The sequence below is a fragment of the Silene latifolia genome, chromosome 10 (genome assembly GCF_048544455.1).
Source record: "Silene latifolia isolate original U9 population chromosome 10, ASM4854445v1, whole genome shotgun sequence".
Taxonomy (NCBI): Eukaryota; Viridiplantae; Streptophyta; class Magnoliopsida; order Caryophyllales; family Caryophyllaceae; genus Silene; species Silene latifolia.
This window is the reverse complement of record NC_133535.1, coordinates 40,491,823-40,563,911: the sequence shown is the minus strand read 5'-3', so window position 1 is coordinate 40,563,911 and position 72,089 is coordinate 40,491,823. Positions and strand designations below refer to the sequence as shown.

The 72,089-nt window shown below is 41.5% G+C and overlaps 1 protein-coding gene and 1 long non-coding RNA gene across 2 annotated transcripts; one reads left to right on the top strand and one right to left on the bottom strand.

Annotated features, from left to right (window-relative positions):
- Window positions 1–43,492: 43,492 nt before the first annotated feature.
- On the top strand, window positions 43,493–44,062 carry LOC141607487 (uncharacterized). Its single transcript, XM_074426839.1, has 2 exons — window positions 43,493–43,783; window positions 43,934–44,062. The coding sequence occupies exons 1-2, from the start codon at window positions 43,493–43,495 to the stop codon at window positions 44,060–44,062; spliced, it is 420 nt and encodes a 139-aa protein (XP_074282940.1).
- A 25,769-nt stretch (window positions 44,063–69,831) lies between these two features.
- LOC141608950 (uncharacterized) lies at window positions 69,832–71,885 on the bottom strand. The gene is made up of 3 exons (XR_012527084.1): window positions 71,736–71,885; window positions 71,529–71,636; window positions 69,832–69,991 (listed from the first exon to the last, which is right to left on the bottom strand). It is a non-coding gene; the product is annotated as an uncharacterized LOC141608950 (long non-coding RNA).
- Window positions 71,886–72,089: the final 204 nt, after the last annotated feature.

Below are 72,089 nucleotides of genomic sequence, written 5' to 3'. Positions count from 1 at the left end.
GAATTGCATTTGCCAAGTCATTAAGATAGAACCATATATGTTCCCATCATATCTCTTCAAAATACTTATTTTGAAGTGGTCTCATCTTAAACCTTAAAGAGATTTTTAAATCTCTAACACACTCATGTCATAATGATGTGTAGCAATGTCATTATTCAATTATAAACAATATCTAGAATACGTCCTTCGCAAAATACCACTTTTGAAAGGAGGTTTAACCATTTCATAGAGAGGTTAAGCAATGACATTTGCACGGTTAAAACTTAGGCCATGAAGATATCGGTATATCAATCTTTGCAACTCGATCATAATTAGTATGTCATTATGATTCATTTAGGCTCTCAAGTAAATGATCCATTTAGGCTCTTAAGTAAATCTCGGTTGAAACTATAGGTCAAAACTTATAACAAATAGTCTAAACTTAGTCAAAACTTGTTAAGACTTTACATTAGTCATTTCTTCCAAAACTTACTTTTGGTGTCCTCACGTAGTATTCTTAAGAATAAATCTTTCGAGTACTTCACGTGGTCTCATTAGTCATATAGAACTTTCTTGAGACCATAGATCTCATCTATTGGGTATACTATGTAAATAGATATACCTTCATTCAAATCATTCACTCTTGCGTAGATCTTCATATACACAAGTACACAATTTTATCTTGCCTTGTGTGTTGTGTCCTCATTTTTCTCCCACTCTATCTTTAGAATAAATGCACTATAGATTCAAAGATAGCATATGAGACACAAATTAATGATGTTGAAGTAAAAGGAGAACTTCCTCATAGGTTGACTAATAGTTTTAGATTTTGTATGTGTACTTGGTGATTGACATCCCTTTAAGAGAGTTCATAGACTCGAATTCACTTCATGAATGATTATACACAAGCTTTAAGCATGTGGACATATAATGAAACCCGTCATTATATTTGTCTATTAGATCACTTTAAGTGAATAATCTTATGTTTCAAAGTGCAAGCAATTTAAAGATGAAATTTAGAACATTAAAAGGATAAATGATAAAACGGGTGACTTGGGTTGCAAACCAAGTCACTATCATCCAAAATACAAGTCATTATCCAAAACACTTTTCCATGTCGAACACGGAAACTTAAAGTTCTAAAATTCAAAACATTACTTAAAATAAGACAATGAAAAACAAAGCTCCATTAAAAGCTATCCTTAGCTTCTCCATGGTTTCTTATGCTTGTTTTTCTTTTCCCTTGTCTTTGCTTGGTGGAGGCCCTATTTACAATAAAAAGGGAGATACATTATCACAACTTTGCATCATAATACCATAGTTGAATTAGAAACATAAAAGAAGGTTAGTCATTTACCTCTTTGGAGTAATTCTTCCACTTTGATATCACCAAGGTATTTGGAACAATTTCTTTTCCAATGTCCCATGCCATTACAATAATGGCACTTATCAAGAGGACCCTTCTTGACTTTGGAGGTGCTAGTTTCACAAGACTTAGCTTTGGTGAATGTGGGAGCTTGCTTCTTGCCCTTTCTCCCATTCTTCTTGAACTTCCCCTTACTCTTAGTGCTTATATTAAGCACATCCTTGGGAGGGTTCACATTTAACCCCATGTCCCTCTCGGCTTGCACAAGTAGCTTGTGCAACTCCTCAAGAGACACATCCTTGTCTTGCATATTGAAATTCACCCGGAATTGCACATATGCCTTGACTTTAGACAAGGAGTGTAGAATCCTATCTATGATGAGTTCTTTGGGGATTTCAACCTTTTGAATTTTCAAGGTCTCGACAAGCTCCATGAGTTTGAGCACATGAGGGCTAACCTTTTGGCCCTCTTTGAAGTCGAGATCAAAGAATGCCGCGGCCGCCTCATATTGGACGATCCGCGGAGTTTGTGAAAACATGGTCACAAGTTTGGAGTAAATCTCATTAGCATTGCCCATTTTAAAGGCTCTCCTTTGGAGGTCCGCCTCCATTGCAAATATTAAGACATTTTTCATTGCGGCGGACTCCTTTTGGTAAGCCTCATATGCTTCCCTAGTGGCCGCGGTGGACCTAGTGGAGGGCTCGGATGGAGAGGCCTCGGTAAGGTAACGAAGCTTGTCGTCACCTTCGGCGGCTAATTTGAGTTGGGCATCCCACTCGGAGAAATTTGACCCATTCTTTTCAAGTTTACATCGATCCATAAAGGATCGGAGCCAAGACGAACTAGCGAGAGGTGTAGCATTAGGAGTTGGTGTTGCCATTTGTTATGAATAAGAAGTGGTCTACAAAAACAAAATATAAGGAGTAAAACAAATGTCGTTTTAATGATACTCGTAAAAATGTATGATTTAAACAAGTTATATGCATTCTTCTAGTGACCTCTACCCAACTAGATAAATGATTCCAAGACCCAAATTCATATCGACTTAGGCACGGGGTAGCCGATGAAACCTTCATCAATATAACTCGGTGGATTAACTTTTAATCGATTCTACTTTTAGAACTCTTGGTCGATAAAATTACTCTTAATGTTTATCTATAGCCCAAAACACATCAACAAGGGCACGGGGTAGCCGATGAAACCCTTATCAATTACTTTTGTTGAGTTCAATCCAAATTTCGAATAAATGTGTCCATTATCCAAACCCACATCAATTTAGGCACGGGGTAGCCGATGAAACCCTCATCAACATGAATTCGGTGGATTAGACATTTATCACCCACTTCCCCTACGTAACAAGGTTTGTACCCCGGGGTAGCCGAGTGCACTCCCTCGCGAAATAGGTTTTCATGGTTTCTACTATTTGGTAAGGCTATGTCTCAATTGATTGTTTTAGCGAGAGGTCATGTCAATTTATTATCTATCACGTTTTAAGTGAACTAAAGCGGTGAACTACGATAATTCTAATTGACACGGTCGATAAACTCGATAAGACAATGCATGTTTAGTTATGGCGATTTAGCGATGCATGTGACATAAAATAAAATGCAAGCATAAAGATAAATAAATCCTAGTATGGCCTTTCCTAAAATAGAAAAACTCTTTAACTATTACATATTCGGAAACCAACTCCTTTGGTCCCTTGAACTTCGGTTGTGGCACGCATCTCGAGGTAACACCGTCTTTATGTATCGCCATTCTTGAAGAAATCCGTCTTTAGGAACTCCGGAATGAATAAAATTACATAATAAATTACATAATTCCTATTATACATTTGTAACTAAAATAAAATAAATCTATTAAATTACAAAGCGGTGATACGAGATCACAATAAAAATTACAACCGAATCGATACTCCCATACATTTCGGGAAATACCAATTAAAATCTAAGGCCATACTAAGTAAAAATACATAATTCAAAATTACATAAGTAAAAATTATGACAATCATAAAGAAAAATGCAGCATTATAATATGTATGAACATGCTCAATTTTATGCTAAATCGCCTTTATATTGCCAATATCGTATATAACTTGGTTTTTACGGATTTGCGTGATTTCAACATTTTATAATCACAAAAATGCATAAACTCATATTTATGCATAAGTTAATTACCCTAACCACTTAGGACTCAAAATTTAGTCTTCACTAATAAATTGACCATAATTAACTAAAAAATACTAAGATTGTTCATAAATTAGTCCAAAAATACAAAATAAGCTATTAAACTTCAAATAAATCATAAAATTTCAAATAAATTCAAAATTTGAAATTTAAATCCATGAACATTCTGGAAAATTACCATGACACTCATAATGTTCAAAATCTTAGGTTAAAAATTTCGAAATTTCCGGAAAAACAATGTTGCGGTTTATCGATTTTTACTAAAATAATCATAAAACATGAGGAAAAATTATTTTACTAACTTTTCAATTTTAGATCTGAAAAATATAATAAAATGCAACATTAGACGTTTTTCTTAAGTCATAGATTATGTTTTATTAATTTTCACTAATAATGTCACTATTTATGCTATTTTTCTTCAAAAATCCATAAATCATGCATAAGGACTTCTTTATGGCCAATTATTTTACACACATCTTGTAAAATTGCATGTGACAACATATAAAATTTCTATGACCAGATTCGAAATTTAACTCATATTAACCTATTTTTCACTTTAAATCCGAATTAAAATTGAAAAATCCATTTTTCGAGCATAACAAGTCCTAAAATTATGAAAATTTACAGGTTATCTCAAAATAATATGTATCACAACATATCCAAAAATCAAAGAAAAATTCGAAGTATAGCAAATTTTAGACCAAAAATGACATTTTTACTCATAAAATCACATTTAAATGCCATTATTGTAATTATGAACAATAAAAATCCGAAAAATTAACCAAAAATTCCTAAAACACTTTAGGACCAGAAATATTAACATGCATGTAATAATTTCGTGATATATCATAATAACACAAATTTTACAAGTTTTATTTGTTATTCATATAACTCGGAAAAACTTTTAACCAATTTGCATGCAAACAACCGTGGCTCTGATACCAATTGAAGGAAATGTAGATTCATATACATATTAACATACTCATATATGTCTAAACTAATTTGTCATAAAATTAAAACGGATCTTATGCATGCAAACAATAATATAAATAGAGGAGAAATCATGTCCTTACATTGTAGATTTCGGCTATTTAGGGCACAAGAGAGATCACCTTTCTCTTCTTGTTCTTGAGCTTTTCCAATGGAAGAATGAAGATCTAAGGGTAAGATCTCTCCCTAAGCTTAATACCCAAGGCTTTCACTTAATCTAATTAATATTATAATTACTAGTATAATATTAATCTAAGTAGAAAATTGAACCAAAACTTTTATAAAACACTTATGAGTTTCGGTTTTTAAGAGAGAAGAAGAGAGGATTTTTCTTCTCACTAGAACTAATATTTTGGATGATTAGAATGAATGGAATAATACACTAACTAAAACAAGGTAGTGTATGTAGAAAATATAAGACAAACCCTTGCCTTGCCCTCTTGGAAAACCGGGTAGGAGGAGAAGAGGAGGGAAGAACACCCACCCAATGCATGCCCTTGTTGGTCTTAACAATGCACACTAGGGTTGTAAGCCTATTCTCATTAGCAATCATTATGTTTACTAATAATAAAATAAACACAATATGAAGCTAAAACTCCTCCAATTTTCGGCACTTTACATAATATGGATCCCATATTATTTTTGTCAATTGTCTATATGTTACATGTCACATGTCACATATATTTGTTATGTATTTTCAACATATTAAAAATCAACGTATTAATAAAAATACGTCACATACAAAAATCGACTTAGTAATATCATAATTACTTGTGCCAAAATATTTTACCAATTTATAAATCACAACTTATTGTATTTATAATAAATCATTCAATTCCGATTGTTTCTTTAAACAATAATTTCATCCGAGTAATGATACAATTCAATTACTCAGACCGTATCTCATTTAATCACATTTCAATTTGATACGTAAATTTTACTTCCAAAATCGTCCGTCAATTTTCAAGTAATTTAATTAACTTGTAACATTATACGATTAATTAAATAATCAATTAAGAGTATTGCCCTTTAGGTATGACCTAGGGGGTCAATCGATCACCACCGTCATACGACGATGTAATGTCAAACTCTAGTCACCAATCATTACCGATATATGTTGACCAGTTGACAGTAACAATATTACTTCCCAATTGTATTCATTTTAATGAGACTTAAACATGTGATCATCATGATCAACAGTCGTGATCGCATTATTGTCGGATGACACATATTCCAACAAAACTTATTCAAACCGAGTCTCGTAGCGAGAGATAAAGGTAAGACACTCACGCTATCTCCTAAGTCGCATAGCGCGTTATCAATCAAATGGGTCCCTATATGACAAGGAATTGAGAAGCTACCCGGGTCTGATTGTTTGGCCGGTGTCTTATTCTGAACTAAGGCAGTCCCTACTTCAGTCAAAGCCACCGTTTCGTGGTCATTTATATGTCTCTTACGCGATAAAATTTCTTTCATGAATTTCATGTAAGAGGGTATCTGGAAAAGCAAATCGGCGAAAGGAACGTTGACATGAAGGCTTTTCAGGATCTCAGCAAATTTCCCGAACTGTTGGTTAGCCTTGTTGTTCTGCAATCGCCTTGGAAAGGGCACCGTGATAGGAATTTTGAGCCCTTTATTCCTTTCTTCCAATGTCTCGACAGGTTCAAACTCATTCTTGCTCGATCGATCTCTTTTACCTCTCGATCAAGGTCTTTCAGCAGCTTTTTCACTCGATCGAGCACTTTCAGCCTCTCGATCGAATCCTTCATTATCAGCATTTTTCGATCGAGGCAAGATTTCACTCGACCGAACATTTTTCCCATAATTTTCACTCGATCGAGTAATTTCACCCTCTCGATCGAATCTCTGATTATCCACTGTACTCGATCGATCCATAATTCCACACGATCGAGCATTATCTTCAGCAATTCTACTCGATCGACCTCCAGAAATCAGTCGATCGAGTATTTTCTTCGGATTAAGCATAGTTTCGTCAATGGACGACTGTTCACCATCAGCAACGACATCCTCCGGGTCTGATATGTCCTCAACAGCAGATATTTTGGGTCGCTCATAAGAAAGACCACTTCGCAAGTTAATCAAATTTATCGTCTCATGCGGATTCTTCTCAGATTGAGACGGTAAATGACCCGACTTTCTCATGGATTGGCTAGCGGCCAGTTGAGCAACTTGGGTTTCGAGTGACTTAATTGATGCTTCTTTTTGTTGGTCACTCATCTGCATCTGCTTAGTCAATGATTGGATCATCGACTTCAACTCAGCCAACTCACTAACTCCACTTGAGGAAGCTCCTTGATGCGGTGGTGGAAAGGATGAAGGCTTTTGAAAGCCTTGTTGAGCTTTGCGAGGAGGGACATAAGCTTGTTGCTGCGGAGGAGGAGGAGTAGGATTAAGCACATTTTGACTTGTCCACCTCAAATTGGGATGGACTCCACTCTGATTATTATAATAGGAACCTCCTTTTTGCCTATATTGCTGAAAGGCAAGAACTAGCTCCTTCTCTATTAGACAGTCAACAGCAGTGTGACCGTCATTACTCCCACATCTCTCACAAGTAACGGCTTCTTGTCCAGTCAACAAGTGAACCGTTTGTTGATCACCAACAGCTTGCAACTCTAACTTATCAAAACGGGCATTCATGGCTTCCAGCTGAGCCACAACTGCACTATCTATTGAAGAGACAGTACGAATACCTCCTCTCGGGTTCCCATACTCAGCACAATGGGTCGCCATTTCTTCAATGATACCCCATCCCTTATCATCATCTTTGTTCTTCTGAAATCGCCCATTAGACGAGGCATCAAGTATAGCACGATGGTCATCATACAACCCATTGTAGATCTGGTTGCATAAAAACCACTGATCAAAACCGTGATGAGGAAGAGACCTCACCAACTTCTTAAAACGGCACCATGCTTCATACAAGTTCTCATCAGGTGTCTGCTTAAAACTTTTAATTTTCCCTCTCTGCTGATTAGTTCGTTGTGGAGGAAAATACCTTTTATAAAAAGCAAGGGCCAAGCTCTCCCAGTCAGTAATACCGGCTGCAGCACGATCAAGATCAGTAAGCCATTCACGGGCTCCGTCGGTCAGATAAAAAAGAAACAGGACTTCCTTAATCTTATCCTGGGTCACTCCCTTAGTGGCGGGAATGGTAGAGCAGTAGTCAATAAAGACTTCCATATGTTTTGACGGATCTTCACCGGCCACACCCCGGTACAGATTTCGTTCGACCAAATTAATATAGGACGGTCGAATGTCGAAAATATTACCATCCTCGGTCGCAAGACTGAAACCTTTAGCGATTGAGGCAGCTGTAGGCTCTGAGTGACTCGCAATATTAGGCATCTTTACTGGCTTTATAGCAAAAACAGAGTTGTCTTCTTCACAAGACGGATCTTCTGCAAACAGAAAATGTTGTAGCTCGGGTTCAAAAGTACTCAAGTGTTCCTTTTAAATCTTCCTTTGCGGTCTTAGTCTATGCCGAAAGGATCTTTCTGGCTCAGGATCAGTAGGAACTAATTCTGACCTGTTAGACCTGGGCATACACAACACTGAAAGAAATAAGTGAGAACTGTCTCAAGAAATAAAAATTCCCTGAGACCAAGAGAGATAAGCGAAACACAACAAACGGACAGGGCTATTGCCTCCCCGACAACTGGCGCCAAAATTTGATACGGTCGTTATGTACCAAAAATAAATACCTAGATATACTAACAGAAGCTAGTGATAAGTAGGGTCGATCTCCACAGGGAAGCAAGATATCTATCTGAAAGTCCGTCTATATAAGTCACAAATGGGGGGTTTTAAAATTGGTTTTCTAAACTACTAAGGATTAAAGGCAAGAAAAATAAAGCAAGAGCAATAAAGTGAGAAAATGAGATAAAAATGATCAGATAAGAGAGAGTATGTCAAGATTTCGGTTCACCATGGCAGTTTATCGACTCAGTTGCAAATAGCCTAGACAATCTACTGTGAGAAGGGCAAGGGAAAGGACCTTCTAGTCCGCTATCCACCCTAGATTTCCACTAACTTAACTTCCGTCCTGATTAGGGTAGTCTATTGTTCATAACAGGTCTGTTTATTCCAATATTCCGATCCAGGAACAAATTTAACCAAATTAATGTTATTTAGAAGCGTGCACTCAACTAAATATGTTACAGTTATATTGCTACGGTGACAGATTCTCACATGTAAATCGTCTAGTCTATTCACTACATCGTCACAATTCTACCATGGATCCCCTAATCCTAACATAGGAAAATTAGCTACTCATGTCCTTAGGGCAGTCAACGATAACAACAAAGAGCATACTAATAAAGGACATGATAAAGGAATGATGATCAAGTATGAACTAAACAAGAACAAGAATAACAATAAGAGAACAAGAAATAAAAATAAGCAAAGTATTAAGATTAAGATTAAGGGGAAAGAAAGATTACAATCCAAATGAATCCGGCGTAAAGAACAATCCACCGTAATTAAGAGCAAATTATGTGATTGATAGAAGTAGAGAAGTGATTAAGAGTATGAAGAGAGATTAAGCAGAAGTAAGTAGTAGTTCAGAGATATGAAATATAATTATGACCTAATCACGACTCCCTTATATAGGGTAGCGAAAATTAACATAATTAAACCTATCACGGATTACTAAAACTCGTGTAACACAGCAAACTACTCGATCGAGTACTTTCAGACTACTCGATCGAGGTGTTCTCCAGAAAATGTTCCCGATCGAACACTTCAAGCTCTCGATCGAGTATTCCCATAAAAACACATTTCGATCGAGTATATAGGACAACTCGATCGACCTTCAGTTCCTGCCAAACCACTCGATCGAACTCCAGAACATCTCGATCGAGTGGAAATCCAATGCATCAGCCCTCAACTCGTCTTGGCAGCTTCCATTGACCTCCCTTCACGCATCCCGAGGTATGACCTCTACTCTAAGATCTCTGTCTCCTTAAAATGCATTCTAATTGGGACGAATAAGGGACGATTCCGCTACCCGGGTCCATTTCTGCAATTAAGACAAAACAAACCAAAGTAGCCAATTTGGGGCATTTTGCAATATAAAGCGATACAAAAAGGCATAGAAATGCATGCAATAAGAGGCTAAAAAGTCTATATAAATTGCACGTATCAGAGTCTGGCTATTTTGTGATGCGTTTCATATATGACATAGTGAAGAGTTGCACAACTATAACTGATTTGGAGAAGGTATGTCTCATTGTCTTCCATTTATGTAATTGGCTTATGGTCATTTGAAAGACCTACAAATGTTAGTGTCAGTGTAGTATACCTCAACTCTGGCCAGACATGGACCATTACTGTTGTACATATTTAACACCGCTCGAGAAATGTGAAACAAGCTATTTGGGCGAGATAAGTCTCCTCTACCCTCGTCAATCCAAATTCCAAATCCACATGGGGTAGTTAAAAGAGGCAGGGTATCTTACAAAGCTATATAACCACTAAAAGATAGAACTACTGTGAACTTTACAAGTTTAAAGTGTCTAGATATTTCTGTTTGAACTCATTAGGAGCATGACTTAATATTCTACCCGAGAATGTGGATTGATCTGCTGACAACCCTACTCTCCACTATGTTGTTGCTTGTTGCAAGTCTTTTTAGTGCAGCTGTAACACCCCCATACTCCAAGTGCCTTACCAGGACCACTCAGGTATAAGGATACTACCATCTCGGTTGCCCGAGGTACTGAATATCATAAGACAATAAAGAAACGTACTTTTAAAGTAATTATAGATTAAGTGATTACATGTTCAAACCAAAACTAATAAAAGGAATTACAAGGTTCTCAGACGGTCTACAGCTAAAACTATCAAAGCTACTAGACTTCGCCCACACAATGAAGACTTCTAACCGCCACGTGATGACTCATCCCGGCTATCCCATACGCGTCATATCACACTGCTCAATAATCGCTCACCACCCCGAATGGATCACCACAGTTTTTAAAACATTTAAACGGGTCGACTAATCACACAATTCAATACATATATCAACAATAAGATAAACAGACAACTTAACTGTCACACACACACACACACCACCAACCAACTCCCATCATCTCAATATCGATCGTCCACTTTGGACCAGCCCGCGATGGGGACCGCAGCCGTTCCCACCTAAGCCCCGCTCATCATACCGAGCGATAACCCCGTCCATTAATGTGCACATCCCCTTCGTGGCGGGTTCCACGAAGGGCGAAACTAGGGCGTGAAGCCACTCCCGCAAGTGACTCCACTCACCCGAGAACGCATCTCGAGAACCATAGGCAACCAATCACAATCACAATATCAACAACCGTCAATTTATCAAGTGTACAATCACAATCACGGTAGTCACAATACAATTACTATAGCAAACAATCAATCTCAACACATCAACAATCATCCCATTATGGGACTAATACTGAGTAGGAAATCCTACCTGGAAAGCACAACAAATGATCGACAGTATCACAAATGTATCAAAAAGTCTCTTCTACGAACCCTCCTCCTATCATATAACACATAGAGGCTACACATCACAAACTACACACAAAACCCCAATCTCTAAATTAGGGTTTAACCAAACTTAACAAAACATTATAAAAATTATATTAAAAGCTTACCCTCGACGCAGGGAACTCAACGATACAAACAACAACACGAATCGACCGTCGAACTCCGGAATTGCTAAGGATGCGATTAGGAAGATGAACGGTTGCTTTCTCTCTTAAACAGGGTTTTAGGTTTTGTAAAAGTGATTTAAAACAAAGACGACTATGTTTAAATACCTTAATCGCATAATTAACAAAACCCGAGAAAACTCCCAGTAAAACCGGACACTCGATCGAGTACCCAAGGTACTCGATCGAGTACCCCCTTACTCGATGGAGTACCCCGACTACTCGATCGAGTACCCAACAGTCGAAACTATTTAATCTCGCAACTTACCCTTACTCGACAGAGTAAGGGCTACTCGATAGAGTACCCCAAGACTTATAAATACGGAGTATTACGGTCTTCCCTCCTTAAAAGGAACTTCGTCCCCGAAGTTCAACCCATACATAAAAACAACCATACTGACTCGACCAAGACACAACAACTTAGCTAAGGACTCAAGAACTCGACCGAACATAGAACATGAACTCTTAACACCCACTCCACCAACTATGTTTACTTCCACAACATGACTCACTATATCGTATCTACCACATATATATCTCTCACGACACCAACTCCATACATAACCAACTACCATCCTCTAATGCTGCTAGCTCCATAATATCATCAACTATCAAATCCAATACCAAGACACTCATAGACATCAAACGGGATGTTACATTCTACCACCCTTAAAAGGAACTTCGTCCTCGAAGTTTACTCACACTCGTAACCTCATCATCCAACTGTCAATACTAGCGAAATATTCTCACACTCCTAAACATCACGCTACTACAAGCACGGTCATGACCTTTAATAAAATCACCCACAACACGAATCGATCTTTTATTCTACATCAAGACTCAACTTCCGAATATATTACCATATGTACAACCATCAAAATCTGTTTTATCGCATCCTACTCCTCTTAAGACAAATGTTACGTCCTCGTAACTCACTAATACCAAACCATATCTATATCTCATTACCCTCTGTACCACCACATGTCAAAGATAACCGTCTATAAACCAAACACTCACCATTCTTATATCCAAGGCTCCCATACATAAACATTTCCCATTCCTTAACTCATTCGGCAACAAGACCTAACCTATACCATAAACTCGTAGCAAATCACCATACCCACTCTTCATTATTACTGCCAAACAACATACCTCTCTACGTAAGGCACTTATCTCCCAGAAGCATAACTCACGGTCCGCACTCGTTACGTACTCGCACACTAGATCCTCAAGTTCTTTCTTTCATTACCGCAAAATTCATACACAACTTAACATGACACTAATTTCCCCAACACCCTACACTCACTGTCTTAACAAAAGATTATGAACTACTTGCCGCTTTCAGCTCATTACAACACATGTTCCACGAATCATTTTCCATTACCATGTCTACCGATGTCTCATCTGAAAACAAGATCAAAATTACCGTAACCACCTCTCACAACCGTGTCCCATCAACAGATTATCACTATCCCATGACAACAACGAAACATATACAACTCTATTTCACATCATACTCTACCTCATTCCCAACTTAACCTGGTAAAGAAAACATGAATAAGCAAGACAACTGTCTATCAGCACAAACTGACGCTCGCAGAGGGCAACATCAAACAAAACAACAATCTATGTATAACTGGTATGTACTTTCGAAACTCGAATCATAATCATCCCGCCTACTCCACCACAACCGGTGACGGCATCACAACACCGCCACCAACAGCCACACCGTAGTGCGAAAATACCCGCATCACAGCACTATGTACCGTGCCCGGATCACCACCCGAGGCACCACAACCACACCGATAGACATCACAACTGCATACAATTCCCATAAATACTGACTCAGCATAACTTCTCAGACAAGAAAAACTTACTCAAATCCACTTTATTAAATCACCACGCAACATATTATATGGATAAACAGATAAGCATCTCATGAACATCCTCTCTGCCATTTCCCGGAATACACATGTGTTATCAATATACATAAAATTATAACTAGCCATGTCAAATCAATCAATTTATTACCTTTTTGGATATCATTCAATTAAATTACCGTGTCCAACATATATATATTACCGAACATTCATAAAACAAATTTTATAATTATCATACCATACCACTTCTTGTGAGGTCAGAACCTCACACAAACATTTACACATATCATAGACCCGTAATCACAACCAACTAGTCAATCCTTACCACGTAAGTCACCACTCGAAAAAGGTTACCTGCCGCCCGAGTTTAACTCATATGCCCCTCATAACATATTCCCCCATTCGCACAACCATCACTTCCTGCCAAATATAATCACACCTTCACTATTCAACTAATAGCGTCCGCCTCATCTAACCACATCTTATACCCTGTCACAATCATACACAACAATCAGGTCCCTACCAAATCAACCTCTTTAGAATTGCTACCTTTCTAATATTCCATCACTCTTAGCCATTAGTGATAACACCACAATGTCACCGCTGCTCGTATATCAAATCTCTTACACTCTTATCAAAATAACATGGTTTTTCTACCATTTTTGGTTAACATTGCAAATAACGAACATCAAACCCATCCACAAAATTACCTCAACATTATTCTCAATGCTATCTTATTTGTATTGTCATCCAACTCTCCACCAAATATCTCGTATCGTGCCAATACTCCACCAACTTCTTACTCCCTTAATTCCTCGAAACTCATTACCAATCATGTTGCCCTGAAACTCCTATATAACCTTTAGCTAACATCCTCGTGATACCATCACATATTTCGATGATTTCTTATCTTTATATCACATAGCTCCGGTGAACATTTTCCTCAGCTTACTTTTATCCTTCTTTTCTCTTTACACTCAATAATACCAATTAATAGTTTAACTCCTTATTCCTTCTAGCTAACTCTTTAGAAATCTGGTTACCCCTTCGTTGCTCCAAAACTTAATTCCATTATTTTCTACCGACATCATCTCACTCTTTCTTACCATGGATCTTCTCTCATTATGCTATCACTCATACTTGCCACTAATCTATCCATAGAACCAACGTTTAATGTTCAAACAATTGCATCTCCCTTTTACATCTCTAGAAATCAGAATTCGTCTAATACCGTTAATTACCCAAGGAAATCACACAGTAGTTTCATCCTTTAATAAACCAAAGCTCCCAAACTCACTCGCTGTCTACAAATACACCTCGCGACATGTCTCCACAAAGTTCACTATACATTACCCTTCTCAACCCCTTTAAACGAACTTTCACTACATAAATCCATAACCCACACGACTCCTAACCATTTCCCTTCATAACTCTTTACACATCTCAAGCTGCCACTATCCACATTCTTACTTTCAATCTTTTCATTCTCACGTTCATTATACTCACATCATCCCTTGTCTATATTCACTTATTTTTACATTACTCAACACACAATCATATCACTCATCCCGTCTCGCAAAACGTGCGCCATGCCTCAATAAACTATACCAATCTTCCTTTTTTTTTTTTTTCCACCATCTATCATAAGCACATATAACTCATGTCCTCCTCACCGAACTCATACTCATCATAGTGCCACTCTTTACATCATAAGATTGGGTAACTTACGCTTCAGGACCAACACATACGTAAAACAATGCATAAAGAAGTAATACAACACCTTTGAATTAAACATAATATGCAACGAATGTCAAAAGATAAACATATGACCCAAAACACGCATATGACTGACAGACCCCACTCGATCGAGTACGTAACCTACTCGATCGAGTTGAGGCTACTCGATCGAGTGCCCAACATGCTCGATCGAGTGCCCCGACTTCAGAACCCAAACAGACCTTCGATCTCGACTTACTCGACCGAGTAGCCCGGCTAATCGATCGAGTGATTTATACTCGATCGAGTGCCCGAGGTACTCGATCGAGTGCCCAAAAACACGATTCTGGTCAAAATAACGACAAATACCCACTCGATCGAATCAAACCCACTCGATCGAGTCATGCAGACTCGTGAATACTACCCGAATGTTATCTCACATACCCTACGTACTATGCATTCATTATTATTTCAACATTATGATTACAACTACGCATTCAAATCTGCGCGACTCCTCATACAACTAACAAAATAATCTACTTCGTGTTATCAAGTGCCACGTTATAAACAACCATCATGCTTTTCATCCAATTCGTTATATAAAACACATATCATTGAACCTCTATTCTTCATGTTACTACATACCAAAAGTCAAACATTACCATCTATCATGCTCATATAACATTCAACTTTCAATCATGTATTACCCGCATGTTTTAAATTTTCATAACTTTTCATAACACAAACCACACCCATACACTACAAATCCTATTTCCATGTTGCTAATACAACAACATTACAAATCCACTTCATCACACATCATCATATACGAACTACTTTCTTTTTCTACCATATCATTCATCATTCTCATATACTTTTCCAACGATTCCAACCAACATGTCAACCAACTATCATGCAACATGCTTTCAACAAACCATATACAAAGACAATTAACATACACGTCGCACATATACACACGGACTCCACGTTCCCATACCATGTGACTGGCTTAAGTATCATGGGGCCAAGATTTTGAAGTGAGGGCGCCTACTCACCCAAAACCTAGCATCATCTAGGGCTCCCATTACACATACACCAGGTTCATTTTATTAGACTCCCTATGTTCATTATGTTCATTTGTTACAGGTTCCAAAATCGTCGCTCTGATACCATTTGTAACACCCCCATACTCCAAGTGCCTTACCAGGACCACTCAGGTATAAGGATACTACCATCTCGGTTGCCCGAGGTAGTCGAATATCATAAGACAATAAAGAAACGTACTTTTAAAGTAATTATAGATTAAGTGATTACATGTTCAAACCAAAACTAATAAAAGGAATTACAAGGTTCTCAGACGGTCTACAGCTAAAACTATCAAAGCTACTAGACTTCGTCCGACACGTGAAGACTTCTAACCGCCACGTGATGACTCATCCCGGCTATCCCATACGCGTCATATCACACCGCTCAATAATCGCTCACCACCCCGAATGGATCACCACGCTTTTTAAAACATTTAAACGGGTCGATACTAATCACACAATTCAATACATATATCAACAATAAGATAAACAGACAATCGAACTGTCACACACACACACACACCACCAACCAACTCCCATCATCTCAATCGACCGTCCACCTTTGGACAGCCCGCCGATGGGGGACCGCACTGCCGTTCCCACCTAAGCCCCGCTCATCATACCGAGCGATAACCCGGTCCATTAATGTGCACATCCCCTTCCGTGGCGGGTTCCACGAAGGGCGAAACTAGGGCGTGAAACCACTCCCGCAAGTGACTCCACTCAACCGAGAACGCATCTCGAGAACCATAGGCAACCAATCACAATCACAATATCAACAACCGTCTGAATTTATCAACAATGTACAATCACAATCACAGTAGTCACAATACAATTACTATAGCAAACAATCAATCTCAACACATCAACAATCATCCCATTATGGGACTAATGCTGAGTAGGAAATCCTACCTGGAAAGCACAACAAATCAGACGGTATCAACAATTTTGTATCAAAAAGTCTCTTCTACGAACCCTCCTCCTATCATATAACACATAGAGGCTACACATCACAAACTACACACAAAACCCCAATCTCTAAATTAGGGTTTAACCAAACTTAACAAAACATTATAAAAATTATATTAAAAGCTTACCCTCGACGCAGGGAACTCAACGATACAAACAACGACACGAACCGACCGTCGAACTCCGGAATTGCTAAGGATGCGATTAGGAAGATGAATGGTTGCTTTCTCTCTTAAACAGGGTTTTAGGTTTTGTAAAAGTGATTTAAAACAAAGACGACTATGTTTAAATACCTTAATCGCATAATTAACAAAACCCGAGAAAACTCCCCGTAAAACCGGACACTCGATCGAGTACCCAAGGTACTCGATCGAGTACCCCCTTACTCGATCGAGTACCCCAGCTACTCGATCGAGTACCCAACAGGTCAGAAACTATTTAATCTCGCAACTTACCCTTACTCGACAGAGTAAGGGCTACTCGATAGAGTACCCCAAGACTTATAAATACGGAGTATTACAGCAGCCATCATAGCTATAAATCTATGGTTAGGAACATGTTTGTTCCCTACGATTTCTTTGCCCATGAGATTATAGTTTAGTGATCCCTCTGCCAATACATTGTTATAAGCCTCTTAAACATTGATTCTGCAATTGTAAATAAATGTAACAAGTTGAGCAGTCTCTTGTGTTTTAGAATACTTATGAAACTTTCTGGATGCTTGTCTTTTGTAGGAACTGTCCATATCGTGTCATTTGATAGAACATAGGTATGGATCCGTTTCCCCCATATACCCTCTCTTTTTTGGTCAAGACTCCAACTTATAATCTCATACATTAACGATTTTCTACTCATGTTTTATGTTTGTTATATTTAGGTTTTCAACTCAAAAGGAGAAGAGTCGTACACGGATGGTGAGATAAATGAAGTGCGAGACAAGTGGGCTACGTACTTCACTAGTCGATGTGTTAATTAGTCATTAAATCGTTGTATCTATTGAAAATCCCTGTAAGATTGTGCTTTTTAGACGATTAGTGGACATGACGTCCTACTTTTGATGGTGGTGTTGACCTTTAGTTGTAAAAATTGTTGATGCTAGTGGTTGTAATGATGTGTATTGGATGGAAATTATGGTTATATATATGTAATAGTATTCAGGTTGAATTTGGAAATTGTTATTGTAGGTTTAAATTTTTGGTAAGCTTAACTCAAATGAAACACCCAAAATTTTATAATTGATGTTAAAAAAACAGTTATAATAAATATTTTATTTAAAAACAAATCTAAAAATCTAGCTATTTGCGGCTCCTTTTTGAAAAAAACGCCTCAAATAAAAGGCTATTTGCAGTTTTTTTTGTTGAAAAACGCCGCAAATAGCTTCTTAATTGCGGCGTTTTTTTTTCTGCCACAAATACATTTTCTAATTGCGGCCCCCTTATTCGCTGCTACAACAAAAAGCCACGGTAAGGCCTTATAATGACGCCGCAAAAAAATATTTTTTTCTACTAGTGTACTGTGCAAGGAGGAGGTCAGAAGGGTAGCGGTAAACTCTTTATCATGGGTAAACAGGCGGCTGAGGATAATACGGAAGTCGTCACTAGTACTTTTCTTGTTAATCATAAACCAACTTTTATTTTCTTTGATTTAGGGGCAACCCATTCGTTTGTGCCCAGAGGTCATGCTTTACAATTTGTTTGGGGGAGTATGAGTTGGTAAAAGATATGTTTTTATACCATCGAGGGAGTCATTGTCATGCCATAAGTTGTATAACGGGGTGTCTATGGTGGTTGGGCAAGTAGACTTACCAATTAACTTACTTAAGTTTCCTATGGTAGGGTTTGACGTCATAGTCGGAATGGATTCGTTGGGTAAGTATGAGCCTAAGTTAGACTACCGTCAAAAGAAGGTGTCCTTAAAAGGTCCTAAGGGAATGAGAGTGTCATATCGGGGGTTGTTGGTAAAATCTAAGGTAAAGATGATTTTAGCTATGACTTTAAAGTCATGATTGAGGAAGGGGTGTCCGATGATCCTTTGCCATGTGAGGGATACTCGTATGGAAGAGCCATCAGCAGCTAAGATACAGGTGTTGAGTGAGTTCGATGATGTCTTTCTGGAGGAGATAACAGGGTTACCTACTAAGAGGGACATTGAATTCAGTGTTGAGCTCAAACCAGGGACGGGACCTATATGTAAGGCTATGTACTATATGGGACCAAAAGAGTTGGAAGAGTTGTAGAAACAGGTGAACGAGTTGTTGGATAAGGGATACATTCGACCTAATGTATCGCCTTGGGGTGCGCCAATTCTATTCGTGAAAAAGAAGGACGGTAGTATGAGGTTGTGCATTGACTACAGAGAGCTAAACCATCTTACCGTGAAGAACAAGTATCCTTTGTTGAGGACTGATGATCTTTTTTACCAGTTGAGTGGAGCCGGGGTATTTTCAAAGATTGAAACCTTTTGGGTTGACTAATGCACCGGCAGTGTTTAGGAATCTTATGAACCGGTTCTTCAGTCTGTTTCTTGATAGATTCGTGGTGGTTTTCATCGATGATATCTTAGTCTATTCTAAGACTAAGGAAGAGTATGAGGAGTATTTGAGGTTGGTATTACAAACTTTACGAGATAACCAGCTCTATGCTAAGTTGTCCAAATGTGAGTTCTGGTTAGAGAATGTGGCTTTTCTGGGCCATGTGATTTCAAAGGATGATGTAGCTGTTGATCCTGTTAAGAACAAGGTGGTGTCAAACTAGGAAGCACCGAAGAATGTTGCTGAAATTCGGAGTTTCTTGGGTTTAGCTGGCTATTACATGAGATTCGTGAAATATTTTTTCAAGATTGCTAGACCTATGACAACTTTGATGAGGAAAGAGACCAGATTTCGTTGGGATGAGAGTTGTGAGACGATGTCCCAAACATTAAAGGAGCGTTTGACTACAGTTCCCGTCCTGGCTTTGCCGGAGGGAAGTGAGAACTTCAAAATTTATATTGATGCTTCGAAGAATAGATTGGGATATGTTTTCATTCAAAATGGAAAAGTCATTGCCTATGCTTCGAGGCAGTTAAAGCCGTATGAAGAGAACTATCATACTCATGATTTAGAGTTGGGTGCGGTTGTATTTGCTATGAAAATTTGGAGGCATTATCTATACGGGGCAACCTTTAAAGTGTTTTCAGATCATATGAGTTTGAAGTACATGTGCACTCAAAAGGAGTTATACCTGCGTCCGAGAAAGTGGATAAAGCTAACTGAGGACTATGATATGGAGATCATATAACACGAGGGGAAGGCTAATGTGGTTGTAGATGCTTTGAGTAGGAAGAGTGTGCATTCGTTATGCAGTGTCATGTCATAGATGAAATTGAAAGAGGAAATGACTAAGATGGGGATTCATATGATTCGCAAGGAGATGTCATTGGTGATTTGACTACCGAGCCCGAACATTATGAAGACATCAAAAGGAAACAGGTACTTTATCCCAAGATTCAGAAGTGGAAGACGGGGGTGGAGAAAGGGACAGTTTCGATATTTTCTATCCATGCAGATGGAGACGTCCGATTCAATGAGAGGCGGTGTGTGCCTGATAATTTTGAGTTGAAGAAGTTGATTATGACGGAGGCTTATTGCACTCCTTATTCGGTACATCTGGGAGGTGATAAGCTCTATAAGGACTTGTGTAGATACCTCATTTCTGCACCTCCCGCAAACCACCTGGTGATGATTGGGCCGCATGTTTGATACGCTGAACGATTTGTGACAGTTCGTAAGATTATCGTCAAGTGATTGCTCAAATATCAATGTCTACCTCTTAGTTGTCATCTACGTCCCGATACGGTCGTTTTGGCAGTAATTAGAGTACATTCGGAGTCCGGGTCAAAAACCGTCTCCATTTTCTGATAACTGTTAAATCCCCGAGTCGGAATGTTCTGGAATGTTCCGGATATTTCTATTCCATATTTCACAAGTTTTATCTTTTGGCAAATAATATCCCGTAATATTCATATAAAATATTAAGGAAATCGAATTATTTCCGTCCTACCATAACTCAAACGCGGAAATCTTTCTTCAGCAGGAGGAAACCTCCTGGGAATAGACGCAGCAGGTGCTGCGCCTCTTCCAAGAGACGCAGTGGCTGCTGCGCCTCTTCCCATGCCCTTTTCTGCATGTTTCGCGTATCTTTTTCATATCTTTCCGAGATTCACTTCCAAAGAGTCTCCGAAACCCTAATTCCTTCACGTGATTAGTATAAATAGGAGCCTTCGCTCCTCATATTTCTCACGCGAGTGTCCGCCCTTCTCTTCTCCCTTTGCATTCTAGACTTTGTTCTTACTTATTTGCGCCTACGTGCTTGAACATCCGACCACGTAAGCTCGGATCCTTCCGGGTACCAGCCTCTCCGTTGCATGACCGACCAATTTGACCAACTACACAATAATCAACTTAATTAATTAATCGTTTTCCTCTTACGAGGGCACTTTCTTTGCATACGGCTCTACTAGCAAGACCGATGAGGTTAATCTTCTCGAGCCGTCCAAGAAAACTACCCCACCAAGGAAATTCACAAACCTTGGGGATACTTACTCCAACGCTCTAAAAAGGCTAATGAAGCAAGGAAAACTCCAACCCATTGGACCTACTCCCGAACCCGAAAGGAAGTCCAAGTTCTGGGATGAAAATTCATACTGTGAATACCATAGGGGCAAAGGGCACGACACAGAAAAATGCTACAAGTTGAAACACGTGCTTCAAGATATGATTGAAGATGGTCGACTCCCAATACCACCAGGAGGTAAACCCAACAACACTCAGAATCCTCTTGGAGTTCTAGTGATTACAAGTGACGAATCTACCTTAGATTGCTCGCATCTTATCTCCCCGAAAGAAGAGGTCATTAATGGGATATGGACAGATAGTGAGGAAGATGTCTACCTCCAAGATATTCCTTTAATCAAGAGCGTTGAAAGCATCATAGATGAGATCATTACCACACTGGGAACTGGCGTAAGACAGCAGAAAGGATGGAGAAAATCGATCAAATGGACCAACAACCAAGGAAGACTCTTCAAGCTCACCACTGGAGAAGGAGAGATGTTCAAAGGAGAACCAGAAGACGATGAGTTCGAGTCGGAGTCAGAGTCGGAGTCTAGAGAAGTCATTAGAGAGTCTACTCCTGTTGTCATCCCCACTCCCTTCGTTTCTCCTAGCTTAGCCTCGAGTAGTCACAGTAGTTCGGGAAATGCCCCAACCACTGTCCCTTTGCCGCCACTGACCATGGATCAGTTGGCTTCTTTGTTTCAACTTTACTCAAATCTTAATATGAATAAATCGGGTTCGCTTACTCTGTGTTCTTTCGAGTGCAATTACATTTACGATGATGCGAGGATGACCAAGACCCAGACTTGACCGAAATACCTCCCTACGTAGCCAAAGAAATATTACAGGAAGGGGAAGGGGGACCAGTAATAGAGGACACCGAACCCATCAACGTAGGAACCGAACTAGAACCCCAAGAACTTAGGATAGGGATTACCTTGAGCTCTACCGAAAGGGCCGACTTCATAGACCTCCTAAATGAATTCAAAGACGTTTTCGCTTGGTCCTAAAAAGACATGCCAGGGATCGACAGGGATATCGCCGAACATAGGATTCCGATTAAGCCAGGCTTCAAACCTGTGAAACAGAAGCTTCGACAAATGAGAACAGAGTGGGCTCAAAAGATTAAGGAAGAAGTTGACAAGCAATTCAAAGCCGGGTTCATCAAAGTTTCCGAGTATTCTGACTGGGTAGCTAACATAGTACCCATACCCAAAAAGTATGGGAGAATCCGTGTTTGTGTTGACTTTAGGGACTTGAACAAAGCGAGTCTAAAAGATGACTTTCCTCTACCTCACATCGACATATTAGTGGACAACACTGCAGACCACGCATTACTATTGTAATACCCGCCCTTTTAGGGACCCTTTGACCATCGTTGACTGACCTTGGGAGCGGAAGTAGTCTTAGAAAAGTATGCCAAAACCTTGTTGGGCTGCGTGTTGAGAGTGATACTCGATAGAGTAGAGGCTACTCGATCGAGTAGCTAGGGTACTCGATCGAATAGGGGGCCACTCGATCGAGTATGTTGGGTACTCGATCGAGTACCGGGTTTTCAGCGAGGGTTTTATATCGCGTTTTGTTAAATCCGCAAATCACTTCCGCCACTTTCCTCTTATCCTTCAGTCGCCCCTTTCCCTTCCCTTCACCTCAAAACCTCCATGGAAGCCTTTTTGAAGATCCTTAAACCTTAGGAAGGCGTCACTTGTGTCGGGTAGCGGTCTCTTGCTGAGTTTTCTCCCTTGTAGGCTTTGCTTGCTCGCTGGATATGTTGTTTGTCAGCATGGATTGGTTGCAGTTGCTTAAAGGTAGGTTCGCCTACTCAGTTTCTGTAGATGGTCTAGTGTGTCGGTCGTTGTGATAGTATTATGATTGCTTGACATAGTAATTGTATTGTGTTGTGGTTGTGGTTGTATTCGTTGTTGATGGTTCGCGAGGCGTGGCCTCGGCTGAGTGGCGTCACTTGCGGGAGTGGCTTCACGCCCTAGTTTCGCCTTCTGTGGAACCCGCCACAGAAGGGATGTGCACATTAATGGACAGGGTTATCGCTCGATACGATGAGCGGGGATTTGGTGGGTACGGCTGCGGTCCCCCACTGGCAGGGTTGGTCCAGTGGACAGTCAGTGACAGAGTTGGTTGGTTTATTGTGTTTGCGTTTGGGACTGATAGCATTGTTTGTATTGATAATTGTAGTTGCCGTTGTCTTGTCTTATCTCAGTACTGACCTTGTGTGGTTGTTTGTTTGTTATGTGTCTGCCGTGATCCCTTATGGTGAGCAGTCGGTCTTAGCAGGTGTTGATGTTGTTGATAGCTGGAGTCCGGGCAGGATGAGTCTTCACGAGATATGATGGTCATAGCGAGTAGTCTTGAGTTGTACCTTTTATTTCGTTTGTTGGTTTAAAACACTTGTAATATGACTTAATAGTTCTTTTATTGACGTTTGATACTTACTTTCCTCGGGCAACCGAGATGGTAACGCTCTTATATGCTAAGGAAGGCCTAGTTAAGGCTCCTCTGAATATGGGGGTGTTACAAAGTGGTATCAGAGCGAAGATTTTGGAACCTGTAACAAATGAACATAATGAACGTAGGGAGTCTAATAAAATGAACCTGGTGTATGTGTAATGGGAGCCCCAGCGGATGCTAGATTTTGGGTGAGTAGGCGCCCTCATTTCAAAATCTTGGCCCCATGATACTTAAGCCAGTCACGGGGTATGGGAATGTGGAGTCCGTGTGTATATGTGTGATGTGTATGTTAAGTGTACCGGGGCTACCTCCGGTTAAGTATTTATTCGAAGTTAGTAGGGGTGTGACGGTAGTATTTGGGCCGTGTAAAGTAATTGTTGATAATATTATTGAAGCTCTTTGAATAATTAGTAAGCTTATATGATAGTTATGAGATATGTGACGAAGGTGATTGCTAAAAGTTAATGATACGGAAGTCATATACGAGTTTATAAATCCACAATAATCACTATGATGATAGTTATAGTATAGTAGAGTTATAATTCGAGACATAGCATGTAGTAATGCGTTTATGCCTACTTGTTGGTTGAAATTTTTCCGCTGCGTAATGTGTGATTCGTACCAAAATGAATTGCTTATGATAGAATGTGAAACATAGTAGGTTAATTTGTTTCGAAAGTATGCGTTTATGTAATGCGTGAAAGAAAGAATTAACGTTAATTATACGCTTCAATTGAAGTAAACATGAGTTTATTAGTAACATGTAAAGCAAGTTTAAGTGCATTAAGAAGATGGAATTATGTTTAGAGATGATTAGAGTTGGGCAATTTGTATGGTGGAATGTAATGTATGCTTCATTCATGATGGTAATGCGTGAGCAAGTGCGATAATTAGTGCCGAATTCCGAACTTAGTTTGGACTCGACACGTGGTGTTGTTTTGCAGGTATTTTCGGTTTGCTTCGTACTTCTGACCGAGTACTTAACTAGACTTGACCGAGTGCAAGTGATTACTTGACCAAGTAGACCTTACTCGATCTAGTTAGGAGGCTATGGCGTCGGGATGTGGGGAAATTTCCTACAGATACTCGACGAAATAGCTCCTACTCGATCAAGTAGGGTGGTACTCGATCGAGTATCCAAGGCACTCGATCGAGTAGGGTGGTACTCGATCGAGTACCCCAGGTACTCGATCGAGTAGGTTACTGTACAGTGATTCCTACGGGTTTTCATAAAACCCCTATTCTTCCTATTTCTTTACCATTCTCCTCATCTTTCCTCTATATTTCGAAATAGCTAAACCTAATCTTCTCTCGAATTCCTTTTTCCTCTTGGGTTAGTGGTGATTCTTGGGCTAATTTCTTTGCTTAATTTCGTTTCTTTACTTTGTTAATCAATCAAGGTATGCTTTCCTTCCTAATTTATGCGATTTATTGCTTTGAATGGGTAAGAATGGTGAAATAATCTGAAATTTTCGATTAATATGAATAGGTAGTTGCTTTTGATAGTTGAAATATGATTCACATGCCTCCTTTCCATGTTTGTTGGTGACTAATTGCTGTAAATTAGATTAGAAATTGCAAAATTTGAAATCGAAATTTCTAGGGTTTGCAAAATTGAATTTGATTTTTGATTGTTTTACAATGAGTAGATGATGGAATTGAGCCTTATACATTGTTTATATCATATTAGAGAATGAATTTCAATGGTTTTCATCTTAAAAAGTTACCTTAAAACTCCGTCTTAAAAGTGCCCCAAGTAAAATTCGTGAGTTATAATTGGAATTTGGTGTTATGGATGACATTATAAGTATAAGTTGAACTTCAATATGATGATAGAAACAATAATTGATGAAAATATGCCAAATTTACCTCAGCTGTAAAGACCGTCTGAAAAATTTTAGTCGAGTTGTTGAACATAATATGAAAGTGATGATGATATGTTATAAATTATTCTTTCTCATGAATTAGTATGAATGCCTCACATGTGGTTAGAAGTGTGCTTGGAATGACCTTAGAACCATGCTAGGATGTCCAAAATTGTTGAGTATATGTAGTCACCATGATAATTTTTTTTCACAACTATGGCCTGTAAGTAGTAGTAAACTGAGCTTGTATGTCAAAATTGGAAACTGTTGACGAATGTGTGTACATAATGTGATATTCAAGGTTAATAGCATGAAGTATGTGCCTCACATGTCAAATTTGTTGGTGAAATTGAGTACTTAGCTGAGTATGTCGAATTCAAATTACATGAGGTAAATGGTTGCATGTTTATACAAACTGTTTGAACATATGCCTAAAGCAGATGCCGAGACTGAACCTTGGAACCCGCCAAAGTAAACGGGGGAGGGGTAATCCACCTGAGATGGGGGAAGCGAGTGGACCTGTGGTACCCGCAGTTCCCGAATACCCTTCAGTTGTTTTGTTGACTTTAAGCAGAGAGAGCGTTTTGTAGCCTTACAAAAACGCAAAATGCGACCAACACGGTGTATTGACACTACTTTGTTGGAGGATTTGGAGATTGAGACGGATGTCCGTCACATTTTCGAGACCTTGGGTCTCATGGGTTTGTATAGGCTGAGGAAACACTCTTACCCTTTTCTTACCCTGGAGTTCATGAGCTCCTTTCTCTATGACCCAGCGGGCCAGACTGTTGAATTTAGATTGATGAACACCAGTTTTCTGTTGACAATGGACTTGTTTGCTTCTCACCTTGGGTTGGCTAAGCCTCCCAAGGATTCTATCACCGACATCCCTGCCGAGTGCGGTGTATGCCGCCTGTTGCCTTGCCTGACCGGGAAACCAGCTCCTACCTCGAGTAACATGCTGATTAATGACGTTCAGCATGTCACATTGAGGATCTTTCTCCGTTCTCTCTCGAACCTCCTTTATGATCGACCGGATATCAGTAAGCTGAACAACCATGAGGTATTACTTCTTATGTCCTACTTGAATCCGGAGCGGGCCAGGAAAGTGGTCTTTAATGCTCCCTCCATGGTTTGTGCCGCCCTTGCCTTGATGGCTACTGCCTCTTCCCGGTACCTGAGTTGTGGCGCCATCGCCACTCGGTTAGCTGAGAAGCTAACCTCTTTTGAGGCTTCTTCGGAGTACGTGCCCCTAGCTACCCCAGTGCCCATTATGGATCGCGACTACTATCTCGACCTGAAATGGTTGAGGACTTTGGCTCACGGTAGCCTAGCTTGGAGGGTGTAGGGCGTGAGTTGGATGAAAGTTCCAGCTCCTGAGCACCTCCCACCGACGGAGCCCTTAGAGCCGGCGGTAGTGACAGCGGACTCCGATAATGAGGAGGAGGAGGAGGAGGTTGATAGACCACGCCAGCTGCAGCCCTATCTCATCGACGACACCCTTCTCGAGGTGATGCCAGAGCCGAGGAAGGGGGAGAATGCGTCGGTTGTGCCAGTGGAGAGACCTAAGTTGGGGAGAGGGCCCCGTCGAGTGAGGGAGAGGGCCTCGGAGACTAGGCCACAGCCGGTGGCACCACAGCAGCAGCAGCCTTTTCCATGCTACCCTTACCTCGACACCCCGGAGACGCGATCCAGCTACTTGGCGGAGAGAGTGTCATCTACTCTGACACTCAGGAACATGCACGAGATGGCGTACACTCAGGGGATAGGGACCGAGGGACCTCACCCGGTTTGGTGGAGTGGAGTCGGGGACTACTCAGGGGTTTTCCATTCCTACGGGGTGGAACAGTCGACGTGGGGGACACCTCAGTCCTTTGCCTACGGTGGCTTGACCCCATGGTACGTGGGCCCAGGAGCAGGAGGTGACGCGGGGGTGGGTTCATCAGGTGCAGGTATGGCCGGAGGTGGTGGTGGTGATGATGAGGTGATGTTCGAGCAGCAGCAGCAGGAGGAGTGATACTCCTTGTTCTTATCTTTGTTGATAGTAGTTGATGTTAGGTGGTGATATTGTTGTTAGACTTTAGAAGTTGTTTCTTTTTTTATTGAGACTTAGTTGGATTTGTATGGTTGGCCATAAGGCCGGATTTGATATTCTAACTAGTGGTAGGAAATTAGAAGTCGGGGAGTCGTCCCGACTCGGTTATATATGACAATATGCACACGTGTGTTAATTCATGACAGGTTTTATGAGGAGTTGGCCTGTAGGTACTCGACAGAGTACCCCGTACTCTATCGAGTAGCTACAGGATGAAATGAGAGAAAAGCTTCTGACCTGTAGGCTACTCGATCGAGTAGCCAAGACACTCGATCGAGTAGCAGGGCACTCGATCGAGTACCGTTACCTACTCGATCGAGTAGCACTGTTACAGGAGGTTTTCGAAAATTCAAATGTTCAATTGTTTTATAATTGCGAGTTAAGTGTTTAAAGTAGTTGTGAGTGCGTAGTAACACCTTTGAACCGTTAATTTCATAGGTTGCAAGTCGTGATCGAAGTTTTATAAGCGTATTTGTCCCAATTAGTGAAGCGGTAATAATTTCCTGTTACTTTAATATTGCATACGCCTCATTACGATCTATTTATCGGAGTTGTAACTTCGCCTATATTTGTGCATACCATTTTAACGTGTGTTGTCAACGGTGACTAGTTATTCCGGTGGCTTGTGTATGATTTCTAATTTAACGAGTATATAATTAGCGAGTAATGTCCACAACAACTAATATGGTTTTCTTTCGTGTTAGGATACAAATAATAAGTAATACGCGTTGATATTTGGGTGGTGAACTTCGGGGACGAAGTTCCTTTTTAGAGGGGAAGAGTAATGTCGCGAAATAAAAAGGCTGTTTTTGAATAATGCTTTGCTTGTTTATAATGTTGTTGGTACCATGTTTTACTTTGATTACAAAAATTTCTGAAGTATAACGAATTACTTTAGTTCTTTAAAGTAAAGGTGGTTGTATGTTTCAAGGGAAGGTCATGAAGAATAATTATAGTGTGATGAATCATATTCGAATCACGTTGCCAAGTAACATGGTGGCATTAGTTGTACCACATGAAAGTTGATATGAGACATGTTCTAGGTTGATAGTTTGATAGTTGTTACTGTACGTCGGGTGAGCGTGGGTGGTGATTCGCATTGCGAGTTTGATGTTTTATATGTATATAGAGTAACGGTTGACGGTGATAATGCTTGCATGATAGTAGTAAAAGTCATTAGATATAAGTGTAGACGGTGATGATGATGACATGGGGGGGAATGGTATTTCCGGGAAGTAATGGGTTGAGCGGGAAGATGGGTGGGGACGTGTTGTCTTCGTATCTTGAGCGGGAGATAGGTGAGGTGAACTTCGGGGACGAAGTTCTTTTTAAGGGGGGAAGACTGTAATACCCGCCCTTTTAGGGACCCTTTGACCATCGTTGACAGACCTTGGGAGCGGAAGTAGTCTTAGAAAAGTATGCCAAAACCTTGTTGGACTGCGTGTTGAGAGTGATACTCGATAGAGTAGAGGCTACTCGATCGAGTAGCTAGGGTACTCGATCGAGTAGGGGGCCACTCGATCGAGTATGTTGGGTACTCGATCGAGTACCGGGTTTTCAGCGAGGGTTTTATATCGCGTTTTGTTAAATCCGCAAATCACTTCCGCCACTTTCCTCCTATCCTTCAGTCGCCCCTTTCCCTTCCCTTCACCTCAAAACCTCCATGGAAGCCTTTTTGAAGATCCTTGAACCTTAGGAAGGCGTCACTTGTGTTGGGTAGCGGTCTCTTGCTGAGTTTTCTCCCTTGTAGGCTTTGCTTGCTCGCTGGATATGTTGTTTGTCAGCATGGATTGGTTGCAGTTGCTTAAAGGTAGGTTCGCCTACTCAGTTTCTGTAGATGGTCTAGTGTGTCGGTCGTTGTGATAGTATTATGATTGCTTGACATAGTAATTGTATTGTGTTGTGGTTGTGGTTGTATTCGTTGTTGATGGTTCGCGAGGCGTGGCCTCGGCTGAGTGGGGTCACTTGCGGGAGTGGCTTCACGCCCTAGTTTCGCCTTCTGTGGAACCCGCCACAGAAGGGATGTGCACATTAATGGACAGGGTTATCGCTCGATACGATGAGCGGGGATTTGGTGGGTACGGCTGCGGTCCCCCACTGGCAGGGCTGGTCCAGTGGACAGTCAGTGACAAAGTTAGTTGGTTTATTGTGTTTGCGTTTGGGACTGATAGCATTGTTTGTATTGATAATTGTAGTTGCCGTTGTCTTGTCTTATCTCAGTACTGACCTTGTGTGGTTGTTTGTTTGTTATGTGTCTGCCGTGATCCCTTATGGTGAGCAGTCGGTCTTAGCAGGTGTTGATGTTGTTGATAGCTGGAGTCCGGGCAGGATGAGTCTTCACGAGATATGATGGTCATAGCGAGTAGTCTTGAGTTGTACCTTTTATTTCGTTTGTTGGTTTAAAACACTTGTAATATGACTTAATAGTTCTTTTATTGACGTTTGATACTTACTTTCCTCGGGCAACCGAGATGGTAACGCTCTTATATGCTAAGGAAGGCCTAGTTAAGGCTCCTCTGAATATGGGGGTGTTACAACTATCCTTCATGGATGGATATGCGGGTTATAACCAAATCAAGATGGCCATGGAAGATATGCATAAGACCGCATTCGTCACCCAATGGGGAATTTATTGCTATACAGTAATGCCGTTTGGATTGATCAACGCCGGAGCTACATACCAATGCACCGCAACTACACTCCTACATGACATGATGCACAAAGAAGTTGAGGTATACGTAGACGACATGATCGTCAAATCCAAAGAAAGAGAGGGACATATTGCAAACCTTCGCAAGTTCTTCGCAAGGCTACGAAAGTACAACATGAGACTCAATCCTCAGAAATGCACATTTGGGGTAACATCTGGCAAACTCCTGGGATACGTGGTTAGTCAAAGAGGAATAGAAATAGATCCTTCCAAAATCAAAGCTCTGATCGAAATGCCACAACCCCAAACAGAAAAAGAAGTCGAGGATTCGGGAAAAGTAACAGTACATAAGTCGATTCATATCGAAACTTACGATGATTTGTGAGCCTATCTTCAAGAAACTCAAGAAAAAAGACCACACCATGTGGGATGATGATTGTCAAAAGGCGTTTGACCGAATCAAGGAGATATTGGCTAAACCACCAGTGCTCATGCCGCCACAACGAGATCAACCTCTTGGTTTATATCTCACAAGAATCGAAACCGCCATGGGTGCTATCTTTGGCTCAAACTATAGGAAGTGAAGAGAGAGCTATTTACTATCTAAGTAAGAAGTTCTTGGAATATGAGTGCAAATACTCACAACTCGAAAAGACATGCCTCGCTCTTGTGTGGGCAACGAAGAAGCTACGTCACTACATGCTTAGCTACTCCGTCAAAATATATTCTAAAATGGATCCAGTCAAATACCTCTTCGAGAAACCCGTCCTCAACGGACGTCTAGCAAGATGGACTCTGATGCTCTCAGAATTCGACCTTAAATATGTGCCACTGAAAGTCATAAAAGGTCGCGCCGTCGCCGAATTCTTCGCAGAAAATCCTATCAACGACGCACAAACCATAGATACTTGGTCATTTCCCGATGAGGATATACTTCAAACAGATGTAGACTCCTGGGATTTATACTTTGATGGAGCATCCAACTTAAGAGGATTCGGAATAGGAGTGTTGCTCATTTCTCCTGAAGGTGAGCATACACCGATTGCTGTCAAACTCGACTTCGAGGTGACAAACAACGCTGCAGAGTATGAAGCTTGTCTCATTGGACTACAAGCGGCAGTAAGCTTAGGCATCAAAAATCTCCGAGAACATGGGGATTCATCACTGATAATCAACCAAGTTACAGGATCTTGGAAAATCCGAAGTGAAAGCCTCGCACCCTATCAGGCTAGGATAGACCAAGTGGCTCAATTCTTTGATCACGTAACCTACCTACACCTACCTCGGGAGGAAAATCAATTTGCAGACGCTCTTGCGAAACTTGCATCTTTGATAAATATGCCAGATCACATGATGGACATGCCTTTGTGCATCGAACGACGGTCAGAGCCGGCTTATGTCCACCAAATCACCGATGAAGAGGAAATCGTGCAGGAACCCTGGTTCCAAGCGATCTTGAATTTTAAGCTTAATGGCACCTATCCACCGGATATGGACAAGAGGGGACAACGTGCTATACGCCTATTAGCTTCCCAATACATTCTGATACAAGGAGAATTATACAAAAGAACACCTCTTGGTGTAGTCCTACGTTGCCTTGATCATTCACAGGCACGAAAGGTGATGGAAGAAGTCCACGACGGAGAATGCGGTCCCCACATGAGTGGGCCTATGATGGCAACGAAAATCACACGTTTGGGATATTATTGGACCACAATGGAATCCGATTGCATCAAATACGTAAGACATTGCCACAATTGTCAAATCTTCGGGAATGTACAACATGTCCCTCCTTCGTTGCTCTACACGATGACATCTCCTTGGCCATTTTCTGCGTGGGGAATTGACATAATCGGAAAGATAACCCCAGCCGGAACAGGAGGTCACTGTTTCATCCTAGTGGCAATTGACTATTTCACCAAATGGGTAGAAGCAGCTTCCTACACTGGTCTTACGGCTAAAAATGTGGCAAAATTCATACAGAACAACATCATCTGTCGATATGGTTGCCCACATGAGATCATTAGCGATAATGGGTCACACTTCCAAGCTGAAACCGAGCAATTGCTAGCCAAATACAAGATTAAGCATCACCACTCTTCGCCCTATAGACCACAGACTAACGGTGCGGTAGAGGCGGCGAACAAAAATGTTGTCACAATTCTCAAGAAAATGATCGACAACTACAAAGATTGGCCAAGCAAGATACCCTTTGCTTTATGGGGGTATCGTACCTCTGTCAGGACGCCCACTGGGGCTACTCCTTTCTATTTGACCTACGGCATGGAAGCCGTACAACCAGTCGAGCTAGAAATACCGTCCATGCGTATTCTACTAGAAAGTCAAATCCCGGAGGCCGATTGGAAGAAGGACAGATATGAAGAACTCATCCTCCTGGATGAACGTAGGCTGCGCGCCTTACATAATGTCCAAACATATCAAGCACGTATCAAACGAGCTTTCAACAAAAGGGTTAGGCCAAGAAACATCAAAGAAGGAGACTTAGTACTCAAATCGGTTAGAGCTCTTTTACCTGTCGACCCAAGGGGAAAATTCAAACCTAATTGGGCCGGACCATTTCTAGTCAAATCCATACTCCCAGGGGTGCGGTTAGAATCACAGACCTAGATGGGAATGAGTTTTCCAACCCCACAAACCTTGACCAATTGAAACGATACTATGCCTAGAATAGGACCAAGCACGCGCCTCGCGTAAACCCATGTGTCGCTCTTGTGGCACTAAATAAACGGCCCGTGGCCAAGCTGAAATAAGCTAAGTGTCACTATGCTCTTGCATTTTGACAAGATTGTCATCCTCATATCATCAAATAAACTAAATTCGCACCTTGAGAACAAGCAAAAGCTCATGCTTATTTTCTATGTTCATTACAAGCTCTTGCTTCGAACAATTATTCTTTTACATTTACTCGAACTACGCGCAAGGGTTTGATTTCGCTTTTTTTCTAAAGTGAATACGTAGGCAATCCTTCACGGGATTCAACCCATTATATCTAAAATGTAAATAGAAGGACATTTGCATTGCATTTGAAATTCGACAAGAATAATAAAGTAGAAAATCTTAACGGTTTCATAACCATTTAACCTTTTATTTCATTTGTTTCCAAAATAATAATAGTACGTTACATAATAAAAATAGAATAGGCTAGGATTCTAAAAATCCCTCCTTTTTATTACAACGACAATAATAATAATAATCAAATAATAAATAACGACTCGGGCTATTCCTCCATCTTCCCTTTGCCCTTGTCATTCTTGTCATATTTCTTGTCACGACCTCGAGCGGGGCGCTCTTGCACCACTTCAGACCTAATCACCAACGGTCTTTCTCGAGGCCTGACTCTTCCATTCTTGCCAACCACCATCTCCGCAACAGGAGTAGTCTTTGATTTCTTTGAAGGATGAATGACCTGAAAACCGGCTTCTTCTTCTCCCTCTGTCAGATGCTTCTCCTTCTCTTTCTCTCCCTCGCGCACCTTGTAGTCAACAGGTTCGCGTTTCCTCAGTCTCTCGCGCTCTTCCGGAGTTGCAGCATTTCTCCACCTCAGATAGGAATCCCGACACCCATAAAGCATTGGCGGAGAAGTTCAAGAACCACATGTTTCTTTGGGCCCATTTAATAGCCCACTCCCTTCGGCTCTCGGTAGTAAGCGCCATAGCAGTCTGCGGGACGGTGTCAAGCCTCGGGATCGTCTGCTTCAGCCCAACTTGCCTCATCAGTCTTTCCGGAAAGATGCATACCATGAACTCCAATCCCGGAATGCGCACAGACCTAGTGGGATCCAAAGAAGACACTCCAGTGACAGACTTGAGGTGCCACCACGGTACAACCCACCTAATCAACGGACCATCATCACTTTTCAGCTTGTTCTTCCAATAATCGCAGACCCGGGTGAAGTCCACCATGTACAACCGCGTCCTCATCGCAATCGAACGAGAATGATAGGAAAGTGCATGAACTGGGGCCTCGATCAATCGGAGCCGTTCCATAAGCCAAACCTACCAAAAGCAGGTATTAGACACTAATTACAAAAAAAAAAAAAAAAAAAAAAACGAATGAAAAAAAAAAAAGAAAAAAATAAGAGTGTGTCTTTACCTGCAGAATGACGGGACTCCCCAAAAACGGCAGATCGCGGTTGGATTTCCTATTATCCAAGCCCAAAATAATCTCTCCTAAGCATAAGCAAGCTGGGCTCCTGCGCAGCTCCATTTGCTCAATAAGGCCCAAAAGACGGGGATCAAAAAGCCAAATGCTCTCCTCCTAGCAACATGAGAGACAGTAGGGTCGGCCCTGTTGATGAATCGATCTATAAAGTCCAACATTCTCACGCCTTTCGGGGTAACTAGACGGTCCACCTCAAGTCTGGTCAGTCTAAGCAAATCTCTGAATTTGCTCTTATACCCTTGTGAAGTGGAAGGAATGGCAGGTAAATGTTCGGGGTCCCACCCACCAATAGCAGCTATTTCTTCAGGAAATGGACAAATATCACCTCCTGGGAACGCGAAAACATGATAATTCGGGTCCCAATAGTCAAGGCAAGCATCCAAGAATGGTTTCACAACCTTGATGAGTTTCAAACTCAATAAAGATCCAAGGTTATAAGCACCCATGTCATGCTTCTCCATATTTGAAAATTCATTGGTCCATTCCTTCAAGCGAATCTCCGAAGTATCCATGATGATAATTTTCTTTTGAAAATTTATTTTGGGAGTTTTATGTGAATAGACGAAGAAAAGACGGAAGATTTATGTGAATTAAAACTCCATCGACGCTTCTACTTATACTAATTGTTGTTTCCAAAAATCCGCCAGAACGGACCAGCTTGGGAACAGGCGCAGCACCTGCTGCGCCTCTTCAAAGGGACGCAGCTCATGCTGCGCCTCTTCCCCAGTCTCACTTCTGTGATTTCCGCGTTGGATCTTTCCTAATTCTATAACGCATGATTTCCTATTCCTGCGGGGTTTTATTTTGGTAAATACGAGGGGATTACCATACTTCAAGTTTCCTAAATTCGCGGGCACGCATTTCGAGGCGACGTCGACACCTTCGCCATTTCATCACACTTAATTCCTTTTCCTTTTTAGGAAATAAATTTCATTTTTCATTTTTAGGAAATAAATTTCATGTTCTTTTTGGGAAATAATTTTCTTTTGTTTTCATTTTTTAACGAATTTCAACATTTCATTTCTACATTTCTAACTTATAGATTTCTCTTTTTCTTTTTTTTTAGGGGATAACCCTCCCTACCGTCCGGCCGTCCGGTCGTTTCCGGCAAAATTTTTGCATTTTTGCATTTTTGTGTTCTCTTGAGCTTTCTTTGCGCTAATTAAGGCCATATGTATAAAATGTATGTTTTGCGTGATTTCCATGTAAATTTCGGCAGCATGACGGCGTAAACCGTTATCTACCAAACCTGTTCAAGAACTAACCTGCAGATACAAGCAACACAACCCAGCAGCAAAGGCACTCAGGCCGTCGTATATACACCAAACAGAGCAAATGTACAAGCAAACTGGGGGCTTGCGCCCCAAACAAAGTCCAAAAATGTTCAAAATCAGACGTCCAAATGTACAAGTCTACAAAACTACACAAAACTACTGCTGGGCGCCCTCCAACTCGGCAACTCTCGCCACCAGAACGGCGATCTCGGCGTCCCGAACCTCGAGCTCCCTCAATAAGCGAGTTGTCTCCTCCCGAGACTGGGTCAACTCTCGCTCCAGCTCGCGGTCACCCTGCAAATAGCAATAAATTGGCTCATGTCAATCGATTCAAGCAAAATTGGAAATCAAAAATCAAAAAGAAATCAAATGAGGTTCATACCTGACGACCTCGACCACCGACGAGTGCCTCGATGGCAGTAGCTCGCAGCCGGTTGGCCACCCTCCATAGTGCCACGAACCGGGACGGCGCGACCTGCATTTCAAAGGAAATTCTCAGCAAAATTGAACAAGTTCAATCAAATGTGTTCTTACACGAAAGTTATATAAGCAAGAGGCTCACCCTCCGAATCAGATGCTGCCAGTCGTCTAGGCCGGCATCCGCCACAGCTACGTCAAAGTCACGCAGCTCGGAGATCGTCGTCCTCCCGGTCGCGTCGGTGTACTCAAGGGTCTCGTGGTACACTGGGGGCTCGATGCCCGCCGCCTCGACCTTCTGCAAAGAAAAATAGCTCTCATTAATCGATGATCTTTCGTCGTAATTCTCAAAATCAAAATCAAGGAAAAGTAAAAGATACTCACCACTACCGGCCAGTACGCCAACCTCCCGTAAAGGAACGCTGAGTAATCCTCGCCAGGGAGAAGAAGGTCGTCGCCACTGGCACCAGCCAAGTCCGCCTCCCTCTCAGCATCAGAAGGCTCCCTAAACATCGTCCTGGGAGGATCGACGGGAACCGTCAACGCGTCCCGAGAGCACTGACGAGCCAAACGCTCGCCCAGGTACCACACAGGACCCATCGACGTCCACAACAGCAGTCGACTCGGGCTCCTAGGTCGAAGGACCTCAGCGACAAAAGGAGGCGCTCCAGCGTACTCCTCCCAAGGTCTGGGCACCCACTGCGACAAGATAAGGCAAAGATCATTCCTATGGTCAATTGAAGGCAAAGCATAAGAAGTATAAATGAATACAAATGGGATACTCACGCTGCTCAGCTGAAGGGCGTTCACGTCCCGCCGGTAGACGTTGTGAGAAGAACGCTTGCTCTTCGTCCGACACATCACCCAATCTCTCACCACAGGATAAGCCTTCTCCAGTGGCTCCGTCCTCTTGGGCGCGAGACTCGGGAAATAGGAGTACACCCACGCGTGTAAAGCAGAATAATCAATGACAATCTTTCGTGATTCAATAAAGAAAGGAATTTGCTTTAGTCTAAAAAAGGAAGGTTCATACCTCCAACAGTAGTCCAGGTCCGACAGCACCTGGAGAAGTCCCCTTCTCCATCAGCTCCGGACGAACCATGGCCCTCATGAAGCGGATCAGGACCGCAAAACCAAGCGTGACTGACCGGTCCCGGCGCCCTAGGGAACTCGGGTCGAAAGAAAAGGAAGAAGCTTCATCGACAGCCCCTCGCCCCTGTTTCCCGAGGTAAATCGAAGACAGAAACCACCAAAGCCACAGGCAAGCCCTCTGCTCAGCTGTACAGGGAGGAGGAGCCGTCTCCCTCCCCTCGATCGTCACCAGCGCCGGGGTCTTCCCCGCAAAGTAGTCTCGGACGTAAGTACTGGGTACCAAGCCCGGCACTGCAACAGCCTTCGGCGACAAGTTCCAGCCGATCAATCACCTCGCCTCGGCCGAGTCTGCCCTCATGGCAGTCTCCGGCCACACCATCTCCTCGGTCCCACACGGCAGACCTGAAATCATGCCGTAATCCTCCAAAGTGACTCCCACCTCACCGAAAGGCAGGTGAAATGTGGAAGTCGTATCCCAGAATCGTTCCAAGAAAGCGCGGACCAGGCTAAGGTTAGCCCGCAACTTCCTCTTCACGATATCCCTCCAGACCTGAACCAGAGGACCGAACGCTCCACGCTCGATCATGGCCCTCTCCTCCGCCGACAGCTGCTCGTAGTGCTCCATCGCTGTCGTGTAACCCGAGAACGACCTGATGTTCCCGGCCTCCTATAATGATTTGAAACAAAGCTGTCTTTAGTTTTGAATGAAATTTGAAAAGAAATTTGGACAAAGAGAATGAAAGAGGACAAGTAGTGAGTAGTGAATTCCTATTTACCAAGCTCTTCACCGTCCTGTAGGACAGGTGACCCTCTGCAGCTTACACGAGGTGCCTACTCTCCCAGGTCTCGGCCCACGCGGGAGCTCCCCTCAGCTGACGACCTTCTCGCCCGACGTTAGCTCGTCTCGGGATTTCCTCCTCCTCAACGGCCTCCTCCTCGTGAAACTCAGCAGCCATCACCGCAGCGGTGAAGGCCTGCTCTAAAGCCTCCTCAACAGTAGTGGCGTCTATCTCCATGGAAGTCCTCCCAGAAGTAGAAGCCTCATCACCTGCGACATTAAAGTAAATTCAGGCCGCGTCACATGACGACAAGCCTTTGTTAAGGAGTTTTCGAGCCTTCAAAGCCCTGAAAACACCCTTTCCTTGCCATCTTTGGCCATATTCCCACCAACCCAATCACTCATGTGATAAATTGGGTCAGGTCAAGTCCAAGTCGAAGCCTAGTTCCGGGTTCAAGTCGAAAATTCGGCAGCATTCCGCTATAACGGCGATTATGCCCTAGAAAGGTGTCCCGAAAAAGTTGTTACAAACCAAAATTCCGAGATGGTAGAAAGTTTACCCATCATCCAAGGATCCCAAATATCAAATTTCATCGCAAATGGGCATTCCTAAGGCTATTTTCGAAGCAATTTACGGTTTAGCTGTAAAACCGTCTCAAATTTCACTCAAAAGCTCAAAACTCAACAAAAATTCGAAGCAAACACATGTTTATGTTCCTAACATTTCCTACCATCCATTTCTAACATCAATTTGACATGGCAAATCCATTTGGGGGAAAAGCCCCAAATTTTCGATCAAAAGGGTCAAAAACCCTAAATTTCGCGGCTCAAAATTCAACAAATGTAGATGATTAATGCAAGATTGAGACACATACCTCGATTAGTCATGTTTAATGCAAGCTTTTGAATCAAACCTCGACGGAAATGGTGAAGATTTGAGAGAGGAATTGCGAGAATTGTGTTTCGAAATAATGAACATAACCCGTCTGATTTTCGCGTTTTTACGCAGAAATAGCACTTGGGGAAAAGACGCAGCAGGCGCTGCGCCTCTTCCAAGAGACGCAGCTCTTGCTGCGCCTCTTCCTTGTGTTCCCTCCATACGGATTTTCAAAAATTCGTTATGAATTCGTTATTTGTGGGCCCATCTTTGGTGCGCCTCTTCCTCGACGCTGTTATATTCTTTTGGTCCATTTCGACGATTTTCTTTCGTTCCGGCCCGCATTTCATCAGCCAGCAGCGGACTGTTGCATACTATTATTCATTTTATCCAGCGCAGCAGTATTTTGCAGTATTGCTCAAATCCTTATATCCAGCGCAGTAGTATTTCGCAGTACTACTCACTCAAGATTTCTCCCATGACGATCAAGATGTTCCTAGTCGTCAATATATTCCCTAGCAAGAGTTCGCTTGAGACCAACGCAAGCAGATTCAACCTCAAGTTTTGCTAGAGTTCGCTTGAGACCGACGCAAGCGGATTCCCCAGCAGTTTCTACCGACGTCCTGCTGCTTTTCAATATTTCTTGTTTCCCCGCGGAATTCGACCAAGGTGTCGTTCTCCAGAAGTTCCCAAACCCAAAGCCTTCTTTCTTAGGTTCGTAAACCCGAAATTAGGACTTTTCAACTATAGGATCCCAGTTCCTTTTAGGTTCATAAACCTTTAGGTACCCAAACTTAGTTACCCCTTAAGTTGAACTTACTTTTGGCCTCACTCCCGCCGATGCTTTCCTTTAGGGCCCCACACCCTAGCACCAATCCTTATATATATTTTAGGTCTTACCCTTAGCTCCCATGCTCAACCTTGGCTCCTACGCAACTCTGGAAGCATCTCGAGAAGAAGTCTCAGGTATGGTCTCTTCTTATGGCTGGCGAGCCTCCTTACGTAGTCTAATGGACTTTAAACGACCCTCCCCGATAGTCGACAGACTCTAAAATGTTCCCGACGACAGGTCCTTGGTTCAGACCCCTTGAGCCGCCTCGCGTCGCCATAGTCGTCAGGTTGTAATCTTCGATTGACCTGATGGCTATACTTTGACTTTCGCCTTGTCCAAGCCTCAGTCAAAGTGGGGGCTCAGAGATACCTCATTTCGCACCTCCCGCAAACCACCCGGTGATGATTGGGCCGCATGTTTGATACGCGGAACGATTTGTGACAGTTCGTAAGATTATCGTCAAGTGATTGCTCAAATATCAATGTCTACCTCTTAGTTGTCATCTACGTCCCGATACGGTCGTTTTGGCGATAGAATTAGAGTACATTCGAGTCCGGTCAAAAACCGTCTCCATTTTCTGATAACTGTTAAATCCCGAGTCGGAATGTTCTGGAATGTTCCGGATATTTCTATTCCATATTTCACAAGTTTTATCTTTTGGCAAATAATATCCCGTAATATTCATATAAAATATTAAGGAAATCGAATTATTTCCGTCCTACCATAACTCAAACGCGGAAATCTTTCTTCAGCAGGAGGAAACCTCCTGGGAATAGACGCAGCAGGTGTTGCGCCTCTTCCAAGAGACGCAGTGGCTGCTGCGCCTCTTCTCATGCCCTTTTCTGCATGTTTCGCGTATCTTTTTCATATCTTTCCGAGATTCACTTCCAAAGAGTCTCCGAAACCCTAATTCCTTCACGTGATTAGTATAAATAGGAGCCTTCGCTCCTCATATTTCTCACGCGAGTGTCCGCCCTTCTCTTCTCCCTTTGCATTCTAGACTTTGTTTTTACTTATTGGCGCCTACGTGCTTGAACATTCGACCACGTAAGCTCGGATCCTTCCGGGTACCAGCCTCTCCGTTGCATGACCGACCAATTTGACCAACTACACAATAATCAACTTAATTAATTAATCGTTTTCCTCTTACGAGGGCACTTTCTTTGCATTCGCGTCGAGCATCACTAATCGATATCTTAGTCCTTCTCGTTTCGTCAACATGTAAGTCTGAGGGTGTATAATCCTTGTTTATTTATTGTATTTTATTTATCGTATCACTCATTGTAAGATTTACGTCGAAAATACCTCATTAAAACCGATTTCTAAAACCGTCTTTAAAACCTTTTTTACGGATTTTTTTAAGATCGACGATCGAGAAAAGACGCAAAGAATCGCTGCGCCTCTTCGAAGGAGCGCAGTTCCTGTTGCGCCTCTTCGTGAGGCTGCCGCAGTTCCTGCTTCTTTTCTTCTTCCTCGTCCTCTGTAATTCGTCTTTCTTATTTGCTCTCATTCGTTTTCCTTAATTCTTCGTCATAATCATCATCAATAATCACATGTATATCATTCATCACTCATCCACATGTTTTAATCATCATAAATCCGACCTTAAATCCCTAATAATCCAATATTTGCGGGTTTTCGTCATTAAATTCAATTCCGGGTTGTAGAGGGTCAATTTGCTCATATTGAGTTCCTCGAATTCGTCTTTGATATAGTTTTCACCTGTTTATTCACATGTTCATCATATATTCGTCATATATCATCATGTTTAGACTAGTTGATTGATTTCAATAGAGGACTCATTAATATTATTCACTTCTGTCGTTATTCCACCTTGTAATTAATTCGTTTGCATCCGTCTCATTCATGTTGTACTGTTTTTATGACCCATTCACATGTTAAATAACCTGTTAATCACTTTCATCCGAGTAATTATTTTAATCCATCATTAAATTTATCAATCGACATTAACGGCTTGCAATTATGGCTTCACAGCCAGAACTAAGCCAAAGGAAGTGAGACGCGGCGTCACGCGCCTATTCAAAGGACGCAGCTCTGACGCCTGCTTTGTTCGGCCGAGTTCGTCTCTCGAACTCCGTTTCTGCTTTGACTTAGTTTAATTAGCTTACGTATCAATTAACTATTATCCGTAATATCGCTAATTCCTGTTCGTTAATTTATTCCTTTATTCTTTTTCTCAAATTATCCGTTTTAAAGGTATTTTCGACATAAATCGCCTATTCCAATGTAATTATTGTAATTTTCATTATTGTAATTTTCTTTTATTGTATTTATCCTATTGCTTGAATGCTTTCCCATGTAATTAAGCATTAAATCCTACTTCGACCTAATTGTATGCTAACTAATTGTTCACCGACTTAGTCTAATCTTCACATGTTAGGATCAAAACTTGGATGTTGCATTGCATGCATACAATCGACGATATATCGAGTATAAATGATATCCCTAATCATTAGTAGAGGCCGCTATCGAGGCGGGCGGGATTAGGTGTTCGATCAAAAGAGCTTCCTAATACGTACCCTCACCCCTTACTCCAGATCTCCGTGAGCACCCGTGTTCATTGGCATCCACGAGAGTCATTCTAGACATAGAATGTTAAGGGTAACGATTGCTTAGTGTTCATGTCACTACTTTATGTCTTGACATGACATGAGGTATTCGAACGGTTCCAATTTCCCATAAAAATTGGTGGCGACTCCATACAAAATGCAAACGCTTGTTTCGTTTCTCACCAAGCGCCCCCGTGGGCGGCCCGCTGTCCACAACTTGAAAAAGACGTTTTGGTGGGTCGATATGAAGAAAGAGAGAACGAGTTTGTGGCTAGGTGATTGACTTGCCAGAGGGTCAGAGGGAGCAGTGGAGACCACAAGGTAATATTCAGTCACTTGAGTAGCCCGAATGGAAATGGGAATCGATTTCTATGGATTTCATTGTGGGGTTCTAGAACACAACAAGTTAATAACATGATTTGGGTAATTGTCGATTGTCAGACAAAGTCAGCTCATTTTATTACAATTAAAGATACTTGGAGTAAGATTCAACTGGCTTTTGGTTACAGGAAGCATATGGTATGACTGCATGGGGTACCAAAGGATATTATGTAGGATAGAGATGCGAGATTTATATCGCGATTTTGGCAAGAGTTGCAGGATTTGATGGGGACTACCTTAAAGATGAGCACGACGTTCCATCCTGCGATAGATGGTCAAACTTAAAGGACCATCAAAACATTAGAAGACATGTTACGAGCTTGTGTGATGCAGTTTGGTAGGAAAGGCTGGATTTGATTGAGTTTTCATATAATAACGGCTATCACACGAGTATTGGGATGACACCATTCGAGGCGTTGTACGGGAGGAAGTGTAGGAGCCCAGTTTTTTGGGATGATAGCGCCGAGGATGTGGTTTTAAGACCACAAATGGTACAAGATATGGTTGAGCAGGTACATTTGATCGACAAAAGATGAAAGCAGCTCCGGATCGGCAAAAGAGAGATGCAGATTTGCATCGCAGGGATATCGAGCTTGAGGTGGGTGACAAGGTTCTTTTGAAAATGTCATTTATGCGCGGCGTTATGAGGTTTGGGAAGAGAGGGAAGTTGAGCCAGAAATTCATAGGTCCATATGAGATTTTGGATCGGATAGGTGAAGTAGCTTATCGTCTAGCTTTGCCACCATCTCTTGATCGGGTGAATAATGTATTTCATGTGTCACAACTTCGAAAGTATGTGAATGATCCATCTTATGTACTTGAGGTGAGAGAATATTGAGCTACATGAAATTTCATCAATTAAAATATCTTGGAAATCTAGAAAGTTGGTTTGAGTTTTTCTATTTTAACTTGCTCCCTGCCATGATTGAATGAGAATGAAGAAACATTTTATTATTTCTTTTGACCCTTCCAGGATGAATCTCTCACTTATGCGGAGGTGTCAAAGGAGATATTGGATCGTAAGGTGCACAAGACGAAAAGTGGTGAAACCATCTTACTTAAAGTTTTATGGTCTAACCACAATGTTGAAGAGGCTACATGAGAGCCGGACGAGGCAATGAGGGAGTGTTACCCACATCATTTTGATCAGGTATGTTTGGTTACGGGGTCGTAACCTTTGTCTTTTATGGGGGGTAAGGAGATAATCACATGTGTTTTGAGTAGTTTTGAGGTCATTTTGGTTACGTTTCGAGTTGTGTGGTCATAGTTTGGTTATGATTGGGAGTATGGTTAGTGTTTTCGAGTTGAGCGTTCTTTTCGAATTGGGTGTCCTTTTCGAGTTGTGCGGTTAGTAGGTTGGACTCAGTGCTTTTAGACAGCTTTTAAGGAGTGGGTCGTCAAGTGCTTTTAGACAGCTACCGTTTTCTGTGCACTCGACCGAGTTGTGGGGAACTTGGTCAAGTAGGGCGTACTCGGCCGAGTATATCAGGTACTCGACAGAGTACCCGGTCTAATGGGTTTGTTCCGCGGTTTTGATTAGAATGATTAAGGAGGCTATATTTTTCTTTTCCGTCTTCATTAACATTTCATAATCCTTTTTACAACCTAATTCACTCCTTAATCACCCTAATCAACTATGAAGCAAGGATCTATCATTTTGGGATTCGGATTTCGTAGTTCGCGTGCCTATCAGTTTGTCAGTCCTAGATTTCTACTCTTTTTGCGTTAAGTCAATTTGTTGTAAACCCTAATTGGTTTGGTTCTTTGGGAATGATTTGTTAATGATGAATTATATTTAGTAGTTGCTTGATTATTATTGTTAGGTGGAGATTTCGTAGAGGAACAGTTCTAGACTTGTTGTTGCGATGATTGCGGAATTTGTGAATAAGGTATGGTTTCCCTACTCAGCCACTTGTATGATTGTTGTCCATTGATGTGGTGATTGTTTGATTACCTATTGTGTTATTATTGTGGATATTGGTTGTTATGGGTATTATTGTTGTTGATTGTGAAGCCATTGTCGGGAGATGGTTTTCACCCGTATGTTCGCCCTTTGTGGTTCCCGTCATAAGGGGGATGTGCACATTAATGATCTGGGATCGGTCGTTACGATGAGCGGGGCTTAAGTTGTAATACTCCGTATTTATGGTCTTGGGGGTACTCTATCGAGTAGCCCTTACTCTGTCGAGTAAGGGTATGTTGCAGAATAAAATAGTTTCTGACCTGTTGGGCACTCGATCGAGTAGTAGGGCACTCGATCGAGTAGGGGGTACTCGATCGAGTACCTTGGGTACTCGATCGAGTGTCCAGGTTTATCGGGGAGTTTTCTCGGGTTTTGTTAATTACGCGATTAAGGTATATAAACATATTCGGCATTATTCTAAATCAGTTTTTACAAAACCTAAAACCTGTTTAAGAGAGAAAGCAACTAGTCTTCTTCCTAATCGCGTTCTTGACAATTCCCGGAGTTCAGACGGTCGGATCGTATCGTAGTTCGTGTCGTTGGATTCCTTGCGTCGAGGGTAAGCTTTTAATATAGTTTATATAATGTTTTGTTAAGATTGGTGAAACCCTAATTTGGGATTTGGGGGTTTTATGAATAGAAAGTAATTGGTAGTCTTTATATGTTATATGTTAGGAGGAGAATTCATAGAAGAGGCGTTTTGAGACAGCTGTAGATACCGTCTGCGTGTTGTGCTTTCCAGGTAGGATTTCCTACTCAGTATTAGTCCCATAATGGGATATTGGTGATGTGATGTAGTTAGTTGATTGATATGATGATTGTAATTGTGATTGTGGTTGTGTTTGTTGATGGTTCTCGAGATGCGTTCTTGGCTGAGTGGGGTCACTTGCGGGAGTGATCTCACGCTCTAGTTTCGCCCTTCGTGGAACCCGCCACGGAAGGGGATGTGCACATTAATGGACAGGGTTATCGCTCGTACGATGAGCGGGGCTTAGGTGGGAACGGCTGCGGTCCCCCTGGCGAGGGCGGGTCCGGTGGACGATCGGTGATTGAGACGGTTGGTTGGTTGTGTGTGTGTGTGTGTGTGTGTGGTTCAGTTTTGTCTGTTTGTCTTATTGTTGTTATCTATATTGATTGTGTGATTAATCGACCCGGTGTTGTTTTGTAAACCTGCGGTGATCCATTCGGGGATGGTGAGCAGATATTGAGCAGGTATTGAGATGAGTACTGGGATAGCTGGGATGGCCACGACATGACGATAGAGTCTTCCGCTGTAGTTTAGCATTTATTTACATTTCAGTTGAGAATAGATAGTTTGGAATAATGTATCGTACTTTCAGTTTGGTTTCAAGGATTGTATTCTTTCATTAAACTATTATAATAAATGTTGTTTCCGTTTTGTCTATTTGATTATCATACCTCGGGCGACCGAGATGGTGATGTCTTCATACCTGAGTGGTCCTGGTAAGGCGCTCGGAGTATGGGGGTGTTACAAATGGTATCAGAGCGACGATCCTGAAACCTGTAACCAATGAACTTAATGAACATAGAGAGTCAATTAAAATGAACCCGGGGTAAAAGTTGTAGGAGCTAGTGCAAAGGCTTGGGAGACGTCCTAAAGTCGCAAGGGGTCGCCCTACAACTTTGAACCGGTCACATGGGGGAAATATGTGTTGAGTCATGTGTGTGCTTAGTAACTTGCGTAACAATGTGATGGAAGGTGTTGATGGTTGGATGTTCGAATCGGAAGTTGATGAGATGAAAGGAAAGTAATGTTATACATATATACATTGTTGATGAAATGATAGCATGATGGAATGTTTTACAACGTGGCAATTAATAGCATGATTGTTATGATATAATGTGATTTATAAAGTTAGCATGTTAGTATATGACGTAACATGCGGGTAGCCTATACGTATTAGTGTTACTTGATCGAGTGAGACTAACTCGATCGGGTGGGTTTTTGGCGAATTTGAGTCCAGAATCGCGTTTTGGGGCACTCGATCGAGTAACTAGGGGTACTCGATCGAGTAGGGGGTCACTCGATCGAGTAGCCTAGATACTCGATCGAGTGGGTTAGAGATCAGAAGGTCTGTTTGGTTCTGGAGTTTGGGTACTCGATCGAGTACATAGGGGCACTCGATCGAGTAGCCCGTTACTCGATCGAGTGGGTTTGGATACTCGATCGAGTAGGTTCTGGGCAGCGAGTTTTCGTGTTTTGAAGTTTAGTACGTATGTTCATATCTACCCTTTCTTATATATGTATAGTTTCGAGATGCCGCCAAAGAGAAATGCCTTGTATGCGAGAGCTGAGCTTATGACCGTGGATGACATCGTTAAGATGTTAGAGCACCAGGATGCTCTTACCGAGACCCTAAAGAAAGTGAATGAGGACAAGAATAAGGATAAGGAGAAGGAGGTTGACCATGCTAAAGTCAGCCTCTATATTGCGAGGTTTAACCCGAAAGAGTACAAGGGAGTTGAGGAGCCTAACCTTCTTGATAGTTGGCTGAGGGAGATGGAGAATATTCTGGATTTAGTCCACTGTCCTGATGAGATGAGAGTGGATCAGGCTGCATTTTATCTGAGGGAGGCAGCTGGCAAGTGGTGGGATTCGGTGAAGGTGAGTGCTAAGGAATTGTATACCAACCAAGGGTTACCTGCTATACCTTGGGAGGAGTTTCGTAGGGCTGTGAGGAAGGAGTTTGTCTTAGGAGCATGTGAGGAGTAAGTTGAGGGAGGAGTTTGATAAGTTTAAGATGATTTGAGATGTCGTGGTCGAGTACTACGCAGACAGTTCAATGAGAAATCTAGATATCTTTGAGGACATGGGTTTGAGTGATGAGAGTCGGCTTTGAGGTTTGAGAGCGGGCTAACCACGAAGATTATGGATAAGTTACCCGTGGGAGTCCTTACTGATGTGAAGGAAGCATATGAGAGGGCTGGGAGAGCTGAGAGACTAGTGGAGATGGCTCAGGAGAGGTCAGGTGGAGAGAAGAGGAAGTCTGAGAGCGAGGGTGGTGGCCAATCTAATTACAAGAAAGGCAACCACAATCAGTCTAAGGGGTTTTCTTCTGGATCAGGGTTTAGTGCTGGGGCTTCCTTTGGGCGAGGCCGAGGGAGTGTGAGTAATAGTTGGGGAGTGACCTGCTTTGGATGTGGTGGCGTAGGCCACAAGAGACATGAGTGCACGAGTGCACCGGGATCTTTTCAGAGACCTGCACAGAGCTTCGCGAGCAACAGACCAGCTGGGTCATGGCCAAACCGGGGAGGTCAGAGCTACCAGAGTGGAGGCAACCGCAACGGCGGTAATTCTTATCAGAAGACACCGATGAACAACAACAACAATCAAGGGTCGGGTGCTAAGCCGACCGCATCAGCCAGTACTGTCCAGGGAGGTGGGCAGAAGACCAGTGGCAAGTTATTCATGATGGACAAGAAGGCAGCTGAGGAAGATGCGCATGTTATCACCGGTACATTCCTTGTTAATGGTATTCCTACGTTTGTTTTGTTTGATTCGGGGGCTTCTCAGTCGTTTGTGTCTTCGAGTCATGTGAAACAGTTGGGTTTGAGAGTATATGAATCTGTTAGTGAGCAAGTTTTCATACCTTCGGGTGAGTCTGTACCATGTGGGAGGTTGTTTAGAGATGTATCCTTGATAGTTGGGCAAGTCGATTTCCCTGTAGACTTGCTAGAGTTTCCTTTTAATGGTTTTGAGATGATAATTGGGATGGATTGGTTAGGAAAGTATAAAGCTAAGATAGACTGTCATCAAAAGAAAGTGTCCTTGAGAGGTCCTAAGGGTGTTAGTGTGTCTTTACAGGGGTTTCTAGTCGGACCCAAAGTTAAGTTGATTCAAATTTGTCACCTTGAAGTCTTATTTGAGGAAGGGATGTCCTTTGATCTTATGCCATGTGAGAGATGACCGGATAGAGAGTCCGACAGTTGATGAGATACCAGTGGTGGGAGAGTTTGCGGACGTTTTTCCTGATGAGATTCCGGGGTTACCACCGAGGAGAGAGATAGATTTCACCGTTGAGTTGAAGCCAGGAACGGGGCCAATCTCTAAGGCACCGTACCGTATGGGTCCTAAGGAGATGGAGGAGCTTAGGAAGCAGTTGGATGATCTGATAGAGAAGGGATACATTAGACCAAGTGTATCGCCGTGGGGAGCACCAGTTCTGTTTGTGAAGAAGAAAGATGGAACCTTGAGGTTATGCATAGATTACAGAGAGTTGAACCGTGTGACGATAAAGAACAAGTACCCTTTGCCAAGGATAGATGACCTGTTTGATCAGTTGAGTGGTGCAACAGTCTTTTCTAAGATTGATTTGAGGTCGGGGTACCATCAGGTGAAGATTAGAGAGGTGGACATACCGAAGACCGCTTTCACGTCGAGGTATGGCCATTATGAGTATGTGGTGATGCCATTTGGGTTGTCTAATGCGCCGGCAGTGTTTATGGATTTGATGAATAGGATCTTTAGACAGTTCTTGGACCAGTTTGTAGTGGTGTTTATCGATGATATCTTAGTCTACTCTAAGACTAAGGAGGAGCATGAGGAACATTTGAGGATCGTGTTGCAGACGTTGAGGGAGCATGAGTTGTATGCTAAGTTGTCCAAGTGTGAGTTCTGGTTAGAGAAAGTTGCTTTTCTGGGGCATGTGATATCTAAAGATGGGGTAGCTGTAGATCCGGCGAAGATTGAGGCAGTGACAAAGTGGGAAGCACCAAAGAATGTTGCTGAGGTTAGGAGTTTCTTGGGTTTAGCTGGATACTACAGACGGTTTGTGAAAGATTTCTCCAAGATAGCTAGACCGATGACAGCATTGATGAGGAAAGAGAACAGGTTTCGTTGGGATGAGAGTTGTGAGACGGCGTTCCAGACATTAAAGGAGCGTTTGACCACAGCCCCTGTCCTAGCATTGCCTGAAGGAAGCGAGAATTTTGAGGTTTATACCGATGCCTCGAAGAATGGGTTGGGATGTGTGTTGATGCAGAATGGTAAAGTGATTGCCTATGCTTCTAGGCAGTTGAAGCCTTATGAGGAGAATTACCCTACTCATGATCTGGAGTTGGGTGCAGTGGTGTTTGCTCTCAAGATTTGGAGACATTACCTTTATGGAGCAATCTTTAAGGTATTTTCGGATCACAAGAGTCTCAAGTACATCTTCACGCAGAAGGAGTTGAACATGAGACAGAGGAGGTGGATGGAGTTGATTGGCGACTACGACATGGAAATCATCTACCATGAAGGGAAGGCCAATGTTGTTGCTGATGCTTTGAGTAGGAAGAGCGTACATTCCTTGTGTACAGCTCTATCTTTGATGAGGTTGAGGGATGAGGTAGCGAGCTTTGGGATTCATATGATGCAGAAAGGAGATGCCATGGGTGATATGATAGTACATATGGAGTTTTATGATGACATTCGAGGTAAACAGGCTTTGGATCCTAAGATAGTTGAGTGGAGAGCGGGAGTAGAAAAAGGGACAGTGTCCCGGTTTTCTATTCATACAGATGGTAGTTTGAGGTTTGATGGTAGGTGGTGTGTTCCTAATGATGAGGAGTTGAAAAAGACAATCATGACAGAGGCGCATTGCACACCATATTCAGTTCATCCGGGTGGAGACAAGCTTTACAAAGATTTGAAGAAAACGTTTTGGTGGCCTGGGATGAAGAAAGAGACAGCTGAGTTTGTGTCCCGTTGTTTGACATGCCAGAGAGTTAAAGGGGAACAGAGAAGACCACAAGGTAAGATTCAGTCTTTAGAGGTGCCTGAGTGGAAGTGGGAATCCATTTCCATGGATTTCATTGTGGGTTTGCCAAAGAGTCAGCAAGGTAACAATATGATTTGGGTGATAGTGGATCGTTTGACCAAGTCAGCTCACTTTGTTCCAATGAAAGATACATGGACTAAGGCACAATTGGCTATGGCCTATCGAAAGAACGTGCTTAAGTTACATGGAGTCCCTAAGGACATAGTGTCTGACAGAGATGCGAGGTTTATATCGAGGTTTTGGAAGGAGTTGCAGGAATCGTTGGGAACGACTTTGAAGATGAGTCTGACATTTCATCCTGCGACGGATGGGCGGACGAGAGAACAATCAAGACTCTTGAGGATATGTTGCGAGCTTGTGTGATGGATTTTGGTGGTAGCTGGGAGCAGAGGTTGGACTTGATAGATTTTCTTACAATAACAGCTATCACACTAGTATTGGTATGGCACCGTTTGAGGCTTTGTATGGGAGGAGATGTAGGAGTCCAATCTGTTGGGACGATAGTGCTGAGGCAGTGGTTTTAGGACCAGAGATGGTGCATGAGATGGTTGAACAGATTAAGATGATCAGGGAAAGGATGAGAGCAGCTCAGGATCGACAAAAGAGTTATGCAGATCTACATCGCCGGGATATAGAGTTTCAGGTTGGGGATAAGGTTCTTCTGAAAGTGTCTCCTATGCGCGGAGTTATGAGATTTGGGAAGAAAGGCAAGCTAAGTCAGAAGTTTATAGGGCCGTATGAGATCTTAGAGCGAGTTGGAGAGGTTGCTTATCGTCTGGCTTTACCTGCTGCGTTAGAGAGAGTGCATAATGTGTTTCATGTATCGCAGCTGCGGAAGTATGTGAGTGACCCGTCACATGTGTTGGAGGCAGAGAGCTTAGAGCTAGATGAGTCTTTATCATATCTTGAGGTACCTAAACAGATTCTTGACCGAAAGGTTAGAAAGACTAGGAGTGGTGAGACAGTTTTGCTTAAGATCCTGTGGTCTAACCACGAGACCGAGGAAGCTACATGGGAGGCCGAGGATATCATGAAAGAGCGTTACCCTTGCCTTTTTGATCAGGTATGTATGGTTACAGGGACGTAACCTTGTTTCTTTTAGGGGGGTAGGAGATGATCGCGAGAGTTTTTAGGAGTTTTATACACCTTTCATATGTTGTGTCGGGATGTTTGTCTTGGGTTTGCATCATGTTTTGTTTGGCTTTTGAGTCGGGAAGGTTGAGGGAGTACCTTTGTTTTTGTAGTGGTTTGAACTTCGGGGACGAAGTTCTTTTTAAGGAGGGAAGACTGTAATACTCCGTATTTATGGTCTTGGGGGTACTCTATCGAGTAGCCCTTACTCTGTCGAGTAAGGGTATGTTGCAGAATAAAATAGTTTCGACTGTTGGGCACTCGATCGAGTAGCTGGGGCACTCGATCGAGTAGGGGGGTACTCGATCGAGTACCTTGGGCACTCGATCGAGTGTCCGGTTTATCGGGGGAGTTTTCTCGGGTTTTGTTAATTACGCGATTAAGGTATATAAACATATTCGGCATTATTCTAAATCACTTTTTACAAAACCTAAAACCTGTTTAAGAGAGAAAGCAACTAGTCTTCTTCCTAATCGCGTTCTTGACAATTCCCGGAGTTCAGACGGTCGGATCGTATCGTAGTTCGTGTCGTTGGATTCCTTGCGTCGAGGGTAAGCTTTTAATATAGTTTATATAATGTTTTGTTAAGATTGGTGAAACCCTAATTTGGGATTTGGGGGTTTTATGAATAGAAAGTAATTGGTAGTCTTTATATGTTATATGTTAGGAGGAGAATTCATAGAAGAGGCGTTTTGAGACAGCTGTAGATACCGTCTGCGTGTTGTGCTTTCCAGGTAGGATTTCCTACTCAGTATTAGTCCCATAATGGGATATTGGTGATGTGCTGTAGTTAGTTGATTGATATGATGATTGTAATTGTGATTGTGGTTGTGTTTGTTGATGGTTCTCGATATGCGTTCTCGACTGAGTGGGGTCACTTGCGGGAGTGATCTCACGCCCTAGTTTCGCCCTTCGTGGAACCCGCCACGGAAGGGGATGTGCACATTAATGGACAGGGTTATCGCTCGTACGATGAGCGGGGCTTAGGTGGGAACGGCTGCGGTCCCCCATGGCGGGTCGGGTCCAGGACGATCGGTGATTGAGACGGTTGGTTGGTTGGTGTGTGTGTGTGTGTGTGTGTGACAGTTCAGCTGTCTGTTTGTCTTATTGTTGTTATCTATATTGATTGTGTGATTAGTACTGACCCCGGTGTTGTTTTGTAAACCTGCGGTGATCCATTCGGGGATGGTGAGCAGATATTGAGCAGGTATTGAGATGAGTACTGGGATAGCTGGGATGGCCACGACATGACGATAGAGTCTTCCGCTGTAGTTTAGCATTTATTTACATTTCAGTTGAGAATAGATAGTTTGGAATAATGTATCGTACTTTCAGTTTGGTTTCAAGGATTGTATTCTTTCATTAAACTATTATAATAAATGTTGTTTCCGTTTTGTCTATTTGATTATCATACCTCGGGCGACCGAGATGGTGATGTCTTCATACCTGAGTGGTCCTGGTAAGGCGCTCGGAGTATGGGGGTGTTACATAAGTGGCAAGACTGCAGTCTCTCACTGATGATGTGGGTAACCTTTTGCGTTGGGTTACCTGGCAGATCTAGGCTACGGCTCAGATAATGTACTTAGAGGTTGGAGTTTGTGTTGATACCTGATTGGATTTGATGGTTTATTGTTGTTATTGTGGTTATGTTACAATGTGCAGTTGACTGGCCTCTTTTTTGTTGTTGCAAACCTGCGGTAATCAATTGAGGGATGGTGAGCAGATATATATCAGGTTTTGGTTGCTTGAGCTCTCTCGCAGAACGGATCAGATGTCGCTGTGTCAAGTTTTGGTCATAGCTTCCGCTGATCGCTAGTAGACTTTATTTTTATAACAGTTGGTTATATTCACTTTTCATTTGAAATTTTGGAGTTGTAGCCTAATTTTTGTTCACACTTTTTATATTATCGTTTCATTAAGGTATATGTGATGCTTAATACCTCGGGTAGCCGAGATGGTAGCACTCCCGTTTGTTAAGGTAGGCCTTTGTAAGGAACTTTGTGACACCCCCGCTTACCAAGGAGCCTTAACAAGACCTTCCCTACTAAGTAAGGGCGTTACCATCATGGTTTCCGGAGGTAAGTATATCCTGTGGGGTAATATCCGTATACTACCCTATAAAATTAGGACTATAACGCAAAATTTACATGTGATTATAGTCATAAAACGAAAAAACATGATGAAACGATAAAGATCAAGGAATAACCTTCGGTCCTAGTGCAATAAGGCAATGAGAGATCAAAGTAGACCTCCTCCTAAATGATGCACCCAAGATTGTCCGAGAAATGCCCTTGTTGCTAGAATGAATCCTCTAATTGCCTTGCAATATCGAGAGGATTGTTTTGTGAGTTTTGGTTGGATGAGAGATCCGAATTTTTGAGAGGCACTTTCTCAAAAACCCTAGAATTTTACCAAATGGAATGATTAGGTTAGAAGGGAGGAGAAACCCTCCCTTTTGTTCCCTCTCATTCGGCAAAACCGAAACCCACAAGGGGAAGTGGGCTTCCACTTCCTCTTGGTTTTAACTCGTGGTCCGGTTCGTTAAATTCTTAATGTATATGACGCGGTTTCATTATAAACTGTCATCGGTTATCGGATATTAAAGCATCAACTAATAATACGGATTAGTTGAATTATTAATACATGTCCGACAAAGACAATATTGTATAATTATATTCAATATACATTTAATTAAATATAAAACGCTTATATTCAATTTACAAATTAACTGCTTAATTCGCCTTAGCCATTATTATTTAATCAGTATTAAATAAAATATCTCAACATCACATTTTGACTAATTATTAGTCAAATAACTCGGACTAATCGGTTAGTCAAAATTGGCATCTACATGATTGTATTTTCATACCGTCACATCTCTCAAACGTATCCTATAGGTGTGACTTTTAGGGACCAGTTGATCACCGCCATCCGTATGACAATAACGTCAAACTTATCTAGCAAGCCAACCGTTATTGATAAACGTGGACCAACCGATAATAATACAAAAGTATACCCTTTGATCCTTTTAGAGATTTATAAGTCCTTGCACTAATTGTTAAGGACACCAGCCCCAACAAGCTCCCACTTGTCCGTACAAGTGTATGTGCAATGACGTTATCCGCACTAACCGGAGGACACAAGCTCCAACAAACTCCCACTTGTCCGTACAAGTGTATGTGCGATAACCGATTCTCATATTCATTTAAAATTTCTCCCACTCAATGTAAAACAATTTGCAGATCCGGATCCGCAAAGGTCGTATTTTACAATCGATCCGTATCTAGAGTGGTTTCCCCGACTAGAGAGTAACTTAACCGATAAAACGAATCCGTATCCGAGCATGGCCATGCATTTCGATTCTGACTCCTCGAGTGGCCCCGATAAATATCGAGTACGATAAAGGCTGAATATTTCCTTCAACTCGAACTCCTTCCGATCTAAGCACAGCATGAAATGACCCAGAAAAAATCTACTTGGCCCCCTGTTACGGATGACCGTGAGAAAGAAACCAAAGTCACCCAAAATCTGCCTTAGTCTCAAGAGACAGTCGATAGTCAAAAGAATCGACTCTTAGGATCACCATGGAAGTCCTATCCACGACCGGGCAACGAATGTTATAAAACATTTAGGACTCCACGTCGATGTCACAATTGTGTCCTACGAAATATCCGTATAAATCGCCTCGTGATTGGTGGTCAACCGAGTTGACTTATGGCTCGTTGAACCCACCATCAACCAACGTCACAAAATAATTGCCAGAGTTATCAGCTCATGTGGGCAATTAAGGACTGAAAAATATAATGTTCGTTCAGTTCACTTTGTGGTGTTCAAAAATTGTCGCACAATTCCACATGAAAAACAAAATATATAAATATCAAAACGATGATGTTGTATAGAGTACAAAAGGGAATGAATCTGATCCATAAAAGAGTACTACAACTTAGGAACACGTTTAATTCCCATGGAATTAACATGCCCTTCATGCTTATCTTGTCGTAATGGTTTAGTGAGAGGATCTGCTATGTTATCATCTGTAGCAATCTTTTCTATCACTACTTCCTTTTGCTCCACGTAATCTCGGATTAGATGAGCTTTCCGTTGTACATGTCTAGACTTGTTGCTAGACTTTGGCTCCTTAGCTTGGAAGATGGCACCACTATTGTCGCAATAGATGGTGATCGGGTCATTCGAACTAGGCACTACGGATAGTCCATGTAAGAATTGACGCATCCATATCGCTTCCTTTGTAGCTTCAGACGCGGCATAGTACTCGGACTCGGTCGTAGAATCTCTGAATCGTTTGCTTGGAACTCTTCCGGTGATGCAGCGCCATTAAGAGTAAAAACGAATCCATCGAGATTTCGAGTCATCTCGATCCGTTTGGAAGCTAGCATCTGCAGAATGGTTGCGCATAGCTTTTGAGGGCCTCCATAAGTCAATGCCCAATCTTTAGTCCTCCGTAGGTACTTAAGAATGTTCTTGACAGCCAGCCAATGTGATTCACTTGGATCTTTGTTGGAATCGACTTGTCATACTCAATGCATATGCCACGTCGGGACGTGTGCATATCATGGCATACATGATTGATCCTATAGCCGAAGCATAAGGGATCCGTGCCATGCGCTCTTTCTCTTCCGGTGTCTCGGTGCCGAGACTTGCTCAAATGCACCCCTGGAGCCATAGGAAGGAACCCCTTCTTGGAGTTAGTCATGCTTAATCTCTCTAGGACTTTGTCTATGTAAGACTCCGATCGAGAGATAACATCCGACGTGATCTATCTCGATAGATACGGATGCCCGAAATTCTTTGTGCCTCACCCAGATCTTTCATCTGGAAATGGTTTTTCAACCATACTTTCACCGAAGTTAAGAGAGGTATGTCATTCCCAATCAGGAGTATGTCGTCAACATACAATATTAGGAAAACAATCTTGCTCCCACTCGACTTGATATATAGACATGGTTCCTCGACCGATCGAGTAAATCCATTTTCTTTTATCACTTGGTCGAAGCGATGATTCCAACTCCTTGATGCTTGCTTAAGTCCATAAATGGAACGCTTAAGCTTGCACACTTTCTTAGGATGTACTGGATCGATGAAACCTTCGGGTTGTACCATGTACAACTCTTCCTCCAAAAAGCCGTTTAAGAAGGCGGTTTTCACGTCCATTTGCCAAATTTCATAGTCATGAAAAGCGGCAATCGCTAAGATAATCCGAATGGAACGCAGCATGACTACGGTGCGAAAATTTCATCGTAGTGCAAACCTGGCACTTGGGTGAAACCTTTAGCAACTAGTCGTGCTTTGTAGATATCTTGTTGACCTTCCACAGAATGCTTTATCTTGTAAAGCCATTTGCATTGAAGGGGACGAACCTTAGCAGGTAAGTCAACAAGATCCCACACGTTGTTCTCATACATGGAGTCCATCTCGGATTGCATGGCCTCAAGCCATAGCTTTGAGTCAGAACTAGTCATGGCACCTTTATAGGTTGCGGGTTCACTACTCGTTAAGAGTAGAATGTCATCTATGTCATGTTCCTCGACCATACCAATGTATCTGTCCGGAGGAATAGAGACTCTTCCCGACCTCCTAGGTTCCTCAGGAATATTCACCGCAGCCGGGATTGAAGGAATTGATTCCTCCAATGGTTGCTCGGTATTTGGTTGGAACCTCCGACAGTCGAAGGTTCTATCACTCTTTGCATTCTCGAGAAATTCCTTCTCTAAGAATGTCGCACTAGCCGCAACAAAAACACGTTGTTCGGTTGGCGAATAGAAGTAATGACCAAGGGTTCCTTTAGGATAACCTATAAAGAATGTCTTGACCGATCGCGGGCCGAGCTTATCCTCGTGTCTCCACTTGACATAAGCCTCGCAGCCCCAAACCCGTATAAAGGACAAGTTAGGGACCGTTCCCTTCCATAGTTCATATGGAGTCTTGTCAACAGCTTTAGACGGACTTCGGTTAAGTATTAGAGCGGCCGACAAAGAGAATAACCCCATAATGAATCAGGTAAAACCGTGTGACTCATCATGGATCGAACCATATCAAGTAGTGTTCGATTTCTCCGTTCGGACACACCATTCAATTGAGGTGTTCGGTGGAGTTAATCGTAAGGCAATCCCACGAGTCTTTGAGGTGTTGATCAAACTCGTGAGAAAGATACTCGCCACCACGATCTGAACGTAGTGTTTTAATCTTTCTACCCAATAGGTTCTGTACCCTATTCTGGTATTCTTTGAATTTATCAAAGGATTCACTTTTATGCTTCATTAAGTAGACATAGCCATATCTACTTAAATCGTCCGTGAAAGTGATGAAATACCTATAGCCTTCTCGTGCGGTGATTGACATAGGTCCACATACATCCGTGTGTATGAGTCCTAATAGGTCAGCAGCGCGCATTCCAACACCTTTGAAGGAAATACGAGTCATTTTACCGATGAGACATGATTCACACGTGCCAAATGATTGAAAATCAAAGGCCGAGATAGCTCCATTTTTGATGAGCTGTTTTACGCGTTTCTCATTAATGTGTCCCATACGGCAGTGCCATAGATACGTTTGATCTTTGTCACCAACCTTTAACTTTTTATTCATTACGTGTAATATTTCCGTGGTCTGATCTAAAACATAAATTCCGTTCATGGAGACTGCCTTGCCATAAATCATATCGTGTAAAGAGAAAATGCAAGTATTATTCTCTATTACAAATGAAAAACCAAGTTTGTCAAGTGCAGAAACTGAAATAATGTTTTTGGAAAGACTAGGTACATAATAGCAGTCATATAATGACAACTCAAATCCGCTAGGAAGCTGGATCACGTATGTCCCCTTTGAGATGGCAGCCACTCTTGCTCCATTCCCAACACGCAGGTCCACCTCACCCTTTACGAGGGGTTCGATGTTTCGGAGCCCCTGCACATGATTACACAGATGAGAACCACAACCAGTATCAAGTACCCAAGTTCCGTAACTTGCGTGGTTAATCTCAATCATATGAATAAAAGTAGAAGAAGAAGACATACCAACAGGTTTAACACGACCTGCCTTTAAGTCCTCATGATAAACAGGGCATGTACGCCTCCAATGCCCAGTCTTGTGGCAATGATGGCATTCCATGTTTTCATTCTTGCTCTTTGTCATGCCTGATGAGTTGCTTGACTCACCAGGACCACTCTTACCTGAACCCGACTTCTTGAACTTCGCCTTACCTCTCGCTAGGTTTGCCGAGCTTTGCCCTTACCTTTCCCTTTGTTTGTCACAACGAGAACATCCTGTTTCAAGCTCCCACTGAACTTCATGTCCTTCTCGGTCTGTACGAGAAGGGAGTGCAGTTCATGTGGGGTTTTCTTCAAATCATTCATATAGTAATTCGCTCTAAATTGTGAAAAACCATCGTGGAGTGAATGAAGCATGCGGTCGATAACAATGTTCTCGCTGATGTTACAATCAAAGGTCTCCAGTTTCTCGACATTCTCAATCATGCTGAGAATGTGTGGGCTAACCGGTTGGCCCTTCTGGAGTCTCGCATCAAAGAAGCGAGTGGTATGCTCATAGGTCACGATTCTCGGTGCTTTCGAGAATTCCTTGGTGAGCGTGGTGAAAATCTTGTTCGCACCATGGGCTATGAAGCGTTTCTGCAAATTGGATTCCATTGCAAAAATGAGTACGTTTTTAATCGCACCCGCTTCCATACAGAAATCATTAAACTTGGTGATTTCAGCAGCTCTAGCCGTGGGACCTGGGTTTGCCGGGAGGGGCTCTAATAGATATTTGAGCTTCCGTCGTCGCCAGCGCGCATTCCGTAATGCCGCCTCCCGGTCCGCGAAGTTTGATCCATCATTCTTGATCGAGTAGACCGATTCATCCGATTCATGAAGATCCGAAGCCAGGACTCACGGTCCAATGTGGCACTTGGCATTGGGTTATCAGTAGAACCAGCCATTTGTTATTAGCAGCTTAAAAGTTCGTGATCTACACTGAAAAAGAAAGAAAAACAAAAACGAAATAAGCAACTCATCGAGGTGATTTAAGTCTATTAAAATTCATTTTAATCGTGTAGACTCATTGCACTTGTATTATTGATCTCCCTCAAGAATGATACAAGTGATCCCAAGACTCAATTTCTGTAAATTGATAAGCCAACTGTTTAGCTAATTCTTCCGTAAGAACTCTTGGTCGATAGATTTCTGTAAATCCTATCTATAGTCCACCATAGTCACAGGATCGTACGAGTGACCATAGTGTTGAGATAAAATAAGTCAATCGGTTCCAACTTACCCGACGTAGAAGGGGTCATATTATGCCTACCGACGAAGAAGGGACTCATTGGAGTTTGACCTATAAAGACCGTTCTCAATTTTGGTTTATACGAGGAAGATCCCATCAACTTAATTATAATTCATTTTAAGTGAACGAATAACTAGCGTCTGCGTGAATGAATCAATTTAGGTGATGGCTTAAAAGTCGTGTGACATGAGAATGTCAATGAAAACTAACTCGTGACCTCTAAATGTGTCAGTTTTCATGCAATAATTAGGTGGTTTGGTTTTTAGGCGGAAAATGATGCATATTATCGTTACGAAAAATAAATAAATGAATGCAATACGTAAATAAAAATTCCTAGTGTGGCCTATCCTAGTAAAAAGAACATAATACAACTTTGGAATCCACCGTTGGACCCGAAAAGCTTGTCTTGATGTTCCATCTTTGTCCATGTAGCGGGAGTGAGCATCCGGTCTCCTTCTTTAGTCTTCTCAAAATTACAATTAAAATTTACAAAATATAAACCTATTTACATTCTAAATAAAAACTGTAATTAAAAGAAATAAAAATGGAGATACGAGATCTCAAAATACAACCAAGACCGTGTTCCATCATTACGGTAACACGTTCTACTAAGGCCACACTAAGTTACAACCGTTTGCAAAATTAAATAAATACGTAATAAAAGGCATTCAAAACATTCAAGATTAACGATAAATAAAATGCATCAACTAAATTAAATTTATTCGTGACATAATTCCGTAATTATGTTAAATTTATCCAAACCACCAAAGATAATTAAAATTACATGACAAAACCGCTTTAGTCAAGTTAATTTTAATCCGAGATAATCCGTTACAATAAATCGTTTTAAAGTAACTCAATTTTACGTGGGTGAACCGTTTCACTAACAAGCGAGAGCATAAAAAAAACGTTTTATGCATAAATGGCCGAAAAAAAAAAACAAAAAAAAATTTTTTTTTTCTTCTGTACTGCTGTACGTGAACAGTACCAGTACCACAAAAAAATTTTTTTTTTTTTTTTTAAATGCTGTAAAAACCGAGAGCATCAAAAAAAAACCAAAAAAAAATTTATACGGCTCAAAATCGTGAGCAACAAAAGATCAAAACAAAACGGTATGATAAAGCACAATTGTAATTTTAATCTAATCCGTATAGAAATCAAAATACAATTGTCATGATCTTCACATATTGTTGTAATTATCGTTTAAAACAACAATTCGCAAAGAACAAATCCAAAACAAAACAGAAAATCGACACCAAAGCAACCGTGTAAACTGGACACGGTTCCCAATGAACAAAACAGGCCGAGACATATGAAATGTCGAGACCTAGTACAGCCACACGGTTTTAACATTTTTTAGCAAAAATTATCGATTTGATAAAAACCAATTGCGATATCACCTAATCCGTATAGAAATGAAATAGCAATTGATAGATCTCTAACATATTATAATGAATATCGATTACAAAATAATATGCAAAGATTAAATCGACAACAAAAACACAAACATGGCACGGAATTCAAAAAAGATTCAGCCGTGCAAAAAAAAAAAAAATATAACCGAAAAAAAATTTTTCAGCCGTGTGGTTTTTTTATGTACCAAAAATTATCGATTCAAATCGTTTGATGAAAATCACATAGAGAAATTTACGTGGCCTTGCTCTGATACCACTTGTGGGGTAATATCCGTATACTACCCTATAAAATTAGGACTATAACGCAAAATTTACATGTGATTATAGTCATAAAACGAAAAAACATGATGAAACGATAAAGATCAAGGAATAACCTTCGGTCCTAGTGCAATAAGGCAATGAGAGATCAAAGTAGACCTCCTCCTAAATGATGCACCCAAGATTGTCCGAGAAATGCCCTTGTTGCTAGAATGAATCCTCTAATTGCCTTGCAATATCGAGAGGATTGTTTTGTGAGTTTTGGTTGGATGAGAGATCCGAATTTTTGAGAGGCACTTTCTCAAAAACCCTAGAATTTTACCAAATGGAATGATTAGGTTAGAAGGGAGGAGAAACCCTCCCTTTTGTTCCCTCTCATTCGGCAAAACCGAAACCCACAAGGGGAAGTGGGCTTCCACTTCCTCTTGGTTTTAAGTCGTGGTCCGGTTCGTTAAATTCTTAATGTATATGACGCGGTTTCATTATAAACTGTCATCGGTTATCGGATATTAAAGCATCAACTAATAATACGGATTAGTTGAATTATTAATACATGTCCGACAAAGACAATATTGTATAATTATATTCAATATACATTTAATTAAATATAAAACGCTTATATTCAATTTACAAATTAACTGCTTAATTCGCCTTAGCCATTATTATTTAATCCGTATTAAATAAAATATCTCAACATCACATTTTGACTTATTATTAGTCAAATAACTCGGACTAACTGGTTAGTCAAAATTGGCATCTACATGACTGTATTTTCATACCGTCACATCTCTCAAACGTATCCTATAGGTGTGACTTTTAGGGACCAGTTGATCACCGCCATCTGTATGACAATAACGTCAAACTTATCTAGCAAGCCAACCGTTATTGATAAACGTGGACCAACTGATAATAATACCAAAAGTATGCCCTTTGATCCTTTTAGAGATTTATAAGTCCTTGCACTAACTGTTAAGGACACCAGCCCCAACATATCCAATAGACCATAAAAGAACATTTAATAAACTCTTTTACAACAAACAACGGAAACCAAAAAGATAACAACTCAGCTATACAACGTAAGATACAACTCGCGAAACTACTATCGTTTAACGACCGACTTGATGGCATGCGACCTCTTCGACCCAACAGCTACATCAAGACAGCAACCAACCACAAGCACCTGAAAAGTCTCACTGCTAACCATTTGCCGGCAATATAAAATGGATCACCGCATACACAGACAAATAGAAGAAACATAACAGACAAACCAGACAAGTCAGTAACAGGATATAAGAAAAGTAGAATAAAGCAACTCAACATACGGTGCAGACTCAAACCAGCGATTACCAAGCTCCACCACTCCCAATCACATAGTATCCAATGGATCCCATCGCAACAGGTAACCAACACTGCCAGTGGGAGACCGCGGCCTTGCCACCTTAGGCCCGCTCATCGCAGTGAGCGAACCCACATCATTAATATGCACATCCCCCTTGTGACGAGAGCCACAAGGGGCACACATGGGGCTGAAGACCATCACTTGACAGTGGCTTCACAATCAAATCCCAATAAACAAAAATACGCCATCGTCACCATCTCAATGTTGTAGCTGAATCAACTCCTCAAGACACCCACAACAAAGATAACCATGTAACACAATTAAACAAACAATCATGAACTTAAACTGAGTAGGAAAACCCTACCTTTTTGCTACTCCGTAGAAATGCATCAATTACATCATGCCTAGCAAGAATCCACATCACATCCTAGAAAAACAATTAGATGCCGACGACGGCGATGAGCCGACTCGATGACTCCCTGCATAAGCTATCTCCCTTTCGGGATTAGGGTTCAAGGTTAACTCACGATCGGGTGGTGAGAGATGAGAGAATTGGGAGACGGTGGAAATTAGGTTTAGAAATGTTAAAAAGTATTGTGGAAATGAATTACGTCGTAACCTCCGTGTTATATAATAACACGCTGTCAGAACACGTGCTCGGTCGATTATGGAACATACTCGGCCGAGTACCCTAAACTCGGTCGAGTACCAACGTTATTCGGCCGAGTGACCCTAACTAGGTCGAGTATTCGATAAAGAATGTGATATAACTCCCTCTTGCATCTCTACTAAGGGTCTCTCATGGTCAATGGGTCAATCAACGGGTACCTAACATGGCGGGTATTACAGTCTTCCCCGCTTAAAAAGGAACTTTATCCCCGAAGTTCGTGCCACACGCCAACTGTAACGCGACAAGGCAACACGAAGGGTTACGCAGTACTTATGCAATCATCAAATAATGCAAACGTGTATACTACAACGTCACTACACCGTCACCAAAGTAACTAATCAGTACAACATGTATACAACCACAGAGTCACCATGCCGTCATCAGAACAACGATAAAACTCATGTTTGTCAAACAGCTACATTACTACCATACTCTTAACTAGACCAATTAGAAAGCAAAGTTGGTAAGGTTACTAGAAACGACTTAAAAGATTAATGCAATCATCTTAAAGAAGGTTTTATTGTCGCGATGTTATCAACCCCTCTTAAAAGGAACTTCGTCCCGAAGTTCACTCCCAATCCTAACAGAGAAAGTATAAACGTGTGAACATGACAAGTAAACCAAGCAATCATCACACCTCATTCTCACATGTAACTGCCCACTAGATTTATCTGACGCAATTATCATTAAGGATTAAATGAAATTAATATGACTCCGATAATCGATGCATGTAATGATATACAACAATTTTAAACAAACCAAAATAGTATCACACTGTCACCATGTTCCTATCCACACCACTCGCATTCCACATTCGTCTCAAATTCCAACCATATTGTTGGATCATCATAATACCGTAATGCCAACACCACAACACCCATGTCGTGGGCCCACATAAGTCACACCACAAAAATAACCAAAAAAACTCAACGAAATTATGCAACTAACTAACGGAACCAGGCGTATAGGTTACGAGTATCAGCCAACAGAACTCGGTCGAGTAATAGAGGGCACTCGGTCGAGTATCCAGTATTCGGTCGAGTAGTCAGTACTCGGTCGAGTACTCCAAAGACAAAATGCCGTTTCCACAATTTGTCACTTATAAAAACTCAAAATTCACCTGCAACATGAAGTTTAACCCTCCAACAACATAAAAAAATCAAGTTCCAAGCACAGCATAATCTACGATAAAGTGAATTCTTGGATTTATGGCCGGATTACACACACAAATAAATCTAAATGTCGAAAAAGCAAACCAAATCCGCAGTAAGTGCAAAACTAAAACAAGCAATAACGAAACAAATCTCAAGGGTCCATGCGCACATCGTCATCCATGTCAGCACCACCATCTGCGCCCGATGTCCCATCTCCCTGATAAGCCCCAGCAGCGGCGTCACCACCAATCCATCTCCCCTCCTCATCCAGCTGGCTACCATAGTTGGCTCCCCACGGCCCTGCAGGGCAACCATACTCGTAGGTAGACGGGTGCCTCCATGTAGTTCGTCCACTTTGAAACTATCGAACACCCTCGCTTACCAAGGAGCCTTAACAAGACCTGCCCTAGTAAGTAAGGGCGTTATCATCATAGTTGCCCGAGGTAAGTATATCAAATAGACCATAAAAGAACATAAAATAAACTCTTTTACAACACACAGCGGAAACCAAAAAGATAACAACTCAGCTATACAACATAAGATACAACTGGCGAAACTACTATCGTTTAACGACCGACTCGATGTCATGCGACCTCTCCAACCCAGCAGCTATATCAAGACACCAACCGACCACAAGCACCTGAAAACTCACGATACTCGGCATTTTCCGGCAATATCAAATGGAGCATCGCAGACACAGACAAAGAGAAGAAATACAACAGACAAACCACACAAGTCAGTAATAGGATATAAGAACAGTAGAATAAAGAAACTCAACATAATGGTAAAGACTCAAACCAGCGATTGCCAAACACCACCACTCCAATCACATAGTATCCAATGGTTCCCATCGCAACAGGTAATAAACACCGCCAGTTGGAGACTGTAGCCTTGCCACCTAAGCCCCGCTCATCGCAACGAGCAAACCCAGATCAATAATGTGCACACCCCTCTTGTGACAGGAGCAACAAGGGGCAAACATAGGGGTGAATACCATCTGTAACACCCCTTTGTTACCCAGCCAAGATAATTGGGAGATGTTACTGTCTCGGTTTCCCGAGGCAATGAATTCGGAATTACAATTAAGAAAACTCATTAAATAAATAACAAGTTTAGTTATTACAAACATAAACTAAAGAATAAAGTGAATTATACAAATTACAAGTCGACTACCATCTATGTTATCTATGCTATGCTACTAGACTCCGAGTTCAAGGCGCGGCCCAAATCCCGATCATGTCAACAAGCAAACCCTTACTTAACCTGCTCCCCATATGATTGAAAATATCATATGGATCGACACAGGCCACCCCGGAAATAGGTGACAATTACACATACACACAAACGTCAGTTTCACTAAATAAAGTGTGACATAACTCAAAGTGTGTGAGTATACAACATGACTATAACATGAATGAAACGCTATCAAACAACCACCACTCCAGTACCAGGACACGCCCAGACGTACTCACAACCACCACAATACCGGGACACGCCCAGACATACCCAGAACCACAAATAGGTACCAGGACACGCCCAGACGTATCGGGTCCGGAAGCCAACCGGATCCCCTGCCACACGTCGTGTCTCAACTACACGAGTCCCCCCCAAACTTAAGTCATTAATTTGCACATCCTCTTGGAGTGGGAAGCTCCACGAGGCGACTTGAGCGTGAGATGGTTTCCCAACCGCCTCACGTCTCCTCAACAACAGATAACCCACCATGTCCTCCGACATACAAAAACAACAAAAATATGCAAGATACCATATAGCATGCCAATTACCGACTCATTCAATGCAAATAATGACAAATGACTCATTTAGCAAATAAGCACAATATTGAAACTGAGGAGGATAAACCTACCTTTTAGCAATCCCGTCAAATAAGCAAGCAAACGAATACAAATGCGCTCCTCCATAAAATCAGCACCTAATTATGATAATTAATAATAATTACTAACTAATCTAATTAAATTAAATACGCAATTACTAATTAATCAAATTACTAATTTAATTATATAACAATATAATTAAATTCAAATCCCGACTTTACTCACTATTTAACAATTAAAACCCGACTCACTCACACCCATTATTTAATAATTAAATCTCGTCTTAAATGTACTCAAATCCCGTTAATACCCACTCAAACACACGGGTAAACCGTGTGCTTGAGCCGTCCAAAACCACCCTGAAACGACCAACCACCACCACCGTACACCACCTTGTGGCTGCCATCGTGGGCCATCACCACCAACCATAGTGGCCAGGGCCAGCAAAAACAGCCACCACGGCTTCAGCCCAAAGACGAACAACAACACCAACTCCAACACCGAACAACAACAACAACAACAACAACAACAACAACAACAACAAATGACCCAACCACGACCACCACTGGCCACGGCCGACCAACGTCAACCACCCACAGGGTCCCCTAGCCCTACTAGACACCAGTAATCCACACGGCCACCACGAGGATAGCCACCACGATAAGAACCAACAACAACCACACGACGCAACAACACCCCCAACCCGTGTACCCCCTTTTAACACTCATTTCCGACCACCAAACGCCATCTATTCCACCACCCAATACCACCACTACAACCCTCACTCAACCCTCGACACAACCCACCCAAGTTCTGTCCAAGACAACCACGAAAAGTGGGGTAGAAATCCGTCTGAAGATGGTCACACATTAACAACAAATAACCATATTATAACTCAGTCAAACTCGTTATTGGTGGTCAACGGTGGTCAAAGAAGTGGTAAATGACGGTCCTAGGACGGGTCAAGGTCAAGGCGGGTCAATGATATTAATTAAATAATATATAAACAAGTTTAAGACGGTTTTACCTTACGATCTCGAGGCGGAGAGACGAAATCTCCAAATCTCCTCTTTCTCTCTTCTCTCTCTTAATTTGTGTGGATTTTGTGAGATATTAAATGGATAAGATGGGTGATTGGTGGATAAGGAGAGGTTGGGTGGAGTATATGTATAACTGGATATATCGTATCATGTATATATACAAGCATATCGTATATTATTAATATTCCGTCTCATACATAACTCATAAATACAATGTAATATTATTTATATAATTACAAAATACGGGGTATTACAGTCTTCCCCCCTTAACACGAACTTCGTCCCAGACGTTCACCCCACTCTCTCCTTTCCTCAAGTCTCATCACTGATTCTCAAGCACTTTCTCTCGCCTTACATGCTCATCAATCGTATATGCTCTTTCTAATTATCATCCTCATCTCAAGGTTCTTTTACTCAACTCTCATTACTTCCACCAATTCCGTACTTTCTCCTTCCTTAACTTCCGAATTGTTATATTCACTCCCCCTAAAAGAGAACTTCATCCCAAAGTTCAACTATCAAACCTCATAATTTGGTCTCATACGCTCATTACTATCAAACCTCGTAATTAATCTAATATAGTTATAGTTCCATTGATATAGTCCCTCATCTACAAGCCTCCCAAAAGGTCAAGAGCCAGGTCAAACCCACGGTTCCAATCTATAATCCCATAACTAACTCCCATTCATGTTGGTTACATATACATATCTATCACGGGGTATAACTCGATTATTATTACGTATCTATATCACGTCAAATCTCATACTTTCACATGCATGCACTACAATCACGAATATGCGGACTCCATGAAACAATCAATTAATGCAAAACTACTCGTAATGTGACTCAACCATGTTCAAAATTCCCATTTCCACACACCATCCTACGCATGTACCGGGTCAAATCCACCACATGATCACACATGTGTTTCCATATCCGTACCCAACTATCATCAACACTTTCGCTCATACGGAAGATCACAGTACACAATCATGCAAATGATCACTATGCAAAACATAATTTGCATTTTTCATCTTACTTTTACACAACGAAATAAACTCACATCGATTAACACACATCAAACAAGATTATCATATCATTTCTGTCATCAACCCACTCATGTCAAATCAACGATTTTCCATATACTTGCAAAATGTCACACCATATAATCAAACGTAAACAATTCACAAAATACCACCCATGTAAGGTCAACATGCTCAATATTTGGTCGAATATCAACAAAACAAGGGTCAAGGCTGGCAACTCGGTTGAGTGTAGGAGGCCACTCAGCCGAGTAGGCGACTACTCGGTTAAGTGCATGGTGCACTCAGTCGAGTGTCACCTGGCCAGAATGTTTCCATTCTCAACTTGGTTCCAAACTTCCCTATTTCATCACACAAAAACTAATAGACTCCGATGGTGACTAATACACCATCAAATAACCAAATTTAAACAAACTCTTAGTCTCATGGCCTTTATTATAATCCAACTAAAATAAAACATGATACAACATGACATTTCAAAATTCACTTCATAAGCATTGCATTCCCCATATACCCGGTAACGGTGTCACCATACCGTCACCAACAGCCGCAATAGTCATGTCGGTATCCACAACATTTACAGTATCCCATGGACACGACCCTAACCACCCATTATTCTCAAGGAATAATAACAACATCATCACCCAAATGGACACTACAATAAGATCACGATATATACCACGTACGATTTACCTGATGATTGGGAGGCAACTTTAAAAACAACATCTATACTACCTCTCATAGTGTGACACCCTCACACTTAGCGTTAAATAAACACGTAAATTCTACAGAAAAACTGACAGGATATGTTTGTAATTGGTTCAACTAATTAAAACCTGTAATTTTTAAAACTTTTCTAAACCATTCACAAACATTTCCAAAAGGAGGGTGCCAAAACCTGCAAATGCTAACAAACTAATTTACATAACAAAGCTAAAGGCAAGAAAATATAGTGATACAAACCCAAAGTAAAAGAGGGAGACATATGTCCCTCCAAAATATAAATACAACCATAAGATTAAAGGTTTACTACAAAATATAACCAAACTAAGTCCAAGGTTCTTTTGCTCACTAGCTCGTCTGTGTACCCCATCTAAGCATCACCAACCTGTCAATCGCATTTTATACAAACACGAAAGCCACAATTCAGTGGGGAGTAACTTCGAGTCCTCCCAGCCACGAAATGTCATATTTAATGTAACATGTAACGTAACATGTAAACCACATCACAAATAATCTAGATATCAAATATTCTAACAAGTGAACTCTAAACTGACCAAATTAAACTATCATGTGAAACATATAACAAGCAGTAATCCAAACTTTATCAATTGTAACCGGCTTGCATCTCACCTATTACAATTCATAAAATCACCATACAAGAAAGGACAATATATCAAAGACAGGCATAAGTTCTTAGTCCCATCAATAGTCACTCAGAACTCGAGTCTATACCACGAGGTAGGGAAGGTAATCGAACCGGTATCTTGGCTCGGCGGTTCTATCAAAACATGGCCAAGGCACAACACAACCCTAGCCTAAAATCTGCTTGAGACCTAGACATGCGGATACACACCACCGCACCCAAGACCCACAATTTTTCTAAAACAAAGTGAGTACCTTAAGGAGTCCACCAAAGGGTTGGCTAGTACTTAAGCTGACCACTTACTATCAAAATAAGTAACGAGGTCATGCCCCAACTTGGATATAATCCCACCAAGTCAGGAACACAAAGGCTATTAAGCAGTGAACATATACTCGTCAAAGACTATAAAGGCCTATCTATGACAAACACAACAACCTGCAAGAAGTATTCAATACCAATTCCATTTCTAGCAATATTAACAATATTAAAGGTTTCAGGGAATCTAGGGCCGTTTCTACAATATAAGAAACTACTCAAATCAACCAACAACATATGTGAAATAAAAACATAATAAATGGCCTAAAACAAGAAATAGGCCGATTATCCAATTCATATAAAATTTCATCCAACCGAATTTTTACCCGCAACCCTGACTCTGCGGCAGTGCGGGTTAAATTGCGGCCGACCAATCACACAATTGATCGACATCGATTGATCAAAGGGATTAAGGCTCAGTTTTCGGCATAATCATCCAAACATTACAATTATCGCTATAAAATTCATTTTAAGCCTATTCATTACAATTTCATATTATAATCTATCCTAACATGTGCAAACTACCAATATAAGCATAATTTTACCATTAACATTATATTTACTACTAACATGATTCATTTCAAAAGATTACCCATGTGTTACTTATACTAAATATAACATTAATAAACCCGAAACGACAAATAATGCATGAAAAACCGCGAAACAAGCAAACGGGCCAACCGGGCCAACCTGCTGAGCTGCACGGCTGCCGGCCTCTTTGGCCGCCACCCCCAACCCTCCATTTCTCCATTTTTGTTCAGTTTAACATAAATCGAAGCATTAATTAATCGTTCCCAATTCATTTCCATACTAATATGAGAACTTAAACTAACAAAAGACATGAATTAGACATGAATTTAACCCATATTATCATGTGAAATAAACTACTCACACAACAATCACAAAATCATACAAGAAAACAAGATTGTGACATTAAACCGTCGAGTAACTCGAAATATGTTACCTTAAGCTAGAAAAAGGCAAAATAACCCTTGAGAAAACCCTAAAAACAGTAGCTACCCATCATCCTCTACTATATAGGAGTCCCCCATATCATCCTCATAATCTTCACCTATTAAAAACAACAAAAACACAACAATAATCATCAAAACCGAAATTATGCCCAAAATCAGCCAAAAACGACATAAATAAAACTGAAATTAAAACATACTAGGATGTAGATCTTGAAGAGAGGATTCCGAAAATATAAATTTTGCGAAAATCGGACTAGAAACGAAGAAATTATGATGAAATTACGATAAAAAGATTATTTGATCTCTTTTTTTTGTGGATTTCGGTCAAGGGCTCAAAAGAAGGACAAAAGAAGTCTTAGGAAGAAATGGGAAGGAGGAAGAGGAGGGTGCCGTGGAAAGGAGAGGAAAGGAGCGGGTTTTGGCGGAATTTTACGAGTCGGGTTTGGCTCGTTACGACGATAATTAGAACCGCTTGTCAAATGTAAATTCCGACAAGGCCAAAGTTTTTAAACACGAGATTACAAGAAGATTGAATACTCATATGACCCATT

Excerpts from the sequence above, each read along its gene's own strand:
- LOC141607487 (XM_074426839.1), top strand. The coding sequence starts at position 43,493 with ATGAAAGCAGCTCCGGATCGGCAAAAGAGAGATGCAGATTTGCATCGC. Across the intron at positions 43,784-43,933 it reads ATCCATCTTATGTACTTGAG|GATGAATCTCTCACTTATGC; the intron begins GTGAGAGAATAT and ends TGACCCTTCCAG.